Raw genomic sequence first — 72,089 nt, forward strand, 5'->3', positions numbered from 1 at the left:
TTCCGCCCGATGTGCTCTCGGAATACCTTGTTCATCAAGCGTTGATAGGTAGCCCCGTTCTTCAATCCGAACGGCATCACGTTATAGCAATAAGTCGTTACCGCAATGAAGCTTACTTTTCTTGATCTTCCCAGCGAGCAGACTTGGTGATATCCCTGGTAGGCGTCAAGCATGCAATTAATTCGCAGCCGGCCGTAGAGTCCACCAATTGATCTATCCGGGGGATAAAATCCTTGGGGCATGCTTTGTTTAAGTCCCGAAAGTCGATGCAGACTCTCCACTTGCCGCCCGGCTTGGAGACCAATACTACGTTGGCCAGCCAACTTGGGAACTGCACCTCGCGTATGTGGCCGGAAGTTTTCCCACTTCCGCCGGATGATGGCATTCTGCTCGGCGCTGAAGTCCCTTTTTCTCTGCTTCACTGGCCGAGCGTCCGATCGTACATGCAACTCGTGTTGCGCTAGGCTCGGCGAAATTCCGGGCAACTCATGTGTCGACCAGACGAAGACGTCATGATTTCGTTGGAGGCATTGGATCAGCTTCTCCTTCTGCTCTTCCTCCGGATCGAGGCGATAAAAGTCGTGTCCTCCGATCAGGTCGGATGGATCTGAACTTCCTCCTTTTCATCATAAATTAAAGCAGGAGGTTTCTGGTTATGGCGTGTACCTCGATTCGGGGCGCTTTCCGAGCGGAGCAAGCTTCCGCTCGGATCTCTATATAGCACCGCCGAGCTGCTAGCTGATCCCCACGCACTTCTCCTACTTTGTCCTCCACGGGAACTTTATCTTCGGTGGAAAGTTGAGACAACCGCTCGGAACTCGCCAAGCGCCGGTCGTCCCAAAATGACGTTGTAGGATGATGGAGAGTCGACCACCACGAAGTTTATTGTCCCGTCCTCCCGAGCGGCTCGCTCCCAAAGAGGTGGCTGTACCGGATCCGTCCGACCGTCAGATTGCTGTCTCGTAAACCCGTAGAGCGGGTCGTCATGGAGCAGCTCGGCTCGATCAATTTGCAACTGATCAACGCCTTCTTAAATATGATGTTGACCGAGCCCCCTGTGTCAATGAATGGTGTAATTTGCTATTACCGCTTTAATGAGCAGGTCGTCGTGGGGCACTTCTACTCCTTCTAAGTCCCCGGTCCGAAAATGATTTCCGGTCCACCGCCGCCTCTTGGCTGCAGGACCTGGATCTGCCGGACGCCCGCCTTTCGGCCTCGGTTGGAGTCTCCTCCGGTCGGCCCACCAGCAATAATCTCGCCCGGGAAGTATTGCTCCTATTTTCCTCCTCCCGAGTGGACGGCCGAGACCGCTCGGATGCCCGCGATTTTCCTGCCTTGGGATCGGTGCCGACGGGCCCGTGATGTCGCCTCGACGCGGGTCCGCGCCATGGGTCCTTTGTCTCCGTCGGTGGGAGATGACCGTCGCTCGCTTTCCGGAACAGATTAGCCACGAAGGAAAACTTCCCCTCGTGTTGTGCGATCCGATCGTGGAAGGAGCGTAACATAGGGGTCCACCTCTTCTTTGGCTTGGGCAGCCACTTTGTACGTGCGAGGCGGGGGACCAATGGCTTCCCTCGGTCCTCTGGGTGGTCTGAGCTGGCGGTCGCTTCCGGCATGAACAGGTGCCCGCTCGGCTGGAGCTTCCTTTTTCCGAGCGGCTTGCGCTTCTTCCACATTTATATATTCGTTGGCCCGTTGTAGCATGTGATCATAATCTCGGGGCGACTTCCGGATGAGCGACCGGAAGAAGTCCCCATCCACAAGGCCTTGCGTGAAGGCATTCATCATTGTCTCCGATGTGGCCGTGGGGATATCCATCGCCACTTGGTTGAATCGCTGAATGTAAGCTCGAAGCGATTCTCTCGGCTCTTGCTTGATGGCGAACAAGCTGACACTTGTCTTTTGATAACGCCGGCTACTGGCGAAGTGGTGGAGGAAGGCCGTTCGGAAGTCCTTGAAGAAGGTGACGGATCCGTCTGGCAACCTCCGGAACCACCGTTGGGCCGATCCCGAGAGGGTGGTAAGGAAGACTCTACACTTTACTCCATCTGTGTACTGATGGAGCGTGGCTGTATTATCGAACTTACCCAGATGATCATCCGGGTCTGTTGTTCCATTGTATTCGCCGATCGTCGGAGGCACGTAGTGCTTGGGCAGAGGGTCTCGTAGGATAGCCTCCGAAAATTGGCGATTGATCCGCTCGGGGGAGGAGTCCGCTCGGGGAGCTTTCCCCTTCCTGTCATCCCGCCTTGGCATTTCATCTGAGGAGGATCCTCTATCTCTTCGGGCTGGTATGACTTCAGGGGTGCGAAATAAGGCTCGATGGAATGCGACGGTGGCTGGAGGTGCTTCCGCTCGGCCACCAGACGCAGATGTTGCTTGTTGCTCCGCCCGCTCGGCGGATGCTTTTTGTTTTTGCTCCATGAGTTTGGCGGCCCTTATCTCGACCAGAGCGTCGAGTTCTTCCCTTGAAAGCGTCACCGTGTGTTGTCGTCCAGTCTCATTCATTGTCTCCGATTGGATGCAGGAGCGTTCCCACAGACGGCGCCAATTTGATCCTGTCCGAATCGCTGAACCAAAGGACGCTGGGCACGCGGCACGGTCCTAGTCGATGGGGTGAATCTCCGGCTGGTCGAACGAAGCTCCGGCGATCCTGCACGAAAGTCTAGCCGGGAAGGGGTTCCCGGCTACGACCCTCCGACGCTCAAGTCAGGTAAATGGTGGAGAAAGTTGCTGCCAAAGTTGTATTACGCGTACCTTTGGCGAAGTAATAGCCTCTTTATATAGGACGGAGAAGGAACCGATGCACGCCCGCCGAGGTGCGTACGTGTCAGCAACCCATACCACGGTATGCACTTGTCAGAGAGCTTACCTGACACCATACTGCCACAGTCCGAGCATGTTCTTTGATGGGACGGCAGGACCACCCGTTGTCAGACTAGAAGTATGGCATAGCCCACCGTCTGACTGGGGTGTTCGGCCCGCCGGGCGGACGATGAACGTCGTCCGGACGGCCTTGATTCTTTGCGCCGTCCGGGCGGCACCTCCTTCCGCTCGGTCATTACGTACTGCTTTATTTGAGCGTCGGAACCCTGGTCCCTGCCAGGGTGCCTTTTACTATCAAATTTCCCTTTCTTCTGAGTCCGGTCGGCTCGCCCTTTTCCGGCGAGCCACTGGACCCTTTGACCTCCTCTCAGCGTTGACTCCTTCTTATAGGGTTCCGGATTTTTACCGCCGGATCATTGTCTATGAAAATCTTCAAAATTTTTACTTTGAATTTTTTTAAGGACATTTTACTTAGAATTTTTTTTCAAAATTCTAAAAATTCATTTTACTTAGAAATTTTTTTCTGGTAAATTCTAAAAAGTCATTTAACTTAGAATTTTTTTTCAAAAAAAATCATTGTAGTTAGAAATGTTTTTAACTTAAGAATTTGTTAAATATTTTTTAAATAAATATTCTCTTATTATTACCCCGTTTTTGCTGTGATCAAAGGGGGAGAGAAATATACAAGGTTAGGGGGAGAGAATTTTTTTTCAAAACTCTGAGTTTTATAAATATTTTTGAAAAATTCTGTTTAAACTCTTAATTAAATAGTTGCAATTTATTTTAATTACAAATTTATGCTTAAAAATGTTAGTTTAGTAATTTCTTTAAAATTACTATTTGTCTATTTTTACCCTAACTTGAACTTGGGTTGATGCACATAAAAAAGGGGGAGATTGTTAGACCCCGTGGTTGGTTTTGATGTGATCAACCAAGTTGGTTAGGTCCTATTTTGTGTTTGATCCCTGTGTCTGAGTGTGTAGGAGCTTAGGAGCGCAGGAAGTCGAGCGGAAGACACAGCTAGCGAGAAGGACGACACGGGAAGGGAGTCGACGGGCTTGGTGCGTCCGAAGGACGAGAGAGCTACGGAAGAGTACACCGGTGGGCGAGAAGAATGTGCGCGGCGTTCGAGGGATGTTAAGTCGGGTCGGAAGACTGCTCGAGGAGAAGGTCAAAAACTGGGTTCGGGTGAGCCCTATTTCGGTTGGCCGGAATCACCCAAAAGGACGGAACTTCGGAAGTTGAAGCAAAGAAGAAAATGAGCTGGAAAGGCAGCTCAAGGCGCCTTCATCATGGCTTGAAGGCGCCTTCAAGGCTTGATGAAGGCGCCTTCATCTGGTCAAAATGACCATTTGCGCTGCGGATAGAGTTCTATCCTCACACTCCCTTGGAGGCACCTTGGACCTCTATTGGAGGTGCCTTGGACCTCCGAGATAGAATTTCCAGAGGTTATATAAAGGCCCCTGGTGATAGGAATTATTCATCAATTGTTCTTTCAACTCTGTAGTCATTTCTAGCAACTTGTCTGAGCTTTCCATTGTGTAAAAGGCTTCTCCGCCTTCAGAGAAGGAGATCTTTTCAGAGCACCTTTCTTCTGCCTTGGATTAATAACCGTCTTGGTTGTAACCAAGTAAATCGCTGGGTCTGTTTCTTTGTTTATTTTACTGTTGCTTATTATTTTAAGTTGAAAGTCTTAAGGAGGGTATTTTTTTTTAAGCAATTCATCCCTCTCTTGCCGGCCTCCGCTGCACCTACAGAGACAACTCACTCATACGAACATCTGTGATTCCAATCAAACTTTCGAATGCTCCAGCTTCCTGCTACAACTTTGCTGCGACGCTGTTACACTCGTCTACTGCTAAGAAGTCGCCCACACACCAAGCTCAAGCTGACCATCTTCGAAAGAGTATTTGGTAATCTTTCATTTATGTACTTAATTACTACAAAAGGACAAGTACAGTATGTTGCACCTGTTCTGAATTTCTTTGTACTCGATTCCCTCTTCCGGAGGTACCATAAGAGGTATTTAAATGGATTACCCATCAATAGGTCTGTGGGACCTAGGTCTTAGAGTAGGAGTCACCAAAAGCTCCGAACCAAGTAAAACTAACCGTGCCTGTTTCCGTCTTCTTAGTTACTTTGTTTAATTTCTGTATTTTTCGCTGCACATGGTATTTTAAAAACGAAAAAGATTTGCTTTTAAAATTACGTGATTCATCCCCCCCTCTCACGTATGTCTCGATCCAATAAAAACCACCACGGGGTACTTACAGAACCCACCACCAATTCTCCAAACCAAACACCAATTTTCTATTCCTTTCTTATTCCTCACTCCTATACCATCCAACTAAGTGTTGGAGCAATCTGGGTACCCTAGGTTTTGATATTTGAACAAAGGTTTAAGTTAGGTTTATTGTTATATTTGATATGCATTGTGAGTGTGCAGGATACAAGTACATCAAGGAGAGTCCAAGTGTGATCTTGGCAAAGGAGGAAAGTCTAAGGATGAGTCTTGGCAGTGTAAGTCCAAACATGTAGTCTTGGCAACATAAGTCCAAGTATGACTTGACAATAGATGAAGTCCCAGAGGGGTAGCCTTTTGGAAAAGGAAGACCCGACAACAATGACAAGGTCGATGGAAGCTCCAGAAGGCAAGACATGAAAGATGGAGAGACATCCGAGGGATGTGAGGCTGATGGAGGAGGCTAGAAGGCTAAGTCTAGGTTGTGCGAGCAAGAACGAGTGCATGAGAGATTGTACTCAGGGTAAAATTTCAGTGTTACTGTAGTGTTACTATAGCGTCACTGTAGTGTTACTATAGTAGTCGACAGGTGTTTTCATCAGTAGACTGGTAGCCGACCGTTGGCTTATAACGGTCGAATTTTACTTAGGATCAGTCGACTGGTGGTTGTACAAGTTGACTAGTGGCAGGAAAATAGCTAGGTGTTTTCTTCTCGAGCTCTACCTAATATAGCTCGGGGTGCTTGGGCATGATTGACGAAATTAGTGATAGTTAACCCTAATTAGAGTCTCCAAGTGCTCAAGTGATCCAGTGTGGTCTTGTGCGAGTTGTGGTGAGGTTTCTCCACCTACAAGGAGCTACGCGAGCTTGCCGGAAGTTCTCCGAGGAATCATCCACCGATAGATCGAGATCGTCCACCTTACGGACAGCCATGGAGTAGGAGCTTTATCTCCGAACCATGTAAACGAACGTATCTAAGTGGTTTGCTTGTCTTCATTCTTCTTATTTTAGTTTAGTTTTCTATTTGTTAATTTGTTTTGTATTCCGTTGAGTACTAATATTATAGGAAGCGAAAGATTTAGATGAAATATTATTCACCCCCCTCTAGTGGACGTCAAGGTCCAACACTAAACACCCCCTTAGTCTTAAAAATTATAAGATGAAACCTTCTTATTAAGTTGGACATTGATATCTATAATCTTTTATTATTATTTAAAATAAACATAGTCTATTTGGCAATGTACGAAGTGGTTTCAAGCTAACTTAATTTGCTCAATAATGCGAGTGGAAAATTATAATCTTACACGTTACTTATAACAAAGAATGATTCAATGGATCTATCTCAATCTTTCTAAAGAATCATTCAAGTGTCTTTTATTCTATATGAATTAGTTTGGCATTCAATAATTTATTTTAATGATTATTTTAGTATTCGCATAACGTGCAGTTGCAATTGGGGGTAAAGTGGCGTCTCGTATGTTATTTTAATCAAGCGGGTTACTTTGTTGGGCATGTGAGAGGACTTTTCTCGTTATCGAAGACGGCAAAACCTACACCACCACCTACCACTTCATGGCCTTGATTATTATTGTTTAGATCAAGCATCGAGCATTGCTGCTCATGAGAGAATTGAAGTTGTGGAAAACAATTAGATATTGTTGACACAACTTTGTGAAAAGATCAAGTCTTGTGCAAGTAACGCATATGTGCAGACTTGCTGTGAATTAATTGATATGTTGGCCAGCATCAATGTAATTAAATAACAATGAGAGAACCTAAAGATTTAGGCTACCTTGGGACCTTTACTGGAATGCATAGCACATACATATACAAAGAAGAAGAGAAACTCAAAATAGCTAAAGACTCAATACTGTGCATCCACCCAAATTAGCTAGCATGACAATGATGGATCAACCTATGGCGACAATATCGCAATTGAGGCACATAGTGATGAAGATCCTGCCGGAGCCCGAGATGGTGGCACAAGGGAAGGCATTCCGCATCTCAAATCACTTGGAGATGATTCGGGATAGCCTTTGGGCCATCAATTCCTTCCTCATGGATGGTGCTCTTTGCGTGCTCGAGGAGCCTGATGTGGCAGAGTGGATGAAGGATGTGGGTGTGGCCGTTGAAGATGTGAATAGTCTATTGAAGAGGATCTTGGACTACTGGGATCCGAATGAAGAAGATGAAACAGAAAAGAAGAGGAAGATGAACAACTTCTTTCATCCCTTGGTCGACAACAACATCCAATCGATTAGTAGCCGTCGGTCCATCTTACTAGAGCTCAAAGAGACAACCTGCTTGTTGAATTACCTAGTCAATAGGGGTCTGCTTTGGGCCTGGGTCGAGATGATGGATTCGATGGATCCAACCCATGATGACTACTCTACTATTCTCAGTGACGAGGTGATGGGAAGAGATGAAGATGAAGACCATATAATAGAGCTCCTTCAACAACAACAATGTGACAAATATGGAAACATACCCTTCTTCATTGCCATAAAAGGTGATAAATACTATGGGAAGACAACACTGGCTCGCAAGATCTACCACCACACTTGGGTGCGCCAACATTTCCAACATTGAATATGGTTGGATGCTTCATCTTTTAGCGATTTCAATAGCAACATGATCGCCAAAGAAATTGCAAGATTATTGACCAGGAAGCCATGTGCAAACATCAATTGTTTATCAATGAACATCTTCATGGAGATAGATACTTGCTCATCTTGGATGACGTTGATGTAAGTGATGTTTTGAAATACAAATGGGAGCAACTTAAGATGAATCTCATTCATTATGGTACACCGGGGAGCAAAGTCATCCTCGCTGGGTATACTTTTTCACGGAATTGAAAGAGACTTCAACGTCACGGAATACAAAATAAACCAACTGCCCGATGATGCATGGGTAAGAATATTATTAAGGTATGCAACATTTGTCTATCCAATCGAAAGTAATAACAATATCCATAAAGAGAAGGTCGCTCCTGTTGCTATTGATTTTCTAATTCCACTTGTTGAGAAATATAGCCAAGATTGTCTAGGAGCAAAGTGTATGGGCCTCATGTTTAGTTGGAGAGACATGACTCAGTGGCAAGAACTCGCTAATCAGCTGTACAACTTTGATGACTTCCCATAAAAGTTTAATTTATTGTCAATTGAGGAGATACGAAGTTCTCTTTGCATGTTATTGTCTGAAGGATTTTCATGTGAAAGTTACCATGAAGAAGATGTGCTCCATATGTTGGTTGCTGAAGGCACTCTAACAAATACAAGGCTTAATTAAGAGCAATCTTCGACACATCTCAACAAAGTTCAATTTAGATTTATGCTTTTTTAAAATGAAGGTCAGTGAAGATTCAAGTATCCCACCGCAATGCCGCCATCTGCATTTACTTATGGATTCTAAAAATATTTTAAAATCTAAAAAAGTCATTGAAAAGGCTGGGGTAGCCAATAAGCTGAGAAGTTTGGCTTTGCATAGGGAAGAGAAAAAGGAGCCTATTAGTCAGATAGAGACGAAGAGACTTGAAGGTATGTTTTTAAATCTCAGGCATTAAGGTACATTACATATGAGAGCCATCATGATTGAAGACCTCCCTAGTTCAATTTGCACGTTGCATTGCTTGAGATATCTCAACCTTGCAGAGAACAAGATAGAAACACTACCGGAATCTCTCTGCAACCTGAGTAATTTATGTGTTCTAATTTTATCACTTTGCAAAAAACTTAAGGATCTTCCAAGACGAATCCACAAGCTTAGAAAATTACAGATTTTGAAACTGTCATGCTGCCTGAGGATTCATATGTCGCCGGAGTCAATCACTCAACTTGTGAATTTAAAAGAATTAGATGTTGGAGGTTGTTGTTGGCTTTCGAAAATGCCTGATGATTTGAGCAACATGAAGAACTTGGCGCAACTTAAGATGCATGGATGTGTATCATTGACTAGAATGCCTAGCGGAATTAGGCAATCGACAAACTTGGAAGTGTTGTGGGGATATGATGCTATAGATGGTCTTGGAAATGTTATGTTGTCAGAGTTGCAAGCTCTTACAAATCTTGAATCCCTGCATATACATCTTGAAAGATTAGTATCAACAGAAGTAGAAGAAAAGGATATTACCCCACCCACTATTTTACAGGAGAATCAACATGTAAATGAGTTGATGCTGCATTGGGAATGGTGGAATGACATGGTTGCTGAAGGAACTTTCAAGCTCACACTCCAGCTAACCCAAGGCTTCTACCGTAACCTAGAAGAGTTGAAGGTCTTGTGGATCGTTTCGTACATGAGCAAAAAACTCCCAAGTTGGTTGATCAAGGACGGAGATTCTGCTCTGAATAGATTGACCATTGTACATCTAGTTAATCTCAGGAGATGTGAGAGACTACCACCGCTTGGACAACTACATCAGCTTGAGGAGGTTGCAATAAGTGGCTTTGATTCAGTGAGAGTAATAGATGATGACTTCTACGGGCGGAGTAACCCGTCTCTATTTCCTTGGTTGAGGAGACTTACATTCTCTGAAATGCCTAGGCTAGAGAAATGGCGCTCACCTTCATATTTAAAAAATAACCCATACAAAATCTGTCTTCCCCTATTTTACCGACTTAAGGAATTGATCCTAATTCAGTGCCCAAAGCTCAGGGAATTCCATGTGCAATTTCCAAGATATAATCATGTTTCGTTGAAACTGTGGTTGAGCAATGAGCTGCTGATGCCTACCTCTAAATTCAATGATTGGGAGAACCTTTGGGGAATCCGCACGTTGCAAATATTTGGGTGTCAAGAACTGAGGAGTCTATCAGATGGTTTAAGGAAGATCCCCAACCTAGAGAAATTGGCAATAATAAATTGCAACAAATTGGAGGCTTTGCCAATTTGGCTCGTATGGAAATTAAGTTTGAAGTCCCTGTGCGTATATGGTTGTCCGATGCTGTCAATCATTCCAGACGGATTGAGAGTCAAGGGGCGACTAACAAATTTAATTGTTGAAGCTTGTCCCAAACTGCAGAGCCAGGTATGTCCTTCACTTTACCACATTACTACCTTATGCTGGTAGCCCATCTGTAGCTGGATGTAACAAAACATGTTGATCTATTCCAGGGACGGATCCAGAAATTAAAGATGTACTGGGCTTAAACTTGGGAAGGCTTAAATTTAATATATTAAATTATATATATTATTAAAAAATAATAAGAATTATATATATATATATAATAGAAAAAAAATTATTATTTATTCAACAAAATGTGACTACCAAATTTTGAAATATAAAAATTATTTATATAAAATTTACATCTATATCCTTGACTAACTCTCGTTCAATAAATTGGGCATATATAATTAAACTCATTATATTAAGTAAAATTCTTGTTTGATATTGGTACTAAAACATAGGATGAAAAAATATGATAAACCCACTAGCATACACGTTAAGTGTATCTGATTACGTCCACTCACACTTTGACATATCACATCAATATCGTATCAAATTTGACAGACATAATTAATTAATTAGAACACTCATTATTTTATATGGTTGGATACTGATTCACAAAAATCAATCCATCCAAATTACATATGTTTTATTATATTATTCATGTAATAAAATTATTATATGATTTGACCATTTAGATCGTCAATAAATTATTTTAAAATATGATTTAAAAGGACAGTTAAAAAATCAATAATAAAAATATCATATGTTTTATTGATTTATTTATTTTTTCATAATTTATTATGCAACGTGATTTGTTTCCATTTGATGTTCAATGTGCAAGCTACGTATGAAAATGAATACTCATTTCAATGCCTCAGTGCAGCAGGAAAAATTCAATAGAAAAAGGATACTTGCTTGACTTTGGGATGGGCTACAGCCCAGTACTGTCCTAACATAAATCCGTCTCTGATCTATTCAATGGTCTGAAACTACTTGTTTGAAAAGGCTAACATAAATAATTCATAAAATGATTAGTAGTGTTAAAAAAAGGTTTGTTTGAAACTACTTGTTTCACTATTTTAGTTTGTTTGCAGAAATATCTTCCAGATAAATGGGATTATTTTCGCTGATGGCTATAATCATATTGATTGAAAGGTTAGACTCTATCACTAAGTTACTTTGTTGTAATAGAATAATTCTACCTTGTTGTTATCTTGCCATTAGGATAACTCGTTGATCCTTAATTTTTGTAGGTCGGCTCAGCACATCAAACTTCGATGTTGTCTGTGCTATGCCTTCTAAGTTGGATGACACCTACTTGCATTGCTTATGCATGCCTTGATTTCTTTCAGAGAAAATAAAAAAGAATGATACTTGTCACATCAATGATAATGTTAGCCAAGGAGATAAAGCAAACGAATGAGACGATGAGAGCACCGAAGTTCTGCATCTACATTCAAAGAGTTGTATGGTTTCTTGAGTTGCATTGTTCTGTTGCAAGTAAATAAGCTATGGAATGACTTTAGTGAAACTTAGTTTGTTCTATTTCGTGTGATGTTCTAACTTCTTTTCTTGTATTTGCTTTTAAAATTTCATAAAGATGAACGTTATGTAATGGATATAAAATCTATTGAGTTGGACATTAATTGTGAACCTTGTCATATAGGTTTATTTAAACTTAGATTTTTAATTATTTTCAATGACTTTTATGGATTTTAAAAGTGTGTATTCAACCTAAGCTTTTATAAACTCCATAAAAATTTAGTGGTATACAAATTAGATTTTTATAAAATTTTAAAAAAATTATATGGTATGAAATTTGATTTTTTAAAACTCTATAAAAAAAAATTATCAAGACTTTTAATAAATTTTTATGAATTATTTTAAAATTCTTTGATACAAATTTTAAACCCTTGATAAATTTTAAAAAATAAAAAATCATCTATTTATCCTTAAGATTTCTATGGACTTTTAATTCAACACGTCTTTCATTATCATCAATTAAAGAAGTCATAATTTAATATGATCAAATTTATGATTAAGTAATATAATTTAAGGGTTTAATTTTTATAAATAAATTAATATGGATATCATGTACAATTTCTAATTTGTTGAGAGGCCAAATTAGAAATAGGCAAACATATGTGGTAAAAGATGATTCGCTCGCCCCTAGCGCCCCCGCCAACCCATCCCTAGATCAACACGGATGAGGTAAATCACAGGTGGCTACTAGCCATTAGTGCAAGTGGCAAGGCATGGGGGAGGACATGCTCGGACACACCGAGTTTCGACTCCAAAATCTCATGTGGCAACACCCCATGCTTTAACCACCGCACCGCCCCGAGGGGACAGAAATAGGCAAACTTATGTTTCTATAACTAAGGGTTATGGTCCTAGTTTGCAGACGAAGGTTTTGTTTTGTTTCCTCATTGACAAAACTCTCTGTATACTAAGAAAAATATACAAATTGAAGATCTTGCCCAAAATCGACTGCATACTATGAATTCTGATACACTTCCGTAATTTTGTCTATCCAATTTATAATTTCTTAAGAATTGAATAGAATAACTAAGATTTGCGTTGAGATGTATCAACCTATTGTACTATCAATTAGTATTAGAGTCAAGTTTAGTCTTAAACAATGCCCTGAAGGAAGCCTGTGACTCAGGAAATGCAAAAGATTTCCTATGCTTCGACTGTAGGAAGTCTTATGTATGCTCAAGTTTGTATGCGTCCGAATATTGCGTACATTGTTGGAGTATTGGGCAAATATATAAGCAATCTAGAAATGGATCATTGGAAAGCAGCAAAGAGGGTAATGAGATATTTAAAGAGAACAATTGATTACATGCTCACATATAAGAGGTCAAATACGCTTGAGATCATGAGATATTCTGACTCTGATTTTGCGAGGTGCCAAAATAGCATGAGATCCACTTCAGGCTATGTTTTTCTATTGGCCGACGGAGCTATTTCTTGGAGAAGTGTCAAACAGACACTGACAGCTTCTTCCATCATGACAGTAGAGTTTATAGCATATTACGAGGCATTTAATCATAGAATATGGATGAAAAATTTTATCACTATGCTGCGTATTTTGGGAATGATTGAAAGACTACTGAAGTTATTTTGTGACAATCGATCAGTTGTATTATATTCTAACAACAATAGGAACTCGACAAAATCGAAGCACATCGATATCAAGTTCCTTGTTGTTAAAAAATGAGTACAAAGTGGACAAATTTCAATAGAACACATAGGCACAAACTCCATAATAACAGATCCTTTTACGAAGGGTTTACCACCTAATGTCTTCTATGAGCATACCACTCATATGAGTGTTATTCAATTTGGTGAAATCTAGATCTAGAGGTAGTTTGTACTATATATGTTTGGTTATGTTGATGAAACTTATGTATTTGGAGATTATCTGATCAAATATAAAGTTCAATATTTACTTCATTACACTTTGTATAACTTAAGTTAAAGTTTTTATCTCACTTTGATTATAAGGAGGATCAATTGAAAATTGACATAAGTAGATCACCTTGCATGTAATTTTCATGCCACATATTTATAATTGATCTATGTCATTTGATTATATTGATGTATGTGACCATTGATGGTTTAGTTATTATAGATACAATGAAGACTACATTGATCTAATGTCTATATGATTGATGGACTAGATTGTTAAAGAAACCCTACAACTATGATGACAAAAGTTATGAGCTCATTAAGATTAACATTTATAAGTTTACACATATGGTCCAGTGGGGGATTGTTAGAATTTTGATACCATAATTATAATTATAAATGTCTAATGTCATCAATTAAAGAAGTCATAATTTAATGTGATCAAATTTATGATTAAGGAATATGACTTAAGGGTTTAATTATTATGAATAAATTAATATGGATACTATGTGTAATTTTTAATTTATTGAGGGGTCAAATTAGAAATAGTCAAATTTATTTCTATAAATAAGGGTTATGGTCCCAATTTATAGACGAAAGTTTTATTTTGTTTCCTTATTGATAAAATTCTTTGGATACTAAGGAAAATCTGTAAATTGAATATCTTACTCAGAATCGACTGTATATTATGAATTTTGATAAACTTCTATAATTTTATCTATCTAATTTATAATTTCTTAATAATTGAATAGAATATATAAGATTTACGTTGAGATGTATCAACTTATTGTATTATCAACTACTGCTTTGGAGGTGGAAATGCAGTTCTGGCAGCACGACCGCAATGTATTAGAGCAAGCACAAAACTCAGCTCTTTTCTCCGAAGGAGTCATGGCAGTCATGTTGCCAATGTTCTTATTGCTCTTCACCTAGCAGGTAGTCTTATCATTTTTATGAGTTTTGTCGGTGTATTTTGATATTTTCAGATGATTCAAAATTTTCTCATGTTTTTTTAGTATTAGGAATAGGGAAGAAGATGATGAGGGAAGACGACCTTTTATCCCTACTAGCGTGTTATCTGATGATTCTTCTGATATAGATTCTATCAATTTTAGTACTCATAGCGAGTCCTTCTACTTCAGTCCAACAATTCGAGCCCTTTGGACAGTCCTAATAGTTTTGTCCCAGAGGGATGTGGTTCTCCTGGCCAGTCAATAAAGGGTAGGGTAGACATTGAAGATTTACTGGAAAAAATTTCAGAATCTATATGTGCTAAAAGAAATTGAAATTTTAATTTCAATAAATTGAATATGATCTTTTGTATTTGTTTATGCTGTCAAAAAGTATTAAAATGTATACAATCAAAAGAAAATGGGCAAAAATAATAGAAATTCTATTTTTATTTTTTTAAATATTTTTTTATAATTTTTAAATTTTAAAAAATATATGAGAATAATCTTTTTCTTTTACTAACCATATTTGATGAGAATAGTAGGTAGAAGAATTAGATATTTATAAGATATTATTAAATTATGAAATTCTTAAATTTTTATAAAAATTTTGTAAAAAAAATTTATAATTTTTTTATAACTATATTTAATTATATAAAAATTAATAAAAATCTATTAACTACGTAAAAAAAATCAATAAAAATCATTAAATCTTTTAATTGAATACCAGTTGTTTTCGTAATTATTAATTTAAGGATTAAGATAAATATTTTGTATTTCTAGGGAAAGAGATTGTGCACGTGCGCTGCATGTGATTCTCGAGAGTACATCCTCTCGCGACATCCAATTGATATACGATTAGGATAACAACAACACGATTCAATTTAAAAGCCTTCCCGGATTGAATCCCTACATTCTGTTTCCCGACGCGTTCCGCGGATCGCCCTTTTGAGGCTTCTTCGTCGGTCGATCCGCCTGCGGCAAATCGAAGAAATTGGAGAAGGGAAGAAGCAATTGATCGGAGAAAGAGAGGGAGATAGGAGCGATCGATCGTCGATGGAGGAGGTGAAGCTGTGGCGCGACAAGAGGGAGCGAGACATGTACGACAGCTTCGCCGACTTGTACGCCATCATCAAGACCACCGAGAAGCTGGAGAAGGCCTACGTCCGAGATCTCGTCTCCTCCTCCGAGTACGAGGCGGAGTGCCTCAAGCTCATCGCCCAGTTCCGCACCCTCCACTCCGCCCTCCGCGGCACCGTCCCCTCCCTCGAGCGCTTCGCCGAGGCCTACCGCCTCGACGCCCCTGCCGCCATCAACCGTCTCCTCGTGTCGGGCGTCCCGGCCACCGTCGAGCACCGCTCCGCCGCTATTTCCTCCGGCGGAGGCTCCTCTGCCTCCGCCGCCGCCGTCGCCGAATGCGTCCAGCACTTCATCACCGCCATGGACTCTGTCAAGCTCAACATGATCGCCGTAGACCAGGTCCACCCCCTCCTCTCCGACCTCTCTACCTCCCTTGCCAAGCTGGGCAACGGCCTCCTCCCCTCGGACTTCGAGGGCCGCACCAAGGTCCGCGACTGGCTCGCTCGCCTTGCTAAGATGGGTGCTTCCGACGAGCTCACCGAGCAACAGGCCCGCCAGCTCCACTTTGACCTTGAGTCCTCTTATAACGCTTTCATGGCCGCCCTCCCCAATTCCGGTTCTTAATCATTTATTTCAGGTTTTCTCTCAAGTACCTTCGTCCTACATGACGTCTCAGCGCAAATATACGCACTAGCAGTGCATAGCTATATTGTTCTGTGATGGTTCTTGTATTTATCCCTGACAATTTGTTTCATACTTGTTTGTCTATGAGACTATGCATTTCTATAGGTAAGTCTGATGCCTTATTGATCTCGTATGATTTAGAAGCTCAGTTGTTGATTGAGACTACTATGCTACTTATGTACATACTTTGATCTTTTTGAAACTTACCTATGTTTACATAACTTGTGCTACCTTTCGCATGGTAAATTCAGTGAGGTTTCATAAACTGAAGTTTCAATTTCATATGAAGCAAAGATCAGCTAGGCTACTTTTCACCTTTTGAATACTTTATATGCTAAATACTCATTAGTAATAATAGCTATTGCTTAGTCTAGTTTCTTTGACAGACCCATGAATTTGCTCTACACGAATAATAGACAAAAGGGCCCAGCTAAGCTAGGTCATTAGGACATTTTATTTGGTCATTTATTTCAAGAACCTCTAAGATAATGGATTATAATTTATTAGAAAAAAAACTTGTTGATCTACAAATTTTTTGTGCGTGATCATTTTTACTTATGCTTACAGTTCAAGTTCAGATTTATGCATGAACTAATACTAGCAGTGGGGCAGTTCTCTGCTTTGGTCTATCTAAGCCAATTAATAATATTTGTACGTATCATATACTTGGTTGAAATCCACAGAAGTACTTCTATAACCTTATCTCCTTCTTTTGTTGTTTTCTTTATACTATCTTGATTGTTCTTCCATTGACATATGAATTTGGAGTGCAGTAGAATTTGATTGTGTTTTGGTCTTTCAGGTGATAATCACACATTGAAAAAGCTGAAAATTAAGGAATGTACACTGTAGGAGAATTTGAGCTACTTGCGTACCTTCCGACTTCCAAGTTCCTTCTGGTTTTCTTACTAAAGATCGTGTGGAGGTCTTTGGCATCTATTAATCTGAAAAATGCACCTTCTTTTAGACAAGGCATTTGCAATATTTAATTATGCATAGACATCCATGTGTACTATTGCACTAATAGATTCTCATAGTAGCTAAATATTTTGGCTCTATGTCTCCCAAGATAAAGTTTCATGCCAAGTTCCATGGTTGCTGACTTAGATTCAGTATTCTCATAAACACAATAGGAATCGCACAACAAATTATTTTCTTTGTTCTTTTTTCCTCAGGTGCTCTCTCCTGCACTCTTTTTCCCCCCCCAATAAGTTACAAATTCCACAGCAAGCTTATGGAGGTTGTTCCCTCTGGTCCAACCCATTTAACTTGTATGGAGTTAATATCACTTAATGATGTGAAAGGTCTAGGTAGTCAGTCTAAGAGAATGCAGAAAGTTGGTCCAGTTAGAAATATTGCTACATGAGCATTTGCACTTTGTATATGCTATTTACTTTTTCGAGTTTATTTTGACAATACAAGTGCTTGAAATCCTTACATATCATGATTTATTTTTGTGTAGTTGACAACAATAGGAAGACGAGTGCTAAAATTATAGTAGAATGCAGATTGTTGTGTCATGGTATGCATCTGTGGGTATGGATACACCATTGCAATAGTAGAGATGGAAGGTGTGAACTCCTACCTTTCCAACAAATTTGGAAAAAATAATTTCTCAATCTTCATGTTCAATTCTCTTCTTCTTAATCTCAATGTAGTTCAATTCTATTTCCAACAATAGGAAGCTATGTTTTATTTGCAAGGCTTTTAGGGAAAAAAGTGAATACTTTGAGGCTTTAATGTTGAGGAGAAAGGCCATGTAGTTTATGAAGTTCCTTGTATTTTCTTGGCTGTTTACCCCTCATGTCCATGCTTGCTGCTATAACGTATAAGTATAATATAACTTCTGTGGGGTGGATATCTGTTGTTTATTCAAATATCTACTTGTGATTCTTTGAGGATCAGTATAAACTATTAATCATCAGATATTGCAGTGGTAGGTCAAATAGGAGGAGAATGGAAACTCAACTTCCTAAAAAGCCTTCTAGTTGTGAATCCTAATATGCTTAGGCTATGTTTGGTAGGGTGTAATCTGTCTTGTAATATAATCAGGATTACATTACAAGGTTGATTATTTTATTTGGTTTAATTTTAAACTTGTAATGTAATGTAATATGAATTACAAAAGGTAGTGAAGTTTTGTAATCTGGATTACAAAATAAATACTATGTAATACGATTACATTACGATGTCATCGTTTAACCAAAATTTAAATGTCAAATATACCCCTAGTTCACCGCGGTCGCCGCCACCGGTGACCGTCGCTCACCGCCACCCGCCACCGGCTGTCGCCGGCGACCATTGCCGGCGACCATCGCCGGTCGTCGTCGGCGACCACCGTCGCCACCCGCGACCATCGCCGCCACCCGTGACCACCGCCGCCCACCGTCGCCGGCCACCTCCGGCCGTCGTCGCCGATGGTTGTCGTTGTCGCCGATTGTCGACGGCCGGCGGCGGTCAACGGTTGCCGATGGCGGCGGCCAGCGGAGGAGGTCAATGGCGGCGGCCACTGGTTGCCGCAAGCTCCGGCAGAGGCGCGGTGGCCGTCGGTTGAGGTCGTAGGATATTTTTATTATTTTATAATATTACGAATTATATTTATTATAAAAAATAATAGACACCAAACAAAAGAATATAATCACCCTTGTAATCAAAGATTACATACATTACATTACCAAACATAGTAATGTAATCAAGATTACATTACAAATTTAATTTTATTACAAATTACATTACACCCAACCGTCTTTCACATTTTTTAAAAAACAAAATAGTTGAACATGATTTGGGGATATTATGCGATATTCATAATTAGTCTAATGTTAGATTATTTGCTAGTATATAACTAATTGGTAGTGGTGTGTTATGTCAATAAGTATTTGATGTCAAAGAAATAATCATTCTTATTCTACTCAGTCCTTTGAAAAAGATATATAACAATAATGGGTTGGTGCGGTAAGTTGGTTAAGGGGTCTAACCCATTAGGCTCTACCGATTGGGCATGCACGTCCGGCCCAGCTAATCGATTGGACAAATTATCAAGCTGATCGAGTGGATGAGTCAATAAGATTGAGTGGACCGATGTGGTCGATATATGGCTGGTTGGATGGACGAGTTAGTTGGATCAATCAGTTTGGTGGTTTAGTTTGGCTGAGCTATTACTTGTGACTATTCTGGCAGATTATATACATTTTACCTTTTTTTTCCTCTTGTATCATACTTTCATTGCTGTAGATTAGTGAAGGTGATTTTAACTATTGTCTAGGAGAAAGAAAACATATAAGCAATATGCGGTGCCAAAACATTGTGAAGTATCAGCAATAGGCAGTTTCAGATGAATGTTCTTGGAGTTTGAATTATGTTAATAATTATTAGGAAGAGTTGAATTTTGATCGCTCACTTCCAAATAAAAAAAATATTTAATATAATATTTCCATACCTTTCTTATTGCTTATTGCTTATTGCTTATTGCACGGCTAATTGTTAATTAAAAATAGCGGTCTTGCACAAGCCGGCTGCCATTGCTCCCCTTAGTATTTAACTCGACAAGAAGAAAAACGAAGGTCGTTTGTTTTTCTATGTTTTAAAAAATGTATCTTAGAACTTTGTTTATTGTTTGATACGATGGAATATTTTCAATCACCAGTTAATGTCTTTTAATGGTCGATAAAAGTATGGGCAATGCTTTTAAATATTAAATGCACTTGGATCTAGATAATAATTCATCATTAAAAATAAGTATTAGATATTTTAGTGTGTATTGATCCTTTTAGAATTCCTATTCTGTAAACTATCCCCTCCTTCCTTTGCGTTGGACTCCAATGACTCCCATAGTCAACTACGTGAAATCTATTTCACGCATCATCATTTCTACCTTTGACTGTTGTTCGGTCCTGCTGCTGTTCATAAACCTCCACCTTGTTAACCACAAGTCCTTTCAGTGACATGCCTTAGAGTCGATCTTGTTATTGTTCATAAACCTCCTTCACCTTGTTAACCACGAGCCCCTATATATATATTATTTTGATATATATATATGTATACTGAATCCTGTTAATTATCATGTATTAACTAACTCAATCATATCTCGGAGTCTAATCAATACTAATAGTTATTGTTATAATTGTTATGATACAGACATTTCAACTTTGATCATTACTTTCGATGAAGAGGTGAAATGCCTAGAGGACTGAAACAGTGAATCAATGGTGAATCCTGTTAATTATCATGTATTAACTAATTCAATCATATCTCGGAGTCTAATCAATACTAATAGTTATAGTCATAATTGTTATGATACAGACATTTCAACTTTGATCATTACTTTCGATGAAGAGGTGAAATGCCTAGAGGACTGAAACACTGAATCAATGGTGAAAGCACACAAAAATACTATACATAAAAAACAAAGAGCTTCCTAGTAGTAGTTACTATAATTATAATAATAATAATAATAATAATAATAATTGCTAAATAATTAAGAATATCTGTTTTTTTACCTGTATATAGAAATCCTTTGACGTTCTTCAGTTCCATATGTTATCTGAATGTTACGGTAAAAAGAAGCGGTTCACCGTTTACCAGCCGGTACATAACCGGATCCCACAAAATCATAATATATATTAACAATAAAAAAAAAACAATCATATGTTCAAAGAAAAAATTCATGAAAAAATTCAATTATAGACATATAAAATCATGATTCATCATTTTATTTTTTATGAGTCACCTCATTTTATGTATTTATTCTTAAATTTTTCCTTGAATTTTTTTATGGGTGGAGCCCAGTAAGAAGCTATTGGCACACCGTTTCAAAGTTGGGATCGATTCAGGTGGAATTACACACGGATCGATTCCTCTAGACAAACACGCCAATTCGCAGTAAGTTTGCACTTGACGAGAAGAAATAATTATGAATTTGGGACTTTTTGATCACCGGATTTTTTATGCGCAGTGGTCCCCCTTCAAGACTGACCACAACTTTCATGGAACCCGGTCAATCAGTGTAGTTTTCGTTTTGGTGGGGCCAGTAAGAAGCCATCAGCAAGCCATTTCAAAGTTTACACTTCATGGATCGATTCCAGTAGATAAACACGCCAATTAATGAGTTTACACTTGATCAGAAGAAATTATTATTATTATTTTATCACCATCCAATTGCCCTCTTTCCTCAGATCTTGATCACTGCTACTGCTGCTGCTGCTTCTTCTTCTTCTGCTGCGATCTTCATGATCTGCAATGATGCGTAGATCAAGCACTTTGATGATCTCCACTTTTGTGATTTGTTTATTGACCGCCGTTCCTTCGTCAAGCTCTCTGTTCTTCAACTTCTCCAACTTCCATAACGTCGGCAATGAATCCGATATCCTTCTCCAAGGCGACGCCCTAAACAGCAACGACTTTATCGAGCTCACCAAGAACACCGGCAGTCAGCCAAACACCCAAAGCGTGGGGAGAGCGAGCTACTACAAGGAGCGCCTCCTCCTATGGGACGCGCAAACCCACCAACTCACGGATTTTACCACCCGCTTCGTCATCAACATCGCCAACCTGACCGGCAACGAGGTACTCGGCGACGGCCTCGCTTTCTTCCTGTCGGCTCCGCCGTACGTAGTCCCTGACGATTCCACCGGCAGGGGCCTAGGCCTCTTCAGCGACGTTGTTACTCCTCCTCCCCACTCTACGGTGGCAGTGGAATTCGATACTTATCAGAATCCGGAGTACGGCGATCCACCTTACGGACATGTCGGAATCGACGTCAACTCGTTGAACTCGACCAAGGCAGCGTCGTGGAACTATTCCGTTGGCACTGATATGGTCGCGTGGGTCATTTACAACGCCAACAGTCAGAATTTAAGTGTGTTCCGCTCGTCCGGGGATGATCGAGAGCTCAGTGATGCTGTTTTGGTACTCAGCGATACCATCGACTTGAGAAAAGTCCTGCCGGAAGAAGTAGTCATTGGTTTCTCGGCGGCAACCGGTGGTTCGGGCGTTGAAACGCATACTATTCATTCATGGTCGTTCGATTCGACTCTGCAGCCAAGAAAGTCGTTCAATTCGACTCTGCAGCCAAGAAAGAAGGACAAGACTGCGTTCCTCGTCGGTTTCGTCATTGCCGGAGCAGTACTAGTCTCCTTGGTGACAACTTTGGGCGTGCTATGGTTCTTTAAACGAAGGCGGAGGGCGAATGGAAGAGATGAAGAAGAGGACTGGATCTTCGATGAAGCCATGGATAATGAGTTCGAAAGAGAGAGGGGACCGAAGAGATTCGCTTACAAGGAACTCGTCCGGGCCACCAGAGACTTCTCGGATGAAGGGAAACTCGGCGAAGGAGGGTTCGGATCGGTCTACAGGGGCGTGTTGAAAGATCCCAAGCTCGAGGTTGCCATCAAAAAGGTCTCCAAGGGCTCGAAACAGGGGAGGAAGGAGTACATGTCGGAGGTCAAGATCATAAGCCGGCTTCGCCACCGCAACCTGGTGCAGCTCGTAGGCTGGTGCCACGACCGCCAGGAACTCATCCTTGTCTACGAGCTGGTGCCCAACGGCAGCCTCGATTCCTACCTCCACGGCGGCGACGCCGCGACGACGTTGGCGTGGGAAGTGCGGCACAGGGTTGCTCTGGGCTTGGCCTCGGCTCTGCTCTATCTCCACGAGGAGTGGGAGCAGTGCGTGGTGCACCGAGACGTCAAGCCGAGCAACGTCATGTTGGACTCGACGTTCAGTGCCAAACTCGGGGACTTCGGGCTCGCCAGGCTCCTTGACCACAACGGCGGGCCGCAAACGATGACGGTGTTGGCCGGCACGAGAGGCTACATGGCGCCGGAGTACTTCTACACCGGCAAAGCGAGTAAGGAATCCGATGTCTACAGCTTCGGGATCGTGGCGTTGGAGATAGCATCAGGTAGAAGGCCATTAATGGTGGAGGAGAGCGGCACCGTCGAACTGGCTCGATGGGTGTGGGAGCTCTACGGGAGGAAGACGATTCTCGAGGCGGCGGATGAGAATCTAAAGGGCGAATTTGATCGGAAACAAATGGAGTGCTTGATGGTCGTGGGGTTATGGTGCGCTCATCCTGATCCAAAGCTACGGCCGTCGATGAAACAGGCCATTAACGTGCTCGACTTTGATGCTCCTTGGCCGGAGCTCCCTCCTGCGATGCCGGTGCCTACTTACGGCCCCGCTCCGTTACCTGCGTTGACTACTATGGGCATGAGTTCTGAGTCAACCGGAACTGCTTCGTCGTCTGCTTCGGGCCATTTGTGGACATGATAGGATTTTGACTTGTTTTGAATTAGCATTATTGTAGGAGTAAACAGTAATTTTGCAAATATAAGAGGTGATTTAAAAATGAAATAAAACGGGGGTTGAAACTGAATTCTCGATTCATAAAATGCGCGAAGAGTTTGATTAGGGCGTTTCAAGAGGTTTAGGATAGGAAAGGAAAGGATGGAGGATTACAGGAAGAAGAGGATGTCATTGCCACTCGATACGTGATAGATCCGGGGAGAAACAAGGATCGTCGAACTGCTTCTACAGCTTTAGGGAAAAAAAAAAGTGAATATATTGAGTCTTTAAAGTTGAGGAGATCAAAAACGATGCGTATTTTATGAAGTTCTTGTATTTTGTTGGTTGTTTACACATTGTGGCAAAAGGCGAAACGTTCGTCCCAGCGCCCTCGTCGTACCCGATCCAAGGCCATCACGAGAGAGGTAAATCGCAGCATCCGAGCGGGCATGTGACGAATAGGGTATAATATGAGGATAGGGGATTTATTCCCCAGCTGCCCCGAATATCGACCCTGCTGCCTCATTGTGGCAAGTTCCACCACATATCAACCCGGATGACCCATGCGGTCTCTTGGTTGTTTACACATGGTCATTGACGTGGTAGTCCACATGAGGTGCCACGTGGCATCAAAAAGTTAAAGTAACAAGTGATGTGACAGTCAAAATCAAGGACGAGAAAAAGAGATACACTGCTCAGGTGATAATCAAGTTGATCGAGAGTGGACAATTAATTTACTAGGAAAGCTTCCATCGTTTCTAAGTCTTACCGAGTGAATTTAGAGTAGAGTCATTACTCGGCGCACATGTACTCTTTCTAGGTTTTGAGAAATTGTATCATAATTTGGACATCCTACTGCTCAAGAGGCAAATTAACTAGTCACCTATCAGTATAGTTACTGCATTAACTCGAAACATAGTGGCCTACATTAAAACACTCAACCCCGCTTATATTCAATATTTATTATGGGCTCATAGATACGTGAAAAGGTAGAGGAAGTAAATTAATAGTCATGTGCATTTAATATGTCCTCATCAATCGTAGTCTCATTAAAAGTTTGGAAGGAGACGAAAGATCTTTTGTAATTAATAAACCAATAATTGGTTCATTACTCTCTTGTAATAAATAAAAAATTAGAAGAAGAGGGGGGATGATCATTTTTCTCTTATCTAATTTGATTAGAACCCTCAACAATGCAGAGGGAGCAAATGAACCCTCCTCCACTCGTACCTCCCGTACAAGTGGAATCGCCTCATTTATCTCGACCTATATTAAGGTCGACCGAGGGTTCAAGACCACATCCGATTGGGCAGCAAGGGGGTGCCCAATCAACAGAATCATCTACTGGGAATACTCCTCTGCATGATGTCACTCGACCACCGACATCGATGAAAGGCGAATCAGGGAACTCGACCATTTCTCCTTTCAGTCTTGGCATCCTAGAAGACCCCCTACTGCATCATTATCGACCACCTAGTACCGGGGAATACAATGGTTCCATTGATCAGTGATCCCAAGGACCACATCTGCAAGTCTGAGAATATGTCACTACTGCATCAATACTCGGATGGGGTAAAGTGTCAAGTATTCTTAACTACCCTATCGGGACCCACACAAAGATGATTCTCCCAACTCTCATCAAACTCTATTTATTTGTTTGAGGAATTCAGAACTATATTCTTGCATAATTTCACCAGCAGTAGGAGGTATCATAAAACATGAATTTATTTGCCTTGAAATAGAAACTAAAGGAAACGCTGAAAGATTATATTTAAAGATTTAATAGAATGACACAAGATGTTCCGTCAGCCACTTCTGAAATACTGGTGAGTATCTTCTCACAAGACCTTTTGGAGAGGAGGTTTTTTCAGATTGCTCGTGAGAAAATCTCCAGCCAATTTTGATGATTTACTTAGCCGCTCAGTCAAGTATGTGAACGTGGAGGAAATTCAGTTGCCTCGAAGGAAAGACCCTGGAATCACTAGTAGAATTTTGGCTTTTTACTTCGCCACTCTTTATTTTGACGATTGTTAATTACGAAGTAATATATAACAATTAACTTCGTTAATAATACTAGCAAAGTAAAATATTATTTTTTACTTCAGAATTTAAAAAACAAGGGCTTCACTATTAATTTCAATAATATTTTATTTCGGTACATTAATTTTGATAAAGTAAAAAAAAATTAAAATATATATATATATATATTTTGTGTGAAGTAAAAAAATGAACCGGATGGAATTAATTAGACTTCTAATTTTCTATCTCACTTCTTAATTAACATTATAATTAACCTTGCTAAAATAAATCACGTAACCACTTAAAAAAAATTTCCCATCTCACTTCTTAATTAACATTATAATTAATCTTGCTAAAATAAATCACGTAACCACTTAAAAAATAATTTCCCATCTCACTTCTTAATTAACATTATAATTAACCTTGCTAAAATAAATAATCGTAACCACTTAAAAAATATTCCAAGCCCTAGCGTGCATCTCCACCTTCACGGCTTCACCGCGCCTCGTCGTTTTTTCATCTCCATCGAGCTTGCGCCTCCGTCCTCCGCGTCTCCAACCATGCCTCCATTTTTTCATCTCGAGCTTGCGTCTCCGTCCTCCGCGTATCAAGCCTTGCATCTCCGTTCTCCGCGTCTCCAACCTGCGTCCGTCCCCAGCCGTGTGTCGTCCTGCCGTGCGTCGTCCAACCGTGCATCACCCGACACTAGGTTTCTTCCTTCTCGACCCCTTCTTTCCTACGTTGTGTCATTAATGTTCTTCCTATAGATATCTCTTCTTTTAATTTTGTTTGTTTGTTTGTTAAAAAAATAATGATTCACCCAATCACAACTCCTATCTTCTTCAACCTTGTCATTTTGCTCTTGGTCTCGATTAACCTTAGAATGAATGAATTTGAGCAGGCAAGTCTTTGCCACTGCCCTATTTCTCACTTTCTATTAACGTAAGAGTTGGAATCTTGATTATAAAAACCCATTTTTTTGGAAAAACATAAATTAGGCCTATTTCCTCTCCATTTGTATGTTCCTTGTTCATGTTGCTGTGTATTTTATTCTTAGATTTCTGGACATTACATCCCCATTGGATGTTATGGGTTCATTAACCAGAAGTTATTAGAAAGAATGCCAAATGAACAATGCAACATGATGCAGAAGGAATACATAGTAGTAAACTATGCCACTCATATTAGCTGTAATTCATTATGAATTCTGTGTATTGAATCATTTCTCTTGAGCACTCATATTAGCTACACTTCATTATTTGTAATTATAGTTGGTAAGAATAAGATATTAAGTTTTTATACTTTGCCTTGAAGCCTGCAACCTATGAATTTAATTGTCAACATCCATCTTATGCTTTTGTTTATTAGATTTGAATTGGTTCTTCAGATGGTTTATGACTGTTGCTCAGATGCTTGAACATTATTATTACACGACATATGCTTACACCTCCAAGTATGCTGACACCTGTAATATTAATTTGTTTGCTTACAAGAAATTCTTTATTAAGGTCATGGTTCCAAATAATAGGTACTCAATGGCAAAGAGATATGCTTGTTGAAGTTCCTAATATCTTAATTTCATATCATGACAATCCACTTCTATGTCTTTTCATAAGTTTATTATTAGCTTGTATAGGATATTGTTGGTTTTACTGCGGTTGCTACTAGGTTCTGTCGCATGATTCATGGATTTCTTCCACTAAATATCTACCTTCAATATGCATGACTTTTCCTATTTATATATATGTCTGTAAATTTTCATTCATTATTGTGTATGGGAATTAGCACATGCATGTTCTCAGTTTGATTGGGCTTCATTTTTGGTTTTCTCTGATAATGCAATTCATTAAAATTCTATAATTTTTTAATTTCATCTTCTTTGAAAGAGTTAGTAAGTTGTATAGTAAAATAACATCATATGCATTCTTATGAATAATACTTTTGATTTGATTTGATTGGTAAAAGGGAATTGGATGATCTTTTACCTTTATTATTTTTACAAAAATAAACAATATTAATGCCGAATCAACAAGATGTTCAGCCCGAGAGGAAAGCAGCTCCTCTTCCTTTGCAGGCAAAAGAAGTTTACTTGTACAAAGCAAAGGATCATCAAGCAAAAGGAGTCATTCAGGATATAGAGGTAGCTCCTCCAGCCCTAAAGCAAGAATGTTTCTGCACTTATCATTGTTGGTGCAACCTTAGGTCAAGGTTGACCTGGTTGACCTGACTCGAGTTAACCTGACTCGAGTTGTATTTTGATGTTTGACGAGAATAGAAAAGTTCTATTCTGATGCTTGACGAGAATAGAAAAGTTCTATTCTGATGTTTGACGAGAATAGAGAAGTTGAAGTTGTATCTTGATGATTGACAAGGATACAAACTTGGGAGATTGTGGGTGCAATCTTTGGTCAAGGTTGACCTAGTTGACCCAAGGTGAGTCGACCTGATTTGGGAAATCCTGGTGAGTGAAGCCAGGTGAAAGTCCTGGTGAGTGAAGCCAGGCAAGGGAAAATCCTGGTGAGTGAAGCCAGGTGAAAGTCCTGGTGAGTGAAGCCAGGCAAGGGAAAGTCCTGGTGAGTGAAGCCAGGCAGTTGGAAAGTCCTGGTGAGTGAAGCCAGGCAAGGGAAAGTCCTGGTGAGTGAAGCCAGGCAAGGGAAATCCAGATAGGTCAAGGTTGACCAGACATCTGGTGAAAAGTCCAAGCAGGGAGCTTGGCACGAGAAAAGTCCAAGTATGGAGACTTGGCACGGAAAAGTCCAAGCAGGGAGCTTGGCACGGGAAAAATCCAAGTATGGAAACTTGGCATGGGAAGTCGGAGAGGGGCTTGGCACGGGACTAGTCGAAGAGGGAGCTTGGCACGGGAAAAGTCGGAGAGGAAGCTTGGCCTGGGAGGTCGGAGAGGGCTCGGTAGCTCGTTCTCTGGACCGGATGGAGTCGGAGAGGGCTCGGTAGCTCGTTCTCCGGACTAGGTCAGAGAGGGCTCGGTAGCTCGTTCTCTGGACCGGATGGAGTCGGAGAGGGCTCGGTAGCTCGTTCTCCGGACTAGGTCAGAGAGGGCTCGGTAGCTCGTTCTCTGGACCGGATGGAGTCGGAGAGGGCTCGGCAGCTCGTTCTCCGGACTAGGTCAGAGAGGGCTCGGTAGCTCGTTCTCTGGACCGGATGGAGTCGGAGAGGGCTCGGTAGCTCGTTCTCCGGACTAGGTCAGAGAGGGCTCGGTAGCTCGTTCTCTGGACTAGGTAGGGTTTAGGGATGGGAAGCTCTAAACCACGGGCTTGGATCGGTCAGCAGACCGATCCAGTGATACTATGGGTTTTCTGATCGGTCTGGTGACCGATCAGTAACCAAACAGTGGCTCACTGTAAGCAATCTGATCGATCACCAGACCGATCAGGAAACGATCAGAAGCGAAGAAGATCGGGAGAATAAAGAGGGAGGATCGGTCTGTGGACCGATCCACCTGAGTCCTGATCGGTCCACAGACCGATCAGAGACGAGGCCAACTCTCTGTGAGAGTTGGCTGATCGGTCTGGGGACCGATCAGCCTAAGGCCTGATCGGTCCCAAGACCGATCAGAACACTCCTGGACCGATCAGGAGTGTGCCTGATCGGTCCAGGTCCTAGCCGTTGCGACACAACGGCTAGATCTCTGTGTCTTCTTTCTTCGCAGGTTCAGGATATAAAAGAAGTTGGAGGGCCTCTACAGAGTAGCTAGTTCTTCTTCAACTTCTTGCTTCTGCAAGTTCTTCCTGGTTCCTTCTGCGAGCTTTGCTGAGCTCATACTTCTTGAAGCTTCGCGTGAGCTTCCCTGCTGCTGGCATCCGTGAAGCTGCTGCTTCATCAACGGACTCCAGACGAGAAGGCAAGCTTGTTTGTTTTACATTCATATTGTCTTGTGCTTCTTTGTATTTTGTGTACTTCTATCTTGCTATTGCAAGAGTTATTGTGGCGAGGTTTCTCCACCCAGAAGGAGTTCATATTAGCCGGTTATCCGGGGTCTCATCCACCGACGGATTGATAGGCTTCGTCCACCTTACGGACACGCCGAGGAGTAGGAGTATCATCTCCGAACCTCGTTACATCGCTGCGTCTAAGGTTTGATCTTCTCGTTCTCATTTCTATTATTTTATTTCCGCTGCGCTAACTCGATTTGTAGAAAGAAACGTAAAATTGGGTTCGGCTATTCACACCCCCCTCTCTAGCCGCATCCGAAGGTCCTAACAAGTGGTATCAGAGCAAGGTTGCTCTTCGACGGATTAACACCCGGGGGAGCACAAGCTAGAGAATGGATGGACTTTGAGAAGACGTCACGATTCCACCCTTCTACGATTGCGACAACTTCGCGTTTTGGAAGGTAAGAATGAAGTACTTTCTTATGACTAACTTAGTTAATTGGAATTGTGTACAAGTAGGTTTTGTTCCTCTAAGGGATGAAGAAGGAGAAATTCTTGAGAAGAAGAGGTGGACGAAGGAACAAATCCACCAATCCGTAATCAACGACGAGGTAATGAAAATTTTTGAATTCTCATTACCTAATGATATCTTGTGTAAGATAGGTGGTTACAACAATGCCAAGGAATTGTGGAACAACTTAGCCAAGTTCCATGAGGGAAGCTCCAATTCAAGTCATGAAGAGGAGTCAAGTGAGTCAAGTAGCTCACTTCATGGAGGTAAGGAATTAGAAGTTGAGGGCTACTCAACATCTAATGAAGAAGAGGTGAAGAGTTCTTCTTCGAGATTGGAGCAAGAAGAAGAAGCTTCTACCTCTGGAAGGGATGAAGGAGAAAGCTCATATCCACCCTCAACCCTAGGTAACTCAAGCAATTTACTTTCAAGTAAATTACATATAATATGCTTTGAGTGTAGGGAATTTGGGCATTACAAGAGTAAATGTCCAAAGAGGATTAGGAAGACTCCACCGGCGCCAAAGGTCAAGGAAGCCGGAGTCCCGATACGCAAGGGCAAGGAGCACGTGGTGTGTGATAACCATGATTTTGGCTATATTATTTTGAATCATAATGCATGTTTTTATTGGTTTATTCATAGTTTAATCTCACATTAGCATCATACTCAATATTGCATTTGATTTTGGACCTAATTGCAAATTAGCTAATTTTCATAGTATTTGGTGCTAATATTTGATTCTTATTTTGTAGGCATCAAAAGGGTCATGGACCCGATCAGATTGGACCACACTTGGGCTCAAATCTAGGGCAAAATGAGGCGATCAAGACCTGGATCGATTTGGACCGTCCGTTGAAGATTGGAGAGATCTGGGCCATCCGTCAAGCATCTGGTCCATCCGACCTAATGAGGAGTAGATCTGGACCGTAGATGAAGATCAGTACTGTTGGATCAGATTTTAGGTTATTTTCCACCGTTGATCGAAATCAGAGCATTCTTGGCCGTCGGATCAAATCTGAGGAGATTTAAAAGGCACTGAGGAACTACAGTGTTCCTGGGCTCGGCTTCCTCGCGATTTTAGCTACAGTACTGTCTTCTTCTCCGCCGCGACGCCGAGTTCCCATTCCATCTTTCCAGATCCGATGAGCTTAGATTCTTCTCCGACGGCGATTCAGCTGCCGACGTTCATCATCCAGTGATCAGAGGATGGTGGAAGGGAGATTTCTTCAGCCACGATTCGGGTTTTGTTTCACCGTCGCAATCCTGATCGGGGAGGTTTCCGATTAGTGATTTCTGTATCCAACTGAGCTCAGAGGGAGGTTTCTTTGAGTCACAGATTCTTTTCCGCAATCCATTCCGCAGCTACATTGGATCGACGTGGCCGCTCGATTTGATTTGCAATTCACAGATCCTGAGCTTTGTTCTATGGATGGTGAGGTTATCAGACGAGTGAGAGCTTTAAGGGAGGTTTCTTGGAGCTGTGATCATTCCCTGGTAATAGCTGGAGGTTATAGATTTGTTGTTGAGTGCTTGATGGGAGGTTCCGATGGCAACTCTGTTTTCACAACAGAGTAGAGGGTTTAGGTTCTGGATTGGGTTTGTGGAATGTTTAGGTTTTAGATTTACTTATCTTTGCTTTTGAATTGTTCATGTTCATTATCAGATCTTCAGATCTGATACGTTTTCTTGCAATCTCATTTTTGTTTGATTTTCTTACTTGAAATCCCGGTTCTAATATTGTTTAGTATTTGCAATCCGAATTTTGTTAAACTTTTCAATTCGTTTGCAAATTAGTTTCTGATTTGAAGTAGGAGATCTGATTAACATTAGTTAGTTTAGTAGAGGTTAATTAGTTAGCTTGACTTTGATATCTACACTAGATCTGTTATCACTGGAATATGTTGTTTAAGGTTTTGTATGCTTGGTTTAAGTTTTGATTGTTACTATTATTCAACATTCTTTGGTTTGAGCATGTGAGTTTAATTGATGATGTTGATTATAAAGGGGAATGGAATGCTATTTTAGTTTCTACACGTTTGATTGGTGATTATATCTATTGTTACTGAAATTAGATTTTTGATTGGAACCAAGACAAGAATTCACAAACACATTTTGCTAGTAACCCTTGGAAAAAAATACGACTTGGGACTCGTTTCTACAACGCTTATCTTTATGTTAAATGAGTTTCAATTTTAATTAATTTGATGTGCCAAGTGACATGAAAATGGTTAACACCAAATTTTGGCGCCGTTGCCGGGGAAATAACTAGCAATGTGTGTTTATTTTAGATTGATCATTGAGTGATTTTAATTGGTTAGCATCTTTCTTGATTGAATTGATTGCTTATTTCTTTTTGTATTTTCATGTTGATTTGTTCTTGAATTTTTAAATGCTTTTACTGTTCATGTTTTCATGTGATTGAAACTTTATGCATTAGAGTCTTCTAATCTTGATTTTTAGTGTTGTAGTGAAGAACAGGAGATTTCTTTAGCATGGATCCATATTTTCAGAATTTTGGAGGTGGAATGGAGAGTTATCATTTTCAACCTGAGTATCAAATTTACCCAACAATGGATCAACAAAATAGGTATGATTTATTTTCAAATGGTTTTAATGCTAATTGGGTGGATAATTCATGTTTCAGGTATGAAAATGCACAAGGACCATTTATTGAGCCATATCCAACCTACCAGAGTTCATATGGGTTTCAAGAAGTTTCAACATCTTTTATGCCACAATCTTTTCAACAAAACAATCTCCAGATGGATGAATCAACATGGAAACTCAAGGAGATTATGCAACAAATGAATGAGCATCGAGAGCAGCAATTTTCAAGGATACAGAATATACAGAATCAGTTAGATCAGATTGCATCATCCATTCATCAATTACAGACCCAAACCGTCAGTGAAGAGATGGATTGTGGAGATCTTGTCAGGTCTGACACTGCATCTACTTCTTCATTTGATTCTTTAAGTACTTTTTATTGTTGTGATGATGTAGTTGAAAATATTTTTGTTTCTACTAATGATGTTGCTCTAGATGTTGTGAATAATGCAGGAAGTGAAAATTTAATTGTGGAAGATGATTTAAGTGTAGGGGAGTGCTTACTGGAAGCATTACCTCAAGAACCACCAAGAATTGAAGATGTAAGTGTAGGGACTTGTGCTATGGAGCCAAGCACCCAAGAATCACTACATGAGGATGTACATTCACCAGAACCAGAGCTTGAGCATTTACATGATGAGAAGGAGGTAACAATTACCACTCCAGGTACCGTTCAAAAAGACAAGGTGAGTATTTTTTGTGATTTATCAGAAAATTCAATAGAGGTACCGTTTATTGATTTCATTAGATGTGATTTATTTCTTGATACATTTTATACCCACACTAAAGTTCTCCTATTTTCTTTTGATCCCATATGTGTTTGGGAGGGATTTTCTTTTAATGATGTTGTAGGAGAATACAAGCTTCCGGAGTGGATGCTTGAATTGAACCGACTCAGACCTCCAGAAAAAGCTTTCGATGGAAAAATTGTAAATAAAAAGAAGTTGATAGCAACCAAGGATACTCCGCTACCGGCGTGGATTCTTTTATTAAACCTTCTTCAACCGCCGGGAACAAGGGGAGTTTGTTCCGACTTAATTTTCTTTTGCATTTTAATTCATGCTTTATGTTTAGTCTTTTCTTTAATAAATTCTTTGAGTATAAAGGTTGATTTTCTTACTGCATTTAGTTATGTTTACAATTGGTAATTTTCTTATTGCATTAGATTTTGAGTGTGAATAAGGAAATGGCACCCCTAGCAAATTTTTCTATAACATGTTGGAAGTAGGGAATGTAAGCTAGATTTGAGAATCTATTTTGGAGCTTAATGTCAATAATGAACTTTTAATTTTCTTAAGGTTTCTATTTAATAATGGGCACTTGATTGGTAAATTGGATTGATACTTTTTCATGCCTAGTGAGGATGAGCCTTAATTGAGTGATGCACTTGTGTTATTGCACTCTAGAACTTGCTTTGATTCTTTCAAAACCACAATCCAATGGATTAAATCATGTTTGTGAAGGTAAATCGATTTGCTTAATTCTCTTCCACACAATATCTTGCTATAATCATCATATCCTTTTATTCTATTTCGATTCTTCATCTTTCAATCTTCTATACATTTTGGATGTGGATACATTAGATGTTATATGATGAAATTCTGGTTGGGATATACAAGAGTTGAAGTGTGGGGGAAGAATGAGAATACATTGAATTCAGTTCTATATATATAAGATTGATTTCAATTTTTGATATTGGCAAGCCTCTTTGTATGTGAGTTGTTGAATTTGTTTCAAAACAGTGAGATGCAGAGAGTTGAAGAGGTTTAGAAATTGGCACAAAATAGTTGACACAGACATTGGGCCTGAAAAGTTGAAGTATCAGCACCAACTTAGGCTTGGTAATGTACATTAAAAAAGAATCCAGAAATTCCAGCAACTTGTGTTTTTTGTTGTGGAACCAATTGAGACACAATCAAAGTTGATTTTGAAGCTATAGATCCATTTTTGATTGCCAATCTTTGAGCATTTCTGAGCTAATGTTTAGTTGACAAAGAATGAATGGCTAGCAGTGGAGTTTCAAGAGATGTTGTAATTGGTTCATCAACACTGTTTGTTGGAATTTGTTGCTGGAACGAGTGTAAAGCAAAGGAAAATCAAAGAAGTTTGGAAGATGGTATCAAGAATGAATAAGACTTTTATCAGTAGCTTAATATCAGTGAAAGACATTGGCACAAGTCAAATGCAATAGTTCACAGAAATGCAGATGATCAGAAACAGCTTGATGAGCATTATATCAGAAACAATGAAGATAAAAATTTAAAAGCTATCAGTGGTTGTACCAATATGTTATCATCAATTTTAAAACCAATGGGAAACCTGTTGAAGCTGGAAATTCAGGAAATTCAGAAATGTTAAGTCTGAATTCAAGAACATGCAATTATGTATCAGTTTTGTGCAAAGATTGTGTTGCAAGTTCTGACCTCTAGAAGCTGATGTTTGAAACTGCAAATAGTTTCATTGTAGAAGTAGTAATGTACAAACTGAGAATAAACTGAGATGATTCATTGATATTGTAGCTTCTTGTCTTTAATCCTTGAGTGAAATCAGAGGCTGAAATGAAACTGCACAGTGATGCTTTAGAGGGTGTTGTTTTGCTGGAAACTGAGTTATAGAAGATGAATTGTATTCAAGAAGCATTCAAGATTGTATCAATATAAAGGATTGTATCATAAGCTTTGGAAACAAATTAAATTCTGTACATTTGAATATTACAATTCAGCATTTCTGTTGAACATTTCAGATAAGAAGTGTTGATTCTGGGCAGTGCAGAAGAAGTGTTTTGCTGAACCCTGCGGAATTTTGAAGGCAGTTGATTGAAATGTGATTCTAGGAATTATTTGAATTGTGAAGTGCTAATGATATATGTTATTAAGAGGTCTTCATATAGCAACATAATTCTGATACATGTAAATACAGAAAGTTGCAGATTTCTGTACAGATTCTGTACAAATTCTGGAAAATGAGTTGTAGCAAGCTTGAATTGTTTAAATCCAGAAATCTTTGGAGGATAATTTGATAGGGATCTGAAGAAGACAGATGTAAAGAAATTGGAATTTTTGGAGGCTTGATGATGTTAAGTCGATACAAAATTCAGAGGCTGTACAGGAAAATCAGAAAACCTGCTTTTGCTGTGATAACTGGGTTTAAAAGCTATTTGTTCACTGGAATTTTGGAAACTAGCTGATTGTAGAGTGTTAATAAAAGAAGACCTTGCATCTCCATAGTTTAGTTGAATTTCAGAGTGAAATTTTGATACAGAACAGTGACAAAAGCTGGAACTGGAAGTTGAAACTTGAGATTTAAATCTGCTATTCTGAATTTAAGTTAGAACTCTGAATTTGCAGTCATTGAAGGTATAACTCGAGCTGAATATAGTTAAGTCTTGTTGTGGATTAAATGAAAAGAAAAGCTTCAGAAATGGAGGACTCAGAAATGATGAAAGAGGAGCTGAAATTTATCAACTCATGAATTGGATTCTGATTTTCAGAATACATATTTGGGGCTGAGTTTCCTTGATGTTTCTGATTAGTAATTAATGGAACTCAAAGTCTTTTGACTCAATACCAAATGAGCCATCTTCTTAAGCTCAACTGGCAGGAAAATTTTGTAGAAATGATCTTGTATCAGAATCTGGAAACTTAAGTACAGATTGTATCAGAAATTGAAACCGCAGGCCTATATGAAAATTCTGTTTGGACTAGATTTTGATGGGTATTTGGCTGTTAATTTTGAAGCAATGTGCCAACTAGAATTCTTGGTTAAAACAAGGGGGATTTCTAATTTTTCTTGCTCTGTTAAGCTGAATTTGTATCCTGATATGCAAAAATTGAAGAAATCTGTTGGTTGCATGAAGTATGGAAGCAATTCGAGGTTAGATAATTGATTAGTGAGAAAGTAAGAATGCTGTTTATATTAGCTACTAGGAAGTGAAGTATGGTGGATTCTGATCATTGCAGAAATTCATTATCAGAATATGCAGAATTGAAGGCAAGCTAGATTAGATTGAGTATCAATAATGAGCTGAGAAAAGTGATTTTTATTTCTTGTTGACTGCTGGTTAAATGATAGCTTAATCTTTGGAGATTCTGTAACATTGAATATTGCTTGTAAGAGACTGTCACAGCTTATGATTGAAACTGAGGTGAAGAAATGAATCTGCTGAAAAGAAAAGTTTGAACCTGATAATTAGTTATTGCTTTCTTAATATTGATTTATGCTTGCTTGGATTGAAGTTGAAGTTTAGTGGATTACTTGATGAGTTTTAGTGCTCGAGACGAGCAAAGGTTTAAGTGTGGGGGAAGATTTCTATAAAGAAAACAAACAGAAATAGTGTTATCCAGTGTTGAAAACAGAATTAAAGTGTTGTTTGGTACAAGAAATTTGAATTTTGAATCTGCTAAGATGAATCAATTCTGTGCAGTACAAATTCTGTATAAAATCAAGCTCAGAATTCAGAACATGCAGAATTCAGAACATGAAGCTTAATGAATATTTTGAAAACTGAAATGTGGAACCATTGGAGATGTGTTTGGAGCTAAGTAAGAAAGTTAAGGAAGAAGGAAGTATGGTCAAGTATTCATTTATGTAGCACTCTTTTATATCCATGTCTTCCACTAAAATTCATACTTTCTTTTTATTCTTTTCTTTGAGCTAATTCTTCCTTTTCTTATCTTTTCTTGCAACTAATGCTTTGATGTGTACTTAATTCATATTCTTACATTTTCCTTGTCCATGATTAACCTTTATATCATGATTTGTATCCATGATCACGGTAGAGAGTAGAAGATAAGCAAGCATATGGTAGTTCAAGAAGCACAAGTAGCATGAGTGCCCTCCATTTTTGTGATTACATGTGAGATAGGATGAGGGCCACAAAAATTCTATCTTGTGAGGATTGTAGTTTGAAATCAATTTCAATTTATTCATGATAGATGGAAATTATTATGTTGTTAACCAAAAGTAAAGTTTTAAGTCCATGAATGCTTGAGATTTTGAAATGTGATAATCTTAGATGGTTTACTTTCTTTATTTTCTAATCATGTTTAGGAATTTGTTTAGGGGGTGCCATTTAAGTAGGATTTTTAGTTTTTTCTTGACTTGAACGGGACGTCCAAGATTAAGTGTGGGGGATTTGATAACCATGATTTTGGCTATATTATTTTGAATCATAATGCATGTTTTTATTGGTTTATTCATAGTTTAATCTCACATTAGCATCATATCTCAATATTGCATTTGATTTTGGACCTAATTGTAAATTAGCTAATTTTCATAGTATTTGGTGCTAATATTTGATTCTTATTTTGTAGGCATCAAAAGGGTCATGGACCCGATCAGATTGGACCACACTTGGGCTCAAATCTAGGGCAAAATGAGGCGATCAAGACCTGGATCGATTTGGACCGTCCGTTGAAGATTGGAGAGATCTGGGCCATCCGTCAAGCATCTGGTCCATCCGACCTAATGAGGAGTAGATCTGGACCGTAGATGAAGATCAGTACTGTTGGATCGGATTTTAGGTTATTTTCCACCGTTGATCGAAATCAGAGCATTCTTGGCCGTCGGATCAAATCTGAGGAGATTTAAAAGGCACTGAGGAACTACAGTGTTCCTGGGCTCGGCGTTTTCGCTAGCACTGTTGACCGTCTTCTTCTTCTCTGCGACGCCGAGGCTCCGTTCCACAATTCCAGTTCCGAGAGCAGGTGAAAGCTCATATCCACCCTCAACCCTAGGTAACTCAAGCAATTTACTTTCAAGTAAATTACATATAATATGCTTTGAGTGTAGGGAATTTGGGCATTACAAGAGTAAATGTCCAAAGAGGATTAGGAAGACTCCACCAGCGCCAAAGGTCAAGGAAGCCGGAGTCCCGATACGCAAGGGCAAGGAGCACGTGGTGTGTTTCCAATGCAAGCAAAGGGGACACTATAGGAGCCAGTGTCCTAGGGGGAGACAACCTCACAAGGACAAGAGACCGAGCACATCGATAGGGGGAGCTAAGGCCAACCCTAAGGTAACCTTTAAGGCACATTCTTGCAATTTAAATAAGACACATGTTAATAGTAGTTTTGTTGCAATTGTCAATAAAGATAGGCATGATAACAATAGAAATCAATACATGTGCTTAGATGCCAAACATGTTAGCCTAGGTAAGGACAATTCTAGAAATGCTAACCCTAGAATTAACTCATCTAAGGCTAAGGAGAACCTAGGTAGAAATCCCAAAACAACTAGACATATGCCTAGGAATACCTCAAAGATAAATGACAAATTAAAACTTGAGGTATTAGAAAAGGAAAATCAAGTCTTGAGGTCAAGACTTGACACCTTAGAAATGTAGGACCGTGATCGTTCGATAGAGGGGCCGGGTGAATATCGATTCGAGAATATCGAGTATAAGCGCAGCGGAAAAGTAAATGAACACAATTATTTTTAATTCGTTCGGAGCATGTGACGACTCATACTCGAAGGCACGTGGTCCTTGACCACTTTCGTTGGGCAATCACTATCAATTCGAATATTACAGAGTTAAGTACAAGAATTGACAGATAAAGAAAATACCGATAATAGAATTAAAACAAAACCAGCACTGAGTCGGAGAGCTTTTCGTGGCGTCGCAGGAGCACAAAAGAGCAGATCGTCAATTCAGAGTTGTTGTAGAAGCTCCACCCCTGCCCCTTCTTTTATATGAAGCTCGGGGCGCCCCGGATCCCTTCCGGGCGCCCTGGTGAGACGTAGCAGGTCCAACCAGTGAGCTCCACGTGGTGACGACGTGTTTGGATGAAATTTGCCTCCCGGGTGCCCGGATCCCTTCCGGGCGCTCGGAACTCCGGGCGCCCAGACCACCTTTTTCCAGGGAACACCTTTCCTGCAAAACAAGGTTAGTCCGAAGCAAATATATAAATTATAACCTGCAAAACAGAGTGTTAGTTCAGTTTATAGTTTAGCAAAAAGAGTATGACTTAGATTCAGTCTTTCCGAGATCGGAATCTAGTCGCGATCTCGACTTAGATATCCGAAATGGATCTAAGCCGGATCGACGTCTAATGTTTCCTTCCCGGGAACGCGTCCTCACAGTCACTCCCTTCCAATGACTTACCTGCCAGACGTCCGGTCAGTCCTTCGACCCATCTGGACTTCTCGCCAACTATCCGATCGGCTCGTCGACCTAGTTGGACTTCTCGCCAAGTGTCCGGTCAGCCCGTCAACCCGCTTGGACTTGCGGCTATCCGGCCGTCGACCTAGGACTTCGTGACATCCGGTCAGCCCGTCGACTGAGCTCTCCTGCACACTCGATCAGAGTGTTAGACAACAACAGACTAACTTAACCTGATTTGTCATTCATCAAAACCTGGGTTAAATCGTTAGTACTAACCGCACCAACAATCTCCCCCTTTTTGATGGAATGACAACCTGGTTAAGTTAGTGAAAACATATGCAAGAAAAAAAATAAGCATTTAAAGGGTTTTTAAGTTAGTTTGTATTTTCAATTCTGGTTTAGCTAACTTAACCACCTAACCCTCCCTCTTTGGCATTCATCAAAAATAAGCATGGATTAAGTAAGCATAGACTTCAGACAAAGAAAAAATGTTAAGATAATCTGGGGGAGTTTAAACTTTTGAAAACTTGTTTAAAGCATTAGCTTTTAGATTTTAGAAAAATAGCTAAGTTTAGATAAACAAAATCTCAAACACGAGTGTATAAGTTCAAAATTTCAAGATCAAATTTTAAATTTTCAAAACAAGTTTCAATTTTGAAATGCTTTTCAAATAAGTTTTCAAAAATTCCAAGACTGAGTTTGAAAAATTTATTTTTCAAAATTGATTGAAAAATACTAGAAAAATTCAGTTTTCTAGAATACTAGAAAAGTACTAGTTTCAAAACCATGGTTTAAAATACTAGAAAAGTTCAGTTTTCAAGGACTAAGTAAAAAGGATAAAAAGTTTGTGATTTAAATCAAACAATTGTGAGTTGATTTAAGAAATTTTTCACAATTTTAAACAAGTTGATTTTGAAAATTGATTTTTAAACTTTGATTTTCAAAATTAAGTTTAAAATTCGATTTGAAAAACTGAATTAGTTTTATTTCTCCCCCTGAACCTAACATAAAATTTTGAAAATATTTGCTAAATATGTGATCTGGTGAAGAGATTAGGGAGGAGGGCAGTATGGACATTTGGCAGGGGTAGGTTTTTGAGATAAAGGCAGCACTGTTCACAGATAAAAGGGGGGGTTTCGGATTTTGGTGGAGGCGGCCGCCAACACAAAGGAAATGAGGGGGGGGGGGGGCTTTTCTTCCTCTCCATCTGATGCTACTCACTGACGCCGGCACCGGCTATCGTCACCTCTCACCTCCTCCTCGCGACGCCGACCTCCAGCTCCTCGGACCATCCCTCTCCTTCCTCGCCGACAAACCTCCACGAACAGACCGCAGCCCTCGCGACGGCCAGCAGCCGAACCTCGTGCTCTCTTCATCCTCGTCTCTCTTTTCCGCACCGGCAGCGCATCGGAGCACAGCTGTCGCCTCATGTAGCCATCGTTGCTGCCTCTAGTGGCCGGAGCCGCCGCCTGCGACCACCACAGTGGCCAGCAGTCGCCTCTTCCAGCGCCAGCCGCCGTCTGCAGCGGTTGCCGCCGCCTCTTTCCGCGTTTACCACTGTACAGCGGCCGTTGTCTCCTGTCCCAGCCTCTACCGCTTCTTCCGGTAGTCCTACAGCCGACTCCGGCGTCCCGACAGTCGGCTCCGATGGTTGTACATTTGTTGTCTCCACTGCTTTTGTCGTAGATCCGGCCCTCAGCGGTGTTTCTGTGCATCCGTTGTGTTTTCCGGCCATCGAGCCGTGATTCTTTGCTATTTGTATTACTGCTATGATGATACATCCATCCGGCAGAGCCGCGACGACTCGATCTGTATCCGACCAGCTCACCCATCCATCCGAGGGCGCCCCCTGGGCCAGGGTACGTTCTCGTACTCAGTATCTGTTTATTTTATCACTATACTACTATTCGATTGCTCATATATCTGTGGTATTCGCCTCGAGTACCGAGGTACCAGAGGCCGGGGCGACCCGGTCGCTGGATACAGGTACAGTTGACCGGAGGAGGACTTCTGACGATATGGTCAACGTAGAGGGCAGCTCATCGACCGGGTCATGGGGATGCGGTCAACCCTCCAGACACGTCACACCGGCAGGTTCGTTTTCTCAGCTTCCAGACAGGATCAAAATGGCGCCGTCTGTGGGAACACGCCTGATCTGGAACGTGAAGATGGGCGATGCCGGAGAGTTCTGCTATCCTCATGTCCTAGGTCAGTCTTTCCGTTATCTGTTCTCGGTTAGTTATGTGATTTGTAGTAGTTCTTCGAGCCAAGGCCCCCGAGCCGTTCGGCCGGGAGGTTTATATCCGAGCCAAGGGCTCGAAGACGAAGGCCCCCGAGCCGTTCGGCCGGGAGGTTTATATCCGAGCCAAGGGCTCGAAGACGAAGGCCCCCGAGCCGTTCGGCCGGGAGGTTTATATCCGAGCCACGGGCTCGAAGACGAAGGCCCCCGAGCCGTTCGGCCGGGAGGTTAATATCTGAGCCACAGGCTCGAAGCCGAAGGCCCCCGAGCCGATCGGCCGGGAAGTTTATATCCGAGCCAGGGGCTTGAAGACGAAGGCCCTCGAGCCGTTCGGCCGGGAGGATTATATCCGAGCCACGGGCTCGAAGACGAAGGCCCCTGAGCCGATCGGCCGGGAGGTTTATATCCGAGCCACGGGCTCGAAGACGAAGGCCCCCGAGCCGCTCGGCCAGGAGGTTTATATCCGAGCCGATCGGCTGGGAGGTTTATATCCGAGCCACGGGCTCGAAGACGAAGGCCCCCGAGTCGTTCGGCCGGGAGGTTTATATCCGAGCCACAGGCTCGAAGATGAAGGCCCCCGAGCCGTTCGGCCGGGAGGTAGACGAAGGCCCCCGAGCTGTTCGGCCGGGAGGTTTATATCCGAGCCACAGGCTCGAAGACGAAGGCCCCCGAGCCGTTCGGCCGGGAGGTTTATATCCGAGCCAAGGGCTCGAAGACGAAGGCCCTCGAGCCGTTCGACCGAGAGGTTTATATCCGAGCCACGGGCTCGAAGACGAAGGCCCCCGAGCTGTTCGGCCGGGAGGTTTATATCCGAGCCACAGGCTCGAAGCCGAAGGCCTCCGAGCCGTTCGGCCGGGAAGTTTATATCCGAGCCACGGGCTCGAAGCCGAAGGCCTCCGAGCCGTTCGGCCGGGAGGTTTATATCCGAGCCACATGCTCGAAGACGAAGGCCCCCGAGCCGTTCGGCCGGGAAGTTTATATCCGAGCCACGGGCTCGAAGCCGAAGGCCCCCAAGCCGTGTGGCCGGGAGGTCTATATCCGAGCCACGGGCTCGAAGCCGAAGGCCCCCAAGCCGTGTGGCCGGGAGGTTTATATCTGAGCCACGGGCTCGAACCCGAAGACCCCGAGCCGTTTGGCCGGGCTGCGTATGGGATACGAGCGATGCTTGAAATAGAAGATCCCGAGCCGTTCGGTCGGGAAGGATATCCCGAAGACCCCAGGCCGCTTGGCCGGGCTGCGTATAGAATATAAGCAGCGTTCGAAAACGAAGACCCCGAGCTGTTCGGCCGGGCTGCATACTATTATGGCAGGATGGGAAACCAAAACCCTGCGCTGTTCAAGATGAAAGAGGGAGGTTATTGCCTTGCATTCTGAAGAGTGTCTTATGTTCTCCTAACTCCACGGGTGTTCGGGAGTAGGGAGCTAATGCAGATCTCCGCTGGTCGCTAGGGAGCGAAGGCCTGAGCCGCTCGGCCAGGTACATTTTAGCTGAGTACTACCTCAGGGAGCGAAGGCCTGAGCCGCTCGGCCAGGTACATTTTAGCTGAGTACTACCTCAGGGAGCGAAGGCCTGAGCCGCTCGGCCAGGTACATTATAGCTGAGTACTACCTCAGGGAGCGAAGGCCTGAGCCGCTCGGCCAGGTACATTTTAGCTGAGTACTACCTTAGGGAGCGAACCTCAGGGAGCGAAGGCCTAAGCCGCTCGGCCAGGTACATTTTAGTTGAGTACTACCTTAGGGAGCGAAGGCCTAAGCCGCTCGGCCAGGTACATTTTAGCTGAGTACTACCTCAGGGAGCGAAGGCCTGAGCCGCTCGGCCAGGTACATTACCGAAGGCCTGAGCCGCTCGGCCAGGTACATTTTAGCTGAGTACTACCTCAGGGAGCGAAGGCCTGAGCCACTCGGCTAGGTACATTTTAGCCGAGACTACCTCGGGGAGGATTATATACGAGCCAAGCGCTCGATGTGAAGGCCCGAGCCGGTTGGCCGGGTATATGGTTTTCCGAGCCAAGCGCTCGACGACGAAGGCCCGAGCCGTTCGGCCGGGTGTGTAGTCTCACTTGGAGACCGACGAGCACCGTCGTTAAAAATCGAGAGTCGGGTCGGCGACTATAAACCTCCCGGGCTGAAGACCTCTGCACGGACCAGTATATCATACATCTATCTTCCCCGTTTGGGTCGAGTAGCCGTCGCGAGCATCTATCTCCCCCGTTCGGGGTCGAGCAGTCCTCGCGGCCCGGCATCTATCTGACCGATCGACGTCACCACGGTCGCACGCGCGGCATCGTCCGCCCCGCATCTATCTGACCGATCGACGTCACCACGGTCGCACGCGCGGCATCGTCCGCCCGGCATCTATCTGACCGATCGACGTCACCACGGTCGCACGCGCGGCATCGTCCGCCCGGCATCTATCTGACCGATCGACGTCACCACGGTCGCACGCGCGGCATCGTCCGCCCGGCATCTATCTGACCGATCGACGTCACCGCGGTCGAACGCGCGGCATCGTCCGCCCGGCATTTATCCGACCGATTGCCATCATTCCGGTCGCACGCGCGGTATCGTCCGCCCGGCATCTATCCATCCGATCGACATCATTTCGATCGCTCGCACGACAGCGTTCGCCTAGCATCTATCCATCCGATCGACAGCACTTCGATCGTCCGGTCTGTATCTTCACGGCTGCGCTCTTAGCATTGGTCTGATTACAGATTTGGTCCGCTCGATATCGCTACCATCTCCTACGACACCACTATTATAGCGACCGCTCGAGCGATATTGTATTATTGGTTTAGCGATTTGGCTTTGACATCGAGAGTGGTTCAACTCTTTGCAATAGACAGTCCAGTCAGTCGGACTCATGCCTCCCTCGACTAGACTCGAAGGGGAGGCTTGTGATCCGGTGAAGAGATTAGGGAGGAGGGCAGTATGGACATTTGGCAGGGGTAGGTTTTTGAGATAAAGGCAGCACTGTTCACAGATAAAAGGGGGGGGGGGGTTCGGGTTTTGGTGGAGGCGGCCGCCAACACAAAGGAAATGAGGGGGGGGGGGGGGGCTTTTCTTCCTCTCCATCTGATGCTACTCACTGACGCCGGCACCGGCTATCGTCACCTCTCACCTCCTCCTCGCGGCGCCGACCTCCAGCTCCTCGGACCATCCCTCTCCTTCCTCGCCGACAAACCTCCACGAACAGACCGCAGCCCTCGCGACGGCCAGCAGCCGAACCTCGTGCTCTCTTCGTCCTTGTCTCTCTTTTCCGCACCGGCAGCGCATCGGAGCACAGCTGTCGCCTCATGTAGCCATCGTTGCTGCCTCTAGTGGCCGGAGCCGCCGCCTGCGACCACCACAGTGGCCAGCAGTCGCCTCTTCCAGCGCCAGCCGCCGTCTGCAGCGGTTGCCGCCGCCTCTTTCCGCGTTTACCACTGTACAACGGCCGTTGTCTCCTGTCCCAGCCTCTACCGCCTCTTCCGGTAGTCCTACAGCCGACTCCGGCGTCCCGACAGTCGGCTCCGATGGTTGTACATTTGTTGTCTCCACTGCTTTTGTCGTAGATCCGGCCCTCAGCGGTGTTTCTGTGCATCCGTTGTGTTTTCCGGCCATCGAGCCGTGATTCTTTGCTATTTGTATTACTGCTATGATGATACATCCATTCGGCAGAGCCGCGACGACTCGATCTGTATCCGACCAGCTCACCCATCCATCCGAGGGCGCCCCCCTGGGCCAGGGTACGTTCTCGTACTCAGTATCTGTTCATTTTATCACTATACTACTATTCGATTGCTCATATATCTGTGGTATTCGCCTCGAGTACCGAGGTACTAGAGGCCGGGGCGACCCGGTCGCTGGATACAGGTACAGTTGACCGGAGGAGGACTTCTGACGATCTGGTCAACGTAGAGGGCAACTCATCGACCGGGTCATGGGGATGCGGTCAACCCTCCAGACACGTCACACCGGCAGGTTCGTTTTCTCAGCTTCCAGACAGGATCAATATTCAAAGTAGAAAAAAAATCTAGGTAGAATTTTATAGAGAGATTTTAAAGAGAAGATTAAAAAATAACACTTAAGGAGATAATTAAAAACCTCCCCCTGAATTTGATACTTCTTTAATTTATTAATCCTCCTTACTTATTACTCCCCCTTAATATAAAATTTTACAACCGTAACATATTTTCGTACCTAAGTGTTTTAGGCGATTATATAATTATCTTTATAAAATTGTTCATTTAAATTTGACTAAACGTAATTAACGTTAGATTCAGTTGAAATGAGTTAACTTTTAGTGTAATGTTAAGTAAGATAAGTTGTTATTAATTCAATAATTAATCAATATTAATAATTTATTGATTAAATTTTGCTTGATTCAATAATCTAAATTTTGTATTAATTGATGAAGGTGTTAGTTATAATTTAACTTTTCATTTACTTCCTTTTAAGTTGGATTAACTTAGTTTAAAGTTGGTAGTAATTTGAAGGTAAACTCGTTATTAAACAAGGTTAAGGAAGGTTCAATTTAAGTCAAACTTTATAAAAATAATTAATATTTTAAAGGTTGATAAAAAAATGAGTTAGAGTAATTTTAATATTTTTACTAAGGTTAAACCTAGGTTCTAATCAAATCAAGCTTAGTTCTCAAATAAAGTTAAACTTAAATAGTTAAGTTCTACTTATTAATTATATAATTAAGTTTAAAGTTAAAGTTAACGGAATTTTAAGCTTTTAAGTTAGGTGTCTAAGTTTTAAATGAATTTAAAAGAATTATAATTATTATTATTTTTAAGGGATTTCTAACAAGATTTTAAAATGATTTTTATAATTATTTAATGACAATTAATATACGTTCAATTCAGTTTTGATTTTAGATTAAGATTAATATCAGTGATTAATTTAGGTTTAAGTTTTAAGTTTAAGCTAAATTTTTAAGTTTTAATTTTCAGTTAGGTTAAATTAAGTTGAAAAGTAATGTTTAAATTAAGTTTTAATGAGTTTTAATTTGAGATCTAATTTTCAGTTAAGTTAAATTAAAAAATAATTTTAAGGTTAAAATGATGTTTAAGATTAAAAATGAGTTTAAAATAATTTTTAAGTTAAAATAATTTTTAAGTTAAAATAATTTTTATGTTAAAATAATTTTTATGTTAAAATAATTTTTAAAATAACAATATTTTTAAAAGGTTTTAAAAGAATTTTTTAAAAGAACTTTTAAAGTTTTTAAAATGATTTTTAAAAGAGTTTTTTTTTAAAAAATTTTTTTTAAATGTTTTAAAATAAAAAAGATTTTTTTAAAGTTTTTAAAATGATTTTTAAAAGAGTTTTTAAAATAATTTTTTTTAAATTTTTTTTTTTAAAGTTTTTAAAAAGAGTTTTTAAAATAATTTTTTAAAATTTTTTTAAAGTTTTTAAAATGATTTTTAAAAGAGTTTTTAAAATAATTTTTAAAAGAATTTTTAAAGTTTTTTTTTAAAATGATTTTTGAAAGAGTTTTTAAAATAATTTTTAAAATGTTTTAAAATAAAAAAGAATTTTTTAAAGTTTTTAAAATAATTTTTAAAATGTTTTAAAATAAAAAAGAATTTTTTAAAGTTTTTAAAATGATTTTTAAAAGAGTTTTTAAAATAAATTTTAAAATGTTTTAAAATAAAAAAAAAATTTAAAGTTTTTAAAATGATTTTTAAAAGAGTTTTTAAAATAATTTTTTAAAGTTTTTAAAATGATTTTTTAAAGAGTTTTTAAAAGAATTTTTTAAAGTTTTTAAAATTATTTTTAAAAAAAAAATTTAAAAGAATTTTTTAATGTTTTTAAAATGTTTTTTTAAAAAAGTTTTTAAAATAATTTTTAAAAGAATTTTTTAAAGTTTTTAAAATGATTTTTTAAAGAGTTTTTAAAATAATTTTTTTAAAAATTTGAAAATAAATTTTAAGTTTAGAATAAAAATTTTTAAGTTAAAAAATTTTAAAGTTAAATTTAAAAATATTTTTTTTAAAGTTAATTTTTGTTTTAAAATAATTTTTTAAAGTTAATTTAATTTTTAAAATTAATTTATTTATAATTCGAAATTTAATTTTTAATTAATTCGAAATTTAATTTGAAATTTGAAATTTAATTTTAATTTGAAATTCAAAATTTAATTTTAATTTAATTTGAAATCCGAAATTTAATTTTAATTTGAAATTCAATTTAAAATTTGAAATTTAATTTTAATTAATTTTAATTTAATTTGAAAATTAATTTGATCCTTATTCATCTCACCCGATCTAGATTATCAATCAGGGAATCCTATAATTTTGTGAGATGAATTAGATTTAATTACAGAGTTTGGTTTAACTTGTGTTAGATTCAGGTTTAGCTTTGGTCTCAACAAATAGGCATTCTTCGGATAAACTTCTAAGCTTGGTGAGTCACCTGGACATTATTAGAAGTAACCAACCTTTCGAGATTTTCCGAATAGTCCTATCCACGGAGCTTAGTATTAAACCTTGGTCTAACTAGTTAGGATCCATTTAAAGGTAGCTTCGGTCGGTTCCACTTGGCCAAATGCACCAGATTAAAGTCATATCTTTCTAGACATGCGATACCCAAGCTTCCCCAACGTACTATCATCAAAAAACTTCACCAGTACCATGATTCAAGTTAAACTTGAACCCTCTTTAACTAGTCCTAATTACCCTGTCGGGTAGGTTGGTTAGGGTTACCCTGTCGGGTAGGTTAGTTTTGGAGGTGTCAGCTATTCTGGAGCCTCCCCCTGAATTATTAGCCATTAATTTAAGATTTTTGTATAATTAGAGTTGATTTTAGTTAAGTTTTAATGTTTAGCTTGTAATTTAAATTTAAGTTTTTTAATTTTGAATTAATTAAATTGGTCAAATTATCTTTCTTTAAGAGAGTGTATTTAATATTTGAATTTTCTTTCCATTTCAATTTTATTGGGTTAATTGAATTATCTTTCTTTAATAACTTATTTTTAAAGTTTAAGTTTTTATTTATTTTTAAATTTGAATTAACTAAATTGTTTGAATTATATTTTCTTAACGGTTTATCTTTTAGCTTTTTATTAATTGTTAATTTTGAAATTTCTAGATTATTTTTGTTTAATTTGTTATCTTTAACATTTAATTTTAAGTTTGTTAAATTTCGTTTTGATTTTATCGAAGTGTTTGATTTTATCCTTATATTTTCTTTGCCTTCTAAATTGATATGGTTAATTGAATTTATTAGATTAGTTTTATCTTTAAAGTTTAATTTTTTATTAATTAAATTATCTTGGTTTTGGATAGCATTTTCTAGACTGATTTTATCTTGATTATTAAATATTTTATCAAGGTATTTATTGATTTTATCCATTTTCTCATTTTTAGCATTTAAATTCAAATTTATTTTAATGTTTGACTTATTTATGTCTAAATGCTCACTTAATTTTAAATTTTCTGAATTAATTAAATTATTTGAATTGATTTGGTCATTGTTCTGTTTGACCAAGTCAAGGTTGATGCCAGATTGATCAGAGTCCTGATTGACTTGATCAGAGTCTAGATTATTTTGTGATTTTGAATTTAAATCATTTAAATCTAGATTTTCATGCATCATACTTGGAATAGTTTCATACTTATCATCATGCTGATTATTTAAGCTACTATTAGCAGGGATATTTTGATAAATATTACTAACCTTGAGCGCAACCCCTAATTCAGTAGGCTTCTCTGTTGGATTTGACTCGAGTCCATATTTGACTTTAACTTGATCTTCTAGCTCCATCGGCGTCTCGTGAAGCTTGATCAACTAGGTCCACAGCTCATATGCATTCTTGTACTTTTCTAATCTGCATAAAATATTGTTAGGTAAAACATTACAAATAATGTTACTTACCTTTTTGTTCAGTTCCGAGTTTTGAGAAGGTTTCCTCAAAATTAGCATATAATCGATGTCTACGCTTCCTAAGAAGCATTCCATTAATCGCTTCCAGTAGTTGAAGTCTTCATGATCATAGGGTGGTGGTTCGCAGGGGTTCCGCCCTTCTAGAAGAGTCATAATTTCTTGCACACAGAGAAACAAACAAAAGATCCCAAGACTTGGTCTTGGATTAGTAGTGCTGAAAAAAAAATATTTCACTATTTTCGAAAAAAACTAATAAAATATTATTAAAATATTAATAAAATATTTGAAAAAATATTATTTCAAAATTTTCAAAATGTAATATTTTTTAAATACTAAACAATGGTGAAAAGATGGCGATGTATTTTTCAAAACCGTTTTGGAGGGGAAAAAATGAAAGGCGTAAGGTTTTATTTAAAAGACAAACAATATCTAATTTTTTTTTCTTTAAAACGACCCCCCTTTGCTTGATTGGTGGTTGCACCAAATCAGAGCGGTACCTGCTCTGATACCACTTGTAGGACCGTGATCGTTCGATAGAGGGGGGGTGAATATCGATTCGAGAATATCGAGTATAAGCGCAGCAGAAAAGTAAATGAACACAATTGTTTTTACTTCGTTCAGAGCCTGTGACGACTCCTACTCGAAGGCCCGTGGTCCTTGACCACTTTCGTTGGGCAATCACTATCAATTCGAATATTACAGAGTTAAGTACAAGAATTGACAGATAAAGAAAATACCGACAATAGAATTAAAACAAAACCAGCACTGAGTCGGAGAGCTTTTCGTGGCGTCGCAAGAGCACAAAGCAGCAGATCTTGGATTCTTAGTTTTTCTAGAAGCTCCACCCTTGCCCCTTCTTTTATATGAAGCTCAGGGCGCCCCAGATCCCTTCCAGGCGCCCTGGTGAGATGTGGCAGGTCCAACCAATGAGCTTCACGTGGCGACGCGCAATCAGGATAAAGTTTGCCTCCCGGGCGCCCGGACCTCCGGGCGCCTAGATTCCTTCCGGGCGCCCGGACCCTGTTTTCCCGCAGAATCCGTCCTGCAAGACAAACGTTAGTCCGGAGGCAAATATATATCCTGTAAAACAGATTGTTAGCACAATTAAAGTTCAACAAAGTAATAGCAAAGAGTATGACTTAGATTCCGTCTTTCCGAGACCAGAATCTAGTCACGATCTCGACTTAGATATCCGAAATGGATCTAAGCCGGATCGACGCCTAATGTTCCCATCCTGGGAACGCGTCCTCGCAGTCACTCCCCTTTACTTACCCGCCGGACGTCCGGTCAGCCCTTCGACCCGTCTGGACTTCTCGCCAGCTATCCGGTCAGCCCGTCGACCTAGCTGGACTTCTCGCCAAGCGTCCGGTCAGCCCGTCGACCCGCTTGGACTTCTCGTCAGCTATCCGGTCAGCCCGTCGACCTAGCTGGACTTCTCGCCAAGCGTCCGGTCAGCCCGTCGACCCGCTTGGACTTCTTGCCAGCTATCCGGTCAGCCCGTCGACCTAGCTGGACTTCGTGCCAGACATCCGGTCAGCCCGTCGACCTGTCTGGGCTTCTCCTGCACACTCGATCAAAGTGTTAGACAACAACAGACTAACTTAACCTGATTTGTCATTCATCAAAACATGGGTTAAATCGTTAGTGCTAACCGCACCAACAAGAAAAAACCCTTAAGAATTTGGAGAAGTCAACTCTAGGGTCTAAGGGTCAAAAGCAAAAGCCCAAGGACATGAGAGGTTTGAGTCACAAACCTAAGTCTCAAGTGGTCAAGCCCACTTACCATAATGTCCCATTCGATTATGGAACAAGACCTAGGGCTAGGAAGACCATCACCAAGGTCACAAGGGGAGTCACCCCTAGAGTTGATCTTGATGAGTCCCAAATGACCAAGGCTTTAAAGCCTAGAAGGGTCATTAGGAGGGTTGCTAGGGAAGTCATCCCTAGTGAATATTTAGTGAACTCAATGAGCTCAAATAGGTATTGGGTTCCTAGGAGCGTGATTCCATCACGCTAGATGGTTTAGGGTGTGCCAACCTTACTTGAATAGGTAGTTAACATAATCATGGCAAAAGGTGGCACTTTAGGAATTTTCAAGGTGTAATCAAGCCTTGAAAATGAAATTAAAAATTATTCCTAAGGTGATTAGGATGTGCCAACCACATTTGAGGAATTTTCTAGGGTCAATCTAATTGGCACATAGTGATCTAAAAATCTTTAGTTTATGATTTTAGGTCTATTACACTTAGGAATATAGAATTTATGGTAAAATGATCAAAATTATCAAAAATGGCAACTAAAGCTAGAATTAGGTATTTTCTATACCTTTATATATTATTTGTCATGTATTGTTTGCCATATGCCATGTCATGACATCATATTTAATTTATTATCATTTGAAATGTCATGATAATACTTAGGTTAGCTATATGTCATGCCTTATTTAAGTTTCATTACTTTATGACATGACATCATGACATTGGCACATGTTTTCACTTATGATATTACTTTATGCCATGTCATCATCTTTTGCATTTATAATCAATTAATTTGATTTAAGGACAAAAACACAATTTGATATGGAAATCAAATTGTTGTTTAGAAAATGCATGAGAACTTAGCTTAAGATAATCTAAAACCATATCTCACATCAAAATTGACTTGGATGTGTTTGATACACCTTAGATGTGTGTGAGATATTAGGATGATGAGTTAGGATCAAGGTGCATAGTTCTTGTACCTAGATGAGCCTAATTCGAAATTGAGGATCATAGGGAAAGCTTGTGTACAAGTCATGTACATTTAGCCCTAAGATTGTGGTCCTAAATTAAATGGTTTAAAATCATTTCAAAATTGATTTGAAAAACCTTGATGAAGCTTTTCTAGTGATAGCATTCATCATTGAGCAAGTTGATACAAAGTTTTTGAAACTTTGAGCTATTTCAAAACTTTTTAAACTTTGTATCAAGATTTGAAAATGGAAGTTATTTTCATAGAAAACTATTTTTCCATGATAGTATATGTTATGAGGAATGTATCCTCAAAATTTTATAATTTTTGGAATTTTCTGTGATTTATTAGGGGTTTCTGAATTTCGGGAGAAAAATCATAAATCCCTATCAGAAATTTGTGGACCGATCAGAGGGGATCCTGATCGGTCCAGGGATGTCTGGATCGGTCACTGGACCGATCCAAAGAAGTGTGGATCGGTCTGGTGACCGATCCAGGGAGGTCTGATCGGTCTGGTGACCGATCAGAGCGTGCCAAATGTTGATTTTTCGATTGTTGACTGAAATTTCAGCTATGGAAGTTGGTAGTTTAGATTTCTAAAGGTTTGAAACTCTCCAAGACATTGTTGGTGCAATGGTCAAGGGGGAGTTGACCTTTAGGGGGAGTTTTACCCAATGGTCAAGGGGGAGTTTTACCTATTGGTCAAGGGGGAGTTGACCTTTAGGGAGAGTTTTTACTCCTAAAGACTTGAGTGATATGAGATTATCACTAAGTTAATTGTTGACCTTAGTATTAAGGGGGAAATTAAGAGTTTCAATGAAAGGTATGAGACTTTCATTAGGAAGAAACTCTTGACCTTGATTCACTCTTTTTTATGTGTGTCAAAAAGGGGGAGAATGGGAGAATGTCCAAAGAATGTTCAAGGAAGAACATTGGAAAACCTAAGTTAGGTTATCGGTTTAACCTAACTTGATTATGGGTTTTGTCAAACATCAAAAAGGGGGAGATTGTTGGTGCAACCTTAGGTCAAGGTTGACCTGGTTGACCTGACTCGAGTTGACCTGACTCGAGTTGTATTTTGATATTTGACGAGAATAGAAAAGTTCTATTCTGATGCTTGACGAGAATAGAAAAGTTCTATTCTGATGTTTGACGAGAATAGAGAAGTTGAAGTTGTATCTTGATGATTGACAAGGATACAAACTTGGGAGATTGTGGGTGCAATTTTTGGTCAAGGTTGACCTAGTTGACCCAAGGTGAGTCGACCTGATTTGGGAAATCCTGGTGAGTGAAGCCAGGTGAAAGTCCTGGTGAGTGAAGCCAGGCAAGGGAAAATCCTGGTGAGTGAAGCCAGGCAGTTGGAAAGTCCTGGTGAGTGAAGCCAGGCAAGGGAAAGTCCTAGTGAGTGAAGCCAGGCAGTTGGAAAGTCTTGGTGAGTGAAGTCAGGCAAGGGAAATCCAGATAGGTCAAGGTTGACCAGACATCTGGTGAAAAGTCCAAGCAGGGATCTTGGCACGAGAAAAGTCCAAGTATGGAGACTTGGCACGGAAAAGTCCAAGCAGGGAGCTTGGCACGGGAAAAGTCCAAGTATGGAAACTTGGCATGGGAAGTCGGAGAGGGCTTGGTAGCTCGTTCTCTGGACTAGGTTAGAGAGGGCTCGGGAGCTCGTTCTCTGGACCGGACGTGGAAGTCGGAGAGGGCTCGGTAGCTCGTTCTCCGGACTAGGTCAGAGAGGGCTCGGTAGCTCGTTCTCTGGACCGGATGGAGTCAGAGAGGGCTCGGCAACTGCCTCCTGACTAGGTCGAGAGGGTTCGTGAGCTCGCTCGGGACCGGATGGAGTCGGAGAGGGCCTCGGCACTGCTCTCCTGACTAGGTCGAGAGGGGGTAGCTCGCTCGGACCGGATGGAGTCGGAGAGGGCCTGTAGCTCGTTCTCCGGACTAGGTCGAGAGGGCTCGAGCTCGTTCTCGACCGGATGGAGTCGGAGAGGCTCGCATGCTCTCGTTCTCGGGACTAGGTCGAGAGGGCTGGTAGCTCGTTCTCTGGACCGGATGGAGTCGGAGAGGGCTCGGTAGCTCGTTCTCCGGACTAGGTCAGAGAGGGCTCGGTAGCTCGTTCTCTGGATCGGACGAAGTTGGGAGGGCTCGGTAGCTCGTTCTCCGGACTAGGTAGGGTTTAGGGCTGGGAGCTCTAAACCTAGATCGGTCAGCAGACCGATCCAGTGATACTATGGGTTTTCTGATCGGTCTGGTGACCGATCAGTAACCAAACAGTGACTCACTGTAAGCAATCTGATCGGTCACCAGACCAATCAGGAAACGATCAGAAGTGAAGAAGATCGGGAGAAGAAAGAGGGAGGAACGGTCTGTGGACCGATCCACCTGAGTCCTGATCGGTCCACAGACCGATCAGAGACGATGCCAACTCTCTGTGAGAGTTGGCTGATCGGTCTGGGGACCGATCAGCCTAAGGCCTGATCGGTCCCAAGACCGATCAGAACACTCCTGGACCGATCAGGAGTGTGCCTGATCGGTCCAGGTCCTAGCCGTTGCGACACAACGGCTAGATCTCTGTGTCTTCTTTCTTCGCAGGTTCAGGATATAAAAGAAGTTGGAGGGCCTCTACAGAGTAGCTAGTTCTTCTTCAACTTCTTGCTTCTGCAAGTTCTTCCTGGTTCCTTCTGCGAGCTTTGCTGAGCTCATACTTCTTGAAGCTTCGCGTGAGCTTCCCTGCTGCTGGCATCCGTGAAGCTGCTGCTTCATCAACGGACTCCAGACGAGAAGGCAAGCTTGTTTGTTTTACATTCATATTGTCTTGTGCTTCTTTGTATTTTGTGTACTTCTATCTTGCTGTTGCAAGAGTTATTGTGGCGAGGTTTCTCCACCCAGAAGGAGTTCATATTAGCCGGTTATCCGGGGTCTCATCCACCGACGGATTGATAGGCTTCGTCCACCTTACGGACATGCCGAGGAGTAGGAGTATCATCTCCGAACCTCATTACATCGCTGCGTCTAAGGTTTGATCTTCTCGTTCTCGTTTCTATTATTTTATTTCCGCTGCGCTAACTCGATTTGTAGAAAGAAACGCAAAATTGGGGTCGACTATTCACACCCCCCCCTCTCTAGCCACATCCGAAGGTCCTAACAATCATCAGTCTCGAAGCCATACCATTGAAAACTGTTACACTTATAAGAACTAGTAGAAATGTGTGACTGCACGGACATGGCATATAAATGCATGGTATGTTTCCTCCTGGTCTACCCAGCCCAGTCGAAATGAGGGACGATCAGTGCAAAGAGAGCAGTCAAAGCGAGAACCCCAAAAATGACTAAGAGAAGCATCTCTATCTTTTGAAGATGAATAGAGGAGGCAAGAAAAAGGAAAAGCAATCATTCAGGATCCTGTGAAAGGCCTTATAGGTATCACTTTGAGAGGACCAACTGATGATGATTTGAACTGAGCTAGAAAAACCCACGCCCAACGGCTAGAAGTCAATCTTGTGGGAACTAGTCACGAACGAAGAGTTGATCCTTTTATTAGCTTTGGGCCAAAAGACCTAAACCGAATTGAGACACCGCATGAGGATTCTCTAGTAATAGAAGTTTTAATTTTAAATTATACTATCAAAAGGATATTTGTGGATACAGAAAGTTTCGTGAATATCATCTTCAAGAAAGCTATCGACCAGATGTAAATTAATGATGAAGAATTGTTACCATTGACTACACCATTGATCGGCTTCATGAGACATCAAGTGCAACCGCTCGGGATGATCTCTCTTCCTGTATTGCTTGGGAATACTGCTCGGGATCTGGAAAGGATCAGAAGAACACCGTTTATGGTAGTAGACACTACCTCCTCGTATAATGTCATCTTAGGCATGCCAACATTGAATGCTTTCCAAGCAGTCATTTCCACCTATCACCATAAGATCAAATTTCTGATTAACGACAGGGTGGGTGAAGTAAAAGGCGATCAACTAGCATCTCGAAAATGCTATGTAGATGTTATTCAACTTGAATCACTGAAAGCTCAAAGAACCATGGAGACTTTACAAATAGTTCAAGAGTTTCCATTATTGCAATTGGATAAAGAAGAGAAGCCACACCGCCCGGAAAAAAAATAGCAAGAAGAGATGCATATACATGCCGAGCAAGAGGAGGGGGTATATATGCCATTCTGGAGCCAAGGTTGAAGCAACAGCTAATAGACTGTTTGAAGAAAAATTATGATGTTTTCGCCTGGTCACTAAAGGAGGTCAAAGGTATTTCTCCCGATCTGATAGTACACAAGTTAAATATATTGTCGGATTCCCGACCAGTCAAACAAAAAAGGAGATATTTCAGTGCATAATAGAATCAAATTATCCGAGTAGAAGTTGATTAACTTATGGAGGCAGGATATGTAAAAGAGGTACAATTCTCGGCCTAGCTAGCAAATGTGGTATTGGTTCCAAAGCCAAGCAGAAAGTGGCGAGTCTGTATTGGTTTTCGGGACCTCAATCGAGTGTACCCAAAAGACTGTTATCCTCTCCCTTGCATAGATTAGATGGTAGATTTGACATCTGGGTGCGAGTATATTTATACGTTGGATGTCTTTTAAGGATATCATTAAGTCCCGTTGGCTCGAAATGATCAAGAAAAATTAAGTTTTGTTACTGTTGATGGAACATTTTATTATGTTGTTATGTCGTTTAGTCTTTAAAATGTAAGAGTCACCTATCAGAGGATGATAAATCAGGTATTTAAACACCAAATCGGGCAAAATTTTGAAGTCTATGTGGATGACATACTTATTAAGACAGCTCATGGTAAAGACTTGATCACTAATATTCTGAGACTTGCGACACTCTGAAATGACACAAACTTAAACTAAATCCAAGGAAGTGTGTCTTCAGAGTGAGCATTTTCTGATTGTGATATCCACTGTAATGTTTGATGCTACTATAACATCTAAAGTATTATGTGGAATGGATATCTATTGTTTATTCAAATATCTATTCTAATTGTGATTGTTTTTTAATCAGTATAAGTAATTAGTCATCAAACATTACAATGGTAGGTCAAATACGAGAAGAACGGATACTTAACATTTTAAAAGCTTATGTTTGGACCGGATAGGATATCAATTATCCTATAGGTCCTTTACGGCCAACAAGAAAGGGTGAATTGCCTTGCACAATAAAACAACAAATACCTTTCTCAAAACTTATAGCTTAATTAAGGCAAACACTTTACTGAAATAAACTAAAATGCATAAACTAAAGGAGGCTACCGATTTTACTTGGTTATAATCGGGGAGGTTGTTAATCCAAGATGTTGAAAGCACTAATTGTTGGGATTTGCCCGATACAGTGTGTGATAAAACACGTTTTGTAAACATGCGCAGAGAAAACTAAAACAATAATAATGTAGGATCGAAAAGCACTAGAGGGGGTGAATATCACTCATTTTAAAACTAAACTCAGAGATATGCAGCGGAATAAAAACACACAATCGCAAACACCAAGAGTTACTTGGTTCGGAGCTTGTGACGACTCCTACTCTAAGGCCCGCACGTGAGAGTGCTTTCGATGGGTTATCACTAATCAATCGTAAAATCTTTATAAAGATAATTACAACAGATATAATTTAAGTGCAGAATTAAAAGTATAGAAATTCTAGGCTTCTAGTTGTCGGAGCAGTGCTACAGCTTCTTTGGATCGTCTTTGGAGCAGCGCATAGAAGAAGGATCATGATTTTGAGTTGTGCTATAGCCTACTGAAGGTACCTTCAGCCTCTATGGAAGGCGTCTTCAGCAGGGATTCTTATCCCCTGCTGATAGGTATTGATAACTTCTACTTCCTACGAAACCTATCCCTTGGAAGGCGCCTTCAAGCGCATAGAAGTCACCTTCCATCTCTGGTCCAAGGCGCCTTCAAGTGCCTTCAAGGCGCCTTCTGCCCTGTTTCTTGTGTAGTTGCAGCCAAGACACTCGAGGCACCTCCAACAGCCCCGGAGGTGCCTCAGACACTATTCATCCGAGCTCTTTCTTGTGCAACTTCCTTCTTGCAAGGCATATTAGTCTACAAACAAAGTATACCATATAAAATAAAGTTAGTACAATAAAATATAAATAATATAATTATTTGATAGTCACCGGGCTGTCCGGTTCTGACTTTGAGCTTCGCTAAAACTCTAGGTCGAATCGGCGCCTACTGTTCCCTCTTTGGGGAGCGCGTCCTCACCTACTCCTCTCAAGAGAGTTTACCTATTGTCAGACCAGTCCTCCAGACTGACTGGACTTTTGTTCAGCGTCCGAGTCTTCTGAACTTTTCCGCTGGACGTCCGATTCCCGACCCGTCCAGTCTTCTGCCCGGTTCGCGACCTCCAAGATTTTCACCTAGAGTCCCCGACTCTAGGATTTCGCCCAAAGTACAAGATCGCCAAGACTTCACCTAAGGTTACTACCTCCTATGATCTAGAATTATCTCCCACTAAGGGTTTTCACCTGCCTAGAATCCATTAGGTCTTTTGCCTAAGAAAACGTAACACTTTTCTGTAAGCACATTCAGACTTGTTAGATAGCAAATAACCTTCACTTTGAACCCTTTGCCTTTATCAAAACATATGTTCGATCGTCTGGTACTTCCCGCATTAATAATCTCTCCCTTTTTTATTATGGTAATAAAATTCAAAGTTAAGTAAAATAATTATAAATGAAAATGAAATAATAAGGAGATGCTTTAGAGCTATTTAATTTGCTTATTTGTTAGCTCCCCTTAAGTTTCTCCTTAATTTGCTCTTAGCTCCCCCTAAATTTTCTCTTTTTCTTAACTTTAGCTTCTCTCCCCCTTTGACATATATCAAAAACACTTGCGAGAGAGTTTGAAAATACTTTTCAAAAAGGAGTTTTTAATTTGAACTTTTCAAAGAGAAAAGATTTCAACTTTTCAAATAGGAGTTTGAATTTTGAAAATTAAAAAACTTTTAACCTTGAGAAAAAAAACTTTAACGTGAAAAAAAAACTTTAACTTAATTTAAAAAAAAAAAAAAATTTCACTCCCTCTGGATTAATGCCAAAAAATTTTAGTGTCCTAGAGTCCAAGCATGAGTGTTAAAAAAACTTCAACATAAACATCTTCTTTTCTTTAAACAAATGTCTAACCTTTAGCTAATAGTTGTTTACCATGATATAGTAGATTTCACTTGGTTAGTCAAGTTAAGCAAGTGTTCCAATTAGTTTAACTAAAATGGATAACTTAATTTGATTAATTTAATTTTAGTATTTATTGCCCAGACTTATATCGATGCACAGACATAAGCATTCTGAAGTCTAGGCAGTACCCTATGTATCTCACACAATTCTAAGTATTTTTCATACACAAGCAAGGTAATCCTAGTGTGCTTGTGAGGTACTCTGGCTGAAACCTAGGGGTACATGTTTTCTAGGAGGAAGGTCCTAAGCTATTTCCAAACTTTGAAAATACTAGTAAAAGTGAGAGTTTTGAAAATAATTTTCCTAGAATTTGAAAATATGATTTTAAAAAAAACTTAATAAAAGGAGCAATTTTGAAAAACTTTAAAATCTATTCTACTGTGCGCATACCTAATTGTTTTCTAAGTGTACTGAACTCAAGTTCAGGTAAGGGTTTTGTGAAAATATCTGCTAGGTTTGATTTGGACTCAACATAGTCAAGTACAATATCGTCCCTAGCTACATGATCCCTTATAAAGTGATGTTTAACTTCTATATGTTTAGTCCTTTAATGGTGTATTGGATTTTTGGTTAAGTTTATTGAACTTATGTTATCAATTGAGATTTTTATATTCTAGTTGATAATCTTTTAAGGTATGCATCATTCATAATAGTTGAGATGCACATTCACCTATGGTTATGTATTCTGCTTCAGTAGTGGATAAGACAACACAATGTTACTTTCTGCTGAACCAACTTAATAGGCACTGACCTAGAACTTGACAGCTACTACTTGTACTTTTTCTATTTAGTTTGCACCTAGTATAGTCTGAGTCAGAATACCCAACTAGGTCAAACGTGTTAGTCCTAGGGTACAAAAATCCTACATTTAGAGTTCCCTTAATGTATCTTAGTATTCTTTTTATATTAGTTAAGTGTGATTCTTTTACACATGATTGGTACCTAGCACATATACCTACTATAAATAAAAAAACAGGTCAACTTGCTGTTAGGTATAATAGACTTCCTATTGCACTCCTATAGTATTTTAATTCTACTGATTTTCCTTCTAAGTCAGAGTCAATTTTAATATTAATTGTTATTGGAGTATTTATATTTTTAGAGTTTTCCATTCCAAATTTTTTAATTAATTCATTAGTATATTTGGTTTGAAAGATATAGATTTTTTCTTTTGTTTGTTTTATTTGTAAGCCTAAGAAAAAGTTTAGTTCTCCTACTAGTCTCATTTCAAATTCATTTTCCATTACTTTAGTAAATTCTTTTAAAAATTTGGTATTTGTTGAGTCAAAATTATGTCATCTACATAAATTTGAGCTATAAAAATATATTTTTTTAAGGTTTTAACAAATAGGGTTTGGTCTATTTGGCCTTGGTTAAATCCCTAAGATATTAGGTATGTTGATCGATGTTCATACTAAGTCTTAGGTGCTTGTTTTAGTCCATATAAAGTTTTCTTTAACCTGAAGGCATGGTTTGGGTGGTCTACATCCTAGGGGTTGATGTACATAAATTTCTTCTTTAATGAACTCATTTAGGAATGCGGATTTTACATCAATTTGATATAACTTGAATCTTTTATGTGCTGCATAGGCTAGCAGCATTCTTATGGATTCAAGTCTGGCTATGGGTGCATAGGTTTCGTCATAATCTAACCTTTCTACTTGGTTGAACCTCTTTGCTACTAGTCTAGCCTTATTTCTTACTATTTCACCTTTATCATCTAGTTTATTTCTAAATACCCACTTAGTGTCAATTATAGATTTATTTATGGTTTTAGGTACAAGTTCTCAAACTTGATTTCTTTCAAATTGAGCTAGTTTTTCTTGCATTGCAATTATCCAATCAGGGTCATGTAGGACTTCTTCTATAATTTTAGGTTCAATTTTAGAAATAAGGGCTATTTGGCTTAGGTTTCTATATGATGATCTAGTTCGTACTCCTAGGGTTGGGTCACCCAAAATTTGGTCAGCTGGGTGATTAGATTTTATCCTAGATTGTCTTGTGATAGGGTTAATACTTGGTTCTTCTTATTGACTAGTTTTAGGTATGAGTTGATTATCTTCTTCATCATCTATTTTTCTAGAAATTTGAATATTATTTTCATTGATTTCATTAGGTGAGTTATTTTCTTCATCAAAAATTACATTAGTTGTCTCTTTAATTTTTAAGTATTTTTGTTAAAGACTCTATAGGCCTTACTAGTCGTGGAGTACCCTAAAAATATGCAATTGTAGATTTTGATGTAAATTTACCTAAATAGTCTTTAATATTTAATATGTGTACTTTACATCCAAAAACTTTTAGGTAATTCAGGTTAGGTATTTTGTTATAATATATTTCATAAGGGGTTTTGCTGTAAAATTTATTTATTAATATTCTATTTTAGATGTAACTTGCTGTATTTATTGCTTCAGCCCAAAATTGACTATTGAGTTTATATTTGTTCAACATAGTTCTAGCAGCTTCTTGTAATGTTTTATTCTTTCGTTCTACTAGACCATTTTATTGGGGAGTTCTAGGGCATGAAAATTCATAATTATATCTATTAATTTTATAAAATTTAGTAAATTTATAATTTTCAAATTCTCCTCCATGATTACTTCTAATTCTTTTAATTTTAGTATCTTTTTCATTTTCTATTAATTTACAAAAATTATTAAAAATTTCAAAAGTTTCATCTTTGATTTTTAGAAAACTTACCCAAGTAAGTCTTGAGTAATCATCAATTATAACTAAGCAGTATTGGTTTCTGCTTAGTGATTTGGCTCCGTATGAATCAAATAGGTCTAAATATAGGAGCTCAAGTATTGAGTTGGTTCGATTTAAGTTTGTTGGTTTGTGGGTTGACTTAGTTTGTTTACCTTGTTGACAAGCATTACAAATTGAATTTTCTAAATTTTTTAATTTGAGTAAACCTCTAACTAGACCATTTTGACTCATTTTTTTTAAATGAGTTTGGTATGAGTATGACCCAGTCTTCTGTGTCACAACTTAGTTTCCTCTTGTTGTGTCAGGAGACACTTTAGTGAGGAGGTTGGTAGTTCAATAGCGTAAACATTATTTTTCCTAATTTCCTTAAGTGTAATTTCAGGATTTTTAATATTACTAATTATACACTCAGAGTTGGAAATGGTAACTAAATATCCAGAGTCACACAGTTAACTTATGCTAAGTAAGTTAAAGTTGAATTTATCAACTAATAGTACTTTTTGAATAATAAAATCAGAACTCAGTTTGATATTACCTGTTCCGATTACCTTAAGTTTTCCTTCATTGCCGAATGCAACTGACCCTAATTTCTTGAGTTTTAGCTTAGTGAACTTCAATTTGTCTCCAGCCATATGTCTGGAGTATCTACTATCCAACATCCATTGGTCCAAATCATTATATTCCTACACATAAAGTATTTGATTTGGATCCAATTTTGATGGATTAAAAGATAGTTTAATTGAATTCAACTCCTTAATTTTCCATCTCACCCAATTTAAATTGTAAAACATGTTATACCTATGGTTGATTGTGAGATGATTTATTTTAAGTTGATTTGAATTGAATTTATTTTAAGTGAGTTTAATTGAAGTTAGTTTAATTTCGTAAGATTAAGTAAGTTTAATTAAGTTGAATTTTAATTTTAGTTTAGTTTAGTTTAGTTCAATTAAGTTGAATTTGGATTAATTAAGTTGAATGTTAAATTTAGTTCAATTAAGTTTAAGTTTAATTTTAATTTAGTTCAATTAAGTTGTCAACTAATTTAAACCTAGATCCATCTCTCTTTTTCTAGATTGTAACATTGCAATCCCAACAATCCCCCCCTCAAACAAAGGACCATAGGCTTCCCACGTCCGATCCTCGACCCACCAGGTCTTTCTGCCCCTCGGTCCACCCGACCTACTAGGACTTCCTGCCTGGTGTCTGGTCCTCTTGATCCGAACATAGGAGCCTCCACTTTCTTTGTTCGAGGTCAATATTGTACCCACATGGCTCAATCAGACCATAGCTCTTGTGCACAATCGGCGGTTAAACCTTCTGGCAGTCCGGGCTCTGATACCAATTGTTGGATCGAAAAGAATTTAGATATCTCCACAATTGCATGATATTGTCCACTTTGGGCCTAAGCCCTCATGATTTTGCTCATGGGCTCTTCCCAAAATGCCTCATGCCAATGGAGATATCTTTTCTATTATAAACCCATAATCTTTCCCATGTGTTTTCAATATGGGACTATGTTTGCAACCTTGCAACCCCAACAGTAAGCATCTACCATTGATTAGGAATGGTAATTTTCTCGGCGGGTTCGGGGCCCCGCGGGGAAAATCCGAAACGAGGATGGGGATCCCTGATTTTTTCGGGGATGGGGCGGATTTGGGCGGGTATGGGAATACTATCCCCATCCCTGAACCCTCCCCGAATATTATTATTATTAATATTAATAAATAATAATAAGATTTTTAAAAAGTATTAATAATAGTGTTAATATTAATATTAATTTTTTAAAAAATATTAATAATAATATTATTATTATTGATATTAATATTAATATTAATATTAATATTATCATTAATAATAATAATATAATAATAATAATAATAATAATACTATAAATTAAATTTAGGGATAGGGCGGGGATGGGGATTTGATCCCCGTGGGTTCGGGTTCGGAGAATCCCCGAACTTAAAAAAATGAAGACGGGGCGGGGATGGGGATGGCAAACCCGCCCCCGCCCCCGCCCCCGCCCCGTCCCATTGCCATCTCTACCATTGATGCCCACAAGGTATTCCTAGGGAATACATTTAGTGTATTCCTAGTGGAGATCGTTGAGAATGTTCTGAATCCGAGAATGAAGTTGGCTTGCCGATTCTCCATCCTATATTTGTATGTTATATAATTTATTTAAAATTAAATCTCTTTTGCTTACCTTTGTATCGGAGGTCCCTTCGTGTAGCTCGATTAACTTTTCTCACAAATCTTTAGCACTTGAGAGCGGACCGACTTGGTTCAATTCTTCTTTGGTTAAGTCGTATTGAAGAGTGCATGTTGCTTTAGCGTCGGCTTTGATCTTCTTCATCAGGCTTGCGTCCCAATTCTCGCATGATACTGGTTTTCCAAAATTGTCGTGTGGGAGTACGAGGTCGGTTTGAATGATCATCCACATCTCGACTTGCGTGTTGAGGTGTAACTCCATTCGCTCCTTCCAGTAACCGAAATCCTCACCGAAGAAAAGAGGTGGGTGTGCTATGCTGTAACCTTCTAGGCGGGACATTGAAAAATCTTACACAGACAAAAATAATAAACCTTGTTCCAAGACTTAGTCTTGGATTAGTAGTGTGGTAGGAGAATAGAGCAAAAGAAAAAGAAAAAATCGGCTCGATGTTGTTGCACTAATTTCGAGAAAAAATTGACGAATTGACAAATTTGTCAGAAGAGGTTATTAGACAAATCCCGACTTATGGTAAAAATTTGACAAAGAAAATTTTTTTAAAAAAAAATTGAATGGAAAAAAAAACGAAGGCGTAAGGATAATTTTTGAACAAAAATAATATCTATTTTTCTTTCAAAAGGAACCCCCCTTGCTCGATTGGTGATTTCACCAATTCAGAGCGGTCTCGCTCTGATACCAATTGTAGGATCGAAAAGCGCTAGAGGGGGGGGGGGGGGGGAATAGCACTCATTTTAAAACTAAACTCAGAGATATGCAGTGGAATAAAAACACACATCACAAATACCAAGAGTTACTTGGTTCGGAGCCTGTGACAACTCATACTCCAAGACCTGCACGTGAGAGTGCTTTCGATGGACAATCACTAATCAATCATAAAATCTTTACAAAGATAATTACAATAGATATAATTTAAGTGCATAACTAAAAGTATAGAAATTCCGGGCTTCTAGTTATTAGAGCAGTGCTACGGCTTCTTTGGATCATCTTTAGAGCAGCGCATAGAAGAAGGATCACGATTTTGAGTTGTGTTTAACCTTCTAGTCGAGACTGCATTAAATATCCTACTAAAGGCGCCTTCGACCTCCATGGAAGACTCCTCCAGTAGGGATTCTTATCCCTTATCGATCGGTGCTGATAACTTTTGCTGCCTGCGAAAGTTATCCCTTGGAAGGCGCCTTCAAGCGCATGGAAGGTGCCTTCCATCTCTGGTCCAAGGCGCCTTCTGCCCTTTTTCTTGCGTAGTCGCAACCAAGACACCCGAGGCGCCTTCTGCCCTTTTTCTTGCGTAGTCACAACCAAGACACCCAAGAACTTTTTCCAAAGAACTTTTGCAGATTTGTACACTCTGATTTAGTTGACATCTTGTGGTGGCAGTGCGCTTAGCAGATGGAATTCTGCTTTTCCGTTGGCCACGAATTCAGCTTATTCTTTCTTTGTCTAGTTTTCTTCTTTTTTTAACTCACTGTTATTGTCGGTAGGTACTTAAAATCCATTTTTTTAAGATTAGAAAGATATCGAAATCTATTTTAAAATATACCTCTATTTTCTTTTTCCAATGTGAGAAGTCTCCGTCAAACTTCAGCGAATGGATGCTTGTTTCGGCCATCATCTTTTGTGCTTCATTCGGCGTTAGTCCTTCTGAATGGTTGGGCTCTGATACCACAACTGTAGGTCCCTTGTGGCTGGCAAGAGGGGGGGTGAATTGCTTTACACAATAAAACAACAAATACCTTTCTCAAAACTTATAGCTTGATTAAAACAAACACTTTACTGAAATAAACTAAAATGCATAAACTAAAAGAAACTATAGATTTTTACTTGATTACAATCAGGGAGGTTGTTAATCCAAGACGTTAAAATCATTAATCAAATTCCTTCTTACAAGCGTTGGAAGCACAAAACTTGAAAACAGAAATGTAATTTGAAGTATAGAAAGTGTTGTTCGAAATGAAGAATACAAAGACTATATTTATAGCCCACTAGTCGAAACTGACAGTTTGCAGATTTGGCATGGTCCGGGCGCATGGACCCTCTCCGGGCACCCCTAGTGTGACAAATCTCATCTTCTCGTAAACGACTACATACGTAACGGACATGGGATAAAGTTTTATCTTGCTCCAGGCACTCAGACCCTCTCTGGGTGCCCAAACCCGCTCTAGGCGCCCAAACAAGAGTCAACTCAGAGTTGACTTTTTGCCCGAGCTTCCGCTCCGGTTCTGCTCGCTTGGGTGATTTCAGCCATCCAGAATTGGTCTCATCCGAACTCATCTTTCGACCTTCTCGAGCAATCTTCCGCTCCAACTTCTCGTCTCTCGGAAATGTCTCACGCTTCCTTCTCGTTCATCAGCGTATTCTTCCGCAGCACCTCGTCCCTCAAACACACTGAGTCTGTCGACTCCTTCCCGTGTCATCCTTCTCACTAGCTGAGTCTCTCTCTTGATTTCTTGTGCTCCTAAGTTCCTGCACATTTAGACATAATGATCAAAACACAACATGACCTAATTTGACTTTGTTGATCACATCAAAACTATCATGGGGTACTTACATATCCTATAGGCTATTAAATTCGTTGATTTGTGTACAAATACTGAAAACAATCTTTTATAGTCTGTTGAATACCAAAAAATAGGAAAATAAACAGCACTGTCAAAAATATTATTAATCCTAAAAAAACTTATCTTTTGTTAACCCAAATAATTATTTATATATACTTCAAAAATATTATTAATCCTAAAAAACTTATCTTTTGTTAACTCAAATAATTATTTATATATACTTCAAACCCTAAGAGACAAAGAAACTAAAAAAATTCTAACATCAAAGTCTCAATTCCTAAGATGAAAAAAAATAATCATAACAAAAAAGAAAATATTTTAACATACTCACAATCCTAAAAATTATTAAACAGATTATATAAATATATATATATATATATATATAAGATAAAAATTATAAAGAATACTCTAAATACTAAAAACATCTTAAAATTACTATAATAATAATAATAATAATTTTTGGATTCTCCTACATTAAAAGCTTAGAGTATCCACGTAAAACCAATTACTACCTTAAATTTTATATTTTTTGTCAAAAAAAAACCTACTTACATCGTATTCTCTTTTAATTCTCTAAATTTAAATTTATACTATAGTATTATTCGAATTATAGATAGTGAAACTTTCAATCCTAAAAATAAAATAATATTTCTTTTCAATCTCTCTCCTTCCTAAACTCTCTACTATTACAAATATAAAAGAAAATAGAAGAGAAAGAAAAAATAATAAAAAATTTATGATAGCCGATGTTGTATGTAATAAAAAGTGATTGTCTAAATTTAATAAAGTAAATGGTTTACTCTAAATTTTAGAGATATTATAGAGAAACTAGTGTGGATAAAGTTGAAAAATCCTAATATGTTTAGTGCAAAAGGTCTTTCATATTTTTTTTTTTTAAAAAAATAGTTGAACATAATTTAGGGATATTTTGCGATATTCATAAGTAGTCTTAGTTCTGTTAGTATCTTTTCTTGATACAGTTTTTATTTGTTCTAATGTTAGATTATTTGCTAGTATGTAGCTAATTGGTAATGCTGTGTTCTTATGTCTACCAATTGCTTAAGAATTATATGATTAATTCCTTTACTGTAAGAAATAGTCATTTGGTCTTTTATTCTATTTCTGTTTTATTCCATTTTTCAAAGAAATAGTGATTCTTATTCTACTCAGTCCTCTGAAAAAACAGATATATAACAATTGAGTAAAATGGGTTGGTCGGGTTGGATAAGGGGTCTAGGCAATTAAGAGCCACCAATTGTGCATGCACGTCCGGCCCGGCTAATGGGTCAGACAAATTATCAAGCTGATAGGGTGGATGAGCTAAGATATAAGGCTGGTTGGATGGACTAATTAGTTGGATAGAGCAGTCTGATAGTTTAGTTTGACTGAGTCATTATCCAGAGCATTAATATTAATTTTTCTAAAAAAATTTATCATAAATTTTATATTTTATATAAATTTTTTTTTTACATCAACTATTCTATCTATTCTCTAAATTTAAATTTTATGAATAATAATTCTTTAAATTTATGCAATGAAATCTCTTCTCTAAATATTAAAATATTAATAAAAAAAATAAAAAGAATGAATTGATTAATGAAAAATAGATATTATATAGAACTAAAAAATAATAAAAAATAAAGATAGGGTAAATTATAAGGAAATTGATGTATTGTGTAGTAAGAGCATCCATGTCAATTATTCTATCCAAATATTTTATTCTAAATTTTGGATGAGATAATTAAAAAAAATTTACATAAATTATCATATTCATTCCTTAAATTTAACATTTATAAATAATATTTTTATAAATTTAAGAAATAAATTTCATTCCTTAAATATTATAGTGAAAAAAAAGAAAAGTGGCTTTCATTTCAATCACCCTATCAAAGTGGATTTTATTTTCTAAATTATATATTTTTGATAAAAAAAAAGTTGCTATGGATATTTAAAAAAAAATAGATAGTTGTTCTTATTCTAAATTTTAAATTTTGGATAGGGGTGGATGCTCTTATGTCTATTCTGGCAAATTAAATATATTTTACAATTTTTTTTTTTTTGCTTATACATTCATTGCTGTTGATTAGTGAAGGTAACTAACTATTGTTTAGGAGAAAGCAAACATATAAGCAGTTGCGGTGCCAAAACGTTGTGAAGTATCAACAATAGGCAGTTTCAGATGAATATTCTTGGAGTTTGAATTCCGTTAATAAATATTAGGAAGAGTTGAATTTTGATCGCTCAATTCCAAATAAAATAATTTTATATATACATATTGATCTTGTCTGAAAGTTAAAAAGGTAGATGTTGAAAACATGGCACTCCTACTGACTTCCGAGGGACTTCACTCCTACCTGCAATATAGGCAGCGTTAGTACCGAGTCAGGGAAGGGGTCCCTGGCGATGACCCTCCGACGCTCAAGTCATTCTCTGGCGAAGCAAGAAGTAAAGGGAACTGTAGTACAACTGTAGAGATCGCGAGAAAAACATACCTCCATCGACGCTTGGACCCCCTTTATATAGGGCTCTTGTAGCGTGTGCGCACGCATCTCAAAGCGGACACGCTATCCTAAACTTTTCCTGAAGGGACATGTCAGTAAAGTATCCTTGACACAGTACTTTAACGAGTCGAGTATATCTCTGAAATGACAGTGGAAGCTTCCGTCGTACGATCCTCTGTCTGACCATGCCGCCCGTCGGTGGCACTAACTCTCAAAAGGATGTCGAAAGATACCCTATTGTATCTGTTGCTTGGCCGAACGGAATGACCACTCGGTTAAGAGTCCCCTGTAGTGTCGTCCATTGCTCTATCGCACCGAGCGGGAGAGCCGCTCGGCCAATTGGCCTTGATCCATATCGTCCGCCGTTGCGCCGAGTGGAAGAGCCGCTCTGCTCGACTTCTGTGAGTCCATTGAGCGTCGATTTGACTACTTCATACTAGGGACGGCGGGTCGGCGCTTAACTCCCGGTCGAGCTATGTCCCACCTGACCGGCTAAGACCCTCCGTCCGTTGATTATCTTGATTCTGACCTTCGTTGACCTCCACCATGGCAGCGGGGCAGGGCCCTTCCTTATCACCGCATCACAAGCCTCTCTTTCAAGTCTAGTCGAAGGAGACTGTAGTCTGACTGACTGGACCATTGTGTGCGCAGATTCCCTCCCGATCGACCTTCACCACTGTATGGGCTCCGATCAGGCTGGGCCCGATCCTCGCCGATCAGCCTCTTGAAGCTTGTCGCTCGGCCCTAGACACGCTCCCTCGATCCGATCGGACGGACAAAGGTTTGCACTTGTAGAATTTTTTCCTCGGGCAGTCTCGGGCGAGTGCGGGCTAGGCTGACGTCACCTTGATTTCTTAGGAAGTGTGCAAATCCCTTCTCATTAAGGCAGAACAGGTTCCCATGCCTGCCTTAATTGCTGACCCGTGGTAGCCTGCCACGTGTCGCTCCCACCGTCGTCGCACGCCTGACGTGACAGACATTGATGGCGACATTTGGCGGTTTAAATTCAACGGTCATATCTGAGCCTAGGTTTCTGAGACCTAGATCGGACGGCTCCGGTCGTCCGAGCTCAGGGTATATGAGACTGCTGCTTTGTCACCTTCTCCACTTTCGTTGTTGTGCCCTCCGACGACCTCGTGCTTCTGTTGTGCCCTTCGGCGACCTCCTCTCCTTTCCAGTAAGCTCTCCCCGTCCTTTTTTCCGTTGGGCCTTCTGCTTTCCGCTATTCCGACGTCCTTCCGGTGAACCTTTCGCATCTTTCTCGATCGTCTTTCTTTTGCGTCCGTTTTTAGCGATTGCCAGCTCCTCCCAGCCGTTGGCCTCCGTCCCTGGATCCTGGTATACCACCATGGAGTCTAGGTTTGACGAGGGTTACACGGAGGACCTTAGGAATGCCTTTGAAATTCCGTTTAACCACGAAATTATTCTTCCATCCTTGTCCGATCGGCCATACCCCGCCGACCGGATGCATCTGTCTGTTTAGGGATCATTTTGCCGCCGGTCTGCGGTTCCCTATCCATCCCTTCATTATCGCAATCTGCAAATACTTCCGCATCTCCTTCCCTCAACTCGTGTCGAACTCCTTCTGCCTTCTGTGCGGCGTAGTCGTCTTATTCCGGTTGCACGACATCCCTCTTGTCCCTCGAATCTTCCACTATTTCTATTACCCAAAGTTGTCTGAGCCAGAGACCTTCCTCTTCCAGTCTAGGGTTGGTCTAGTTTTTTTTGATAAAATGCCCTCCTCCAATAAACATTGGAGGGAGTACTTCTTTTTCCTGCATCTCCCCGAGCGGCCGGAATTCTCGACGCGTTGGCAGCTCGAAGTGGCACCTCAACCCCCACTGAAAAGCTACAAGAGCCGATCGTACTACTTGGACGCTGCGGCGATGCTGGCCTGCCAGAAGTACGACATCCACAAGCTGCTGTTTGAGGGTGTCCTCTACATCTTCGGCCTGAGTCCGATCTGCATCCATCTGCTGACCAGCCTAGGTAAGATACTTCTGTACATTCTACCTTGATGCTAACTGATTTTTCCTTTTATCCTACAACCGAAATCATGATGCGTGCATAGATGGCTAGTAAGGCGAAGCTCTCGGATAGCGCAATCGAGGTGACTACTACCGAGGAACTGGCGAGTCGCGGTCTGCAGCCGGTCGGCACCCATGAAGATCCACTTGGAGTGAGCAAGGAGACGCCCGCAGAAGTGGGCGAAGGTGAGGCCAGCCATGCGCCGAGCGGAGGCGCCACCCCAAGCTCACAGCCTTAGACGGTGCGGCGCCCCCTCATTCCTGTCGAAGAACCCTCGTGCTCGGCCTCCTCCGACGTGTCGTTGACTCGACGCAAGAGGCGCCGAGTGGAGCCGTCTTCATGCTCCACTACCTCGGGTGCGCAACCGGTCGAGAGGGTCAAAACTTCAACTTCAGCTCTGCTCCCGGAAACTGTGGAGGCTTCATCGTCCGATCGGACGCCCTCTTTGGTCGAGCTGCCGCAAG

The 72,089-nt window shown here is 40.1% G+C and overlaps 2 protein-coding genes across 2 annotated transcripts; both read left to right on the plus strand.

Moving 5' to 3' along the window:
- Positions 1-15,326: 15,326 nt before the first annotated feature.
- On the plus strand, positions 15,327-17,156 carry LOC122023916 (vacuolar protein sorting-associated protein 28 homolog 1-like). The gene is made up of 2 exons (XM_042582340.1): positions 15,327-16,103; positions 16,953-17,156. The coding sequence occupies exon 1, from the start codon at positions 15,443-15,445 to the stop codon at positions 16,088-16,090; it is 648 nt and encodes a 215-aa protein (XP_042438274.1). The 5' UTR covers positions 15,327-15,442; the 3' UTR covers positions 16,091-16,103; positions 16,953-17,156.
- A 4,072-nt stretch (positions 17,157-21,228) lies between these two features.
- Positions 21,229-23,567, plus strand: LOC122023915 (L-type lectin-domain containing receptor kinase IX.1-like). Its single transcript, XM_042582339.1, has one exon. The coding sequence runs from the start codon at positions 21,389-21,391 to the stop codon at positions 23,417-23,419; it is 2,031 nt and encodes a 676-aa protein (XP_042438273.1). The 5' UTR covers positions 21,229-21,388; the 3' UTR covers positions 23,420-23,567.
- The last annotated feature ends 48,522 nt before the right edge of the window (positions 23,568-72,089 follow it).

The sequence above is a fragment of the Zingiber officinale genome, chromosome 9B (genome assembly GCF_018446385.1).
Source record: "Zingiber officinale cultivar Zhangliang chromosome 9B, Zo_v1.1, whole genome shotgun sequence".
Taxonomy (NCBI): Eukaryota; Viridiplantae; Streptophyta; class Magnoliopsida; order Zingiberales; family Zingiberaceae; genus Zingiber; species Zingiber officinale.

Excerpts from the sequence above, each read along its gene's own strand:
- LOC122023916 (XM_042582340.1), top strand. The coding sequence starts at position 15,443 with ATGGAGGAGGTGAAGCTGTGGCGCGACAAGAGGGAGCGAGACATGTAC.
- LOC122023915 (XM_042582339.1), top strand. The coding sequence starts at position 21,389 with ATGATGCGTAGATCAAGCACTTTGATGATCTCCACTTTTGTGATTTGT.